At 37.1% G+C, this 63,439-nt stretch overlaps 6 protein-coding genes and 1 long non-coding RNA gene across 8 annotated transcripts; 1 reads left to right on the top strand and 6 right to left on the bottom strand.

Moving 5' to 3' along the window:
- Positions 1–12,640: 12,640 nt before the first annotated feature.
- LOC124385576 (homeobox protein EMX1-like) lies at positions 12,641–21,518 on the bottom strand. Its single transcript, XM_046848722.1, has 3 exons — positions 20,510–21,518; positions 15,428–15,612; positions 12,641–14,501 (listed from the first exon to the last, which is right to left on the bottom strand). The coding sequence occupies exons 1-3, from the start codon at positions 20,853–20,855 to the stop codon at positions 14,334–14,336; spliced, it is 699 nt and encodes a 232-aa protein (XP_046704678.1). The 5' UTR covers positions 20,856–21,518; the 3' UTR covers positions 12,641–14,333.
- Positions 21,519–24,342: 2,824 nt separating this feature from the next.
- Positions 24,343–25,851, bottom strand: emx3 (empty spiracles homeobox 3). The gene is made up of 2 exons (XM_046849961.1): positions 25,193–25,851; positions 24,343–25,065 (listed from the first exon to the last, which is right to left on the bottom strand). Exons 1-2 carry the CDS (start codon positions 25,545–25,547, stop codon positions 24,725–24,727), a joined length of 696 nt encoding a protein of 231 aa, XP_046705917.1. The 5' UTR covers positions 25,548–25,851; the 3' UTR covers positions 24,343–24,724.
- A 2,448-nt stretch (positions 25,852–28,299) lies between these two features.
- Positions 28,300–35,990, bottom strand: b4galt7 (xylosylprotein beta 1,4-galactosyltransferase, polypeptide 7 (galactosyltransferase I)). The gene is made up of 6 exons (XM_046848683.1): positions 35,364–35,990; positions 33,830–34,159; positions 32,956–33,181; positions 31,720–31,803; positions 31,521–31,625; positions 28,300–29,218 (listed from the first exon to the last, which is right to left on the bottom strand). Exons 1-6 carry the CDS (start codon positions 35,414–35,416, stop codon positions 29,063–29,065), a joined length of 954 nt encoding a protein of 317 aa, XP_046704639.1. The 5' UTR covers positions 35,417–35,990; the 3' UTR covers positions 28,300–29,062.
- Positions 35,991–36,683: 693 nt separating this feature from the next.
- Positions 36,684–37,377, top strand: LOC124385707. Its single transcript, XR_006925791.1, has 3 exons — positions 36,684–36,714; positions 36,800–36,879; positions 37,242–37,377. It is a non-coding gene; the product is annotated as an uncharacterized LOC124385707 (long non-coding RNA).
- Positions 37,378–39,719: 2,342 nt separating this feature from the next.
- On the bottom strand, positions 39,720–46,396 carry tmed9 (transmembrane p24 trafficking protein 9). The gene is made up of 5 exons (XM_046850329.1): positions 46,195–46,396; positions 43,812–43,912; positions 43,577–43,702; positions 43,283–43,429; positions 39,720–41,206 (listed from the first exon to the last, which is right to left on the bottom strand). The coding sequence occupies exons 1-5, from the start codon at positions 46,379–46,381 to the stop codon at positions 41,057–41,059; spliced, it is 711 nt and encodes a 236-aa protein (XP_046706285.1). The 5' UTR covers positions 46,382–46,396; the 3' UTR covers positions 39,720–41,056.
- A 353-nt stretch (positions 46,397–46,749) lies between these two features.
- On the bottom strand, positions 46,750–54,519 carry lman2 (lectin, mannose-binding 2). Of its 2 annotated transcripts, none has more exons than XM_046849525.1 (8): positions 54,314–54,519; positions 52,801–52,919; positions 51,543–51,660; positions 51,055–51,128; positions 49,855–50,016; positions 49,169–49,283; positions 48,101–48,220; positions 46,750–47,972 (listed from the first exon to the last, which is right to left on the bottom strand). In XM_046849525.1, exons 1-8 carry the CDS (start codon positions 54,480–54,482, stop codon positions 47,812–47,814), a joined length of 1,038 nt encoding a protein of 345 aa, XP_046705481.1. In that variant the 5' UTR covers positions 54,483–54,519; the 3' UTR covers positions 46,750–47,811. The 2 variants fall into 2 exon arrangements, with proteins under 2 accessions (XP_046705481.1, XP_046705480.1); XM_046849524.1 differs by lacking the exon at positions 51,055–51,128 and adding an exon at positions 51,168–51,250 and having other exon boundaries at positions 54,314–54,518.
- Positions 54,520–54,687: 168 nt separating this feature from the next.
- Positions 54,688–63,234, bottom strand: pld7 (phospholipase D family, member 7). The gene is made up of 11 exons (XM_046849523.1): positions 62,694–63,234; positions 61,555–62,406; positions 59,980–60,164; positions 58,771–58,954; positions 58,466–58,580; positions 58,261–58,388; positions 57,492–57,695; positions 55,878–56,017; positions 55,597–55,762; positions 55,391–55,490; positions 54,688–55,237 (listed from the first exon to the last, which is right to left on the bottom strand). The coding sequence occupies exons 1-11, from the start codon at positions 62,694–62,696 to the stop codon at positions 55,029–55,031; spliced, it is 2,286 nt and encodes a 761-aa protein (XP_046705479.1). The 5' UTR covers positions 62,697–63,234; the 3' UTR covers positions 54,688–55,028.
- Between the last annotated feature and the right edge of the window lie 205 nt (positions 63,235–63,439).

Genomic DNA, 63,439 nt, shown 5'->3' with positions numbered 1-63,439 from the left:
CTGCCTCTTTCAGTGTTACCAGTTCAAAAGACAAAGGCCATTTCTCAACACACTTGGATGCAATTACTTATATGTGTGTTATACTTAATAAATTACTCCACCACTTCCCAAGAGAGATAATATGACCACTGAATTTCATTCTCTCTACAGTGGGAACAAGGCCAATCCCATTCCCCATAGACTTCCATTCATGAGCAGCACAAGGCACAGCTGGCATCTGATTCGCATTCTAGGTGTTTTACTCTTACTGATTAACATCAAATGATCAGGTTACAAATGATAGTTTAACCTATAGACCTCCACAAATCAATGACTGAATCTGTTCTCACTAAATGAAATAAATACGTTTTCAAAGGGTGTTACTCTCAAGCGTAGCTGTATTTACCAAAAATCTTTCATACAGCTCTCCAATTCCTGTTTGTCAGATCTGGTTCACTTGGTAAATTGGCTGCACAGACACCCTTCTTCTCTCTGCACAGCTCTGTGGCACTCCCATTTAAAACGTGAGAAATTATAATTATCAGAATTATGCTTTTAATGATGCGTTAATTAGACTCCTACAGTGAGATTAGCAAGTGCTTATGAATTATTAACTGTGAAGTCTTTCCAGAATTTTAACAGGCAGGACAACTAAATTCGCTTTTCCTGATGATTAGTGTGCTTCAAAATAACACAACAGACTGTGGTGCATATGCTTATGATTACAACTTTAAATGCATTTATTTAACTCTCTCACATGCTAGCAGTTTTGTGCCAAGGTTCTTTGAAAAGCAACCTATTGGGCAAAGAGCCTCACAGACTTATTTTTTCTCATTAGCGAAAAAAACATTTAATGATTCATTCCTGATTAAACCAATAAATCCTTTGAACTCTAAATTGCCATGACTGAGTTGGTATGCTCCTTTTCTCTTTTCTAATCGAACACCATCAGAAATTTGATTATTTTGCCAGTGAAATTCTCACCTGTCATGCTCCAGTTTGCAGTGTGAAAACAATCTTCAAGTTACAACCAGCCAAATGTGTGCATTAAATAAACAAGTGTGCTCAGAGCCCATCCCATGCTGAAGTGCAATGGGCCAAACTTAACAGAGCATGGTAAAAAGATTTGGGTAATCCCTGACTGTAATAACTCAGTCAGCTGTTTTGAATTGGGAGAGGAGCTCCAGGCACAGCCACAGCAGGCATTGCCATCCACTTTAGGCTTCTGTGTTCCGCTTAGCCTGCTGCTGTATAAACTTTTGGATGGAAATTGGCCTGCTAATTTGCAGGATGTGGGACCCACCTCCTACTTAACATGCATGAGTGCAGATGAGACCCGGGAGTTTTTGTACAAGAGTCAATTTAGGGGAAGGAATAAACCTGGCCTAAGCCCACAATCCATTTTAAACAAATGGTACCTAAATAACCCATGTCGAAATAGCTAATTTAGAAAATATTTACCACAAAGAGATTAGTGTTAACCTTATTGTTCATAACAACCAATGCATGATCTGTGCTGGATAATTGAATGTGCCGTATCACACTCTATGTGCTTGATGGATGGGACGTGATAAGTTATGGGGACTCTCTACCAGGCCACGGTCATCTTGGTGTCAACATCAATGTTTGTTGTTGTCACGCTTAATTATGATTTCTGTCCCTAGGTGTTCATGCCTTAATGTTTACTGAATGCTAATGTTACTGATGCCGCTGAGTCACTATTTAAGTAAAAAAAAGGTGTATGTTTTGGTTCAGTGTCAATACCCAGTACATTAACATGGTTGCCTTATAATGGTCTACAAGCTTTATTAAATGAATTACACTTTATTATTTTATTAAATGATTAAATAGATAGATAGATAGATAGATAGATAGATAGATAGATAGATAGATAGATAGATAGATAGATAGATAGATTGATAGATTGATAGATAGATAGATAGATAGATAGATAGATAGATAGATAGACAGACAGACAGACAGACAGACAGACAGACAGACAGACAGACAGACAGATAGATAGATAGATAGATAGATAGATAGATAGATAGATAGATAGATGTATGTTTTACTCTGTTGGAGGCCATTAAATCTGTTAGATCACTGGAGGGGAGAAAACAACACAACACAACCTACACTATGGAGAGACCTGCCTTGAGGAGACGATGAACACTCATCTGTGTTTTGTGTTTTTGCACAGGTTATGCAAATCAGCCCTCGATGACTCCAAGACTTGTTATAACATTAATTAACAGAGTGCTACCTTGCGCAATATTTGGTTACAGAGCCACTGTCTGCGGATGTAAAAATTTACAGGATTCCAATTTTAATGAGACAGCAGAGCACAGGTGTGCTAATGAAGAAACCGCCTCATTTGAATAAGACAATGCTGTTTAGGGGGGAAAATTAATTAACAACAGCAGGGAAAAAAAAGACGTAGTTTCTACAAAGGTTCGAAATTATACCACATTGTTTCTCTTCACTGACAATTGTACCCAGCTTATAATGCCCTCTTTGAGACGGTTACTTAAGTTTGTTAATCATCGTCTTAATCATTGCACTATTAAAATATGAGACAGATTCAATTACTCTTGAGAATAATAACTGTAGCACTGAAATGATACCTTCTCTATGGAGGGAGTCCCTCTCTTACTTTGTCTCACTTTGCTCATGTGTTTGGCTCTCGAACTGTGTAAGAGTTTACTTTCCTTCTTCTGTTTCAGGTCTGCCTGCAAGCTTACCATGTTTCAGCACTGGTTTCCACCTGAAAAAGGACACTAACTGCACCTAATTACAGCATGTGATTTGGAATTTTACAGCGACTATGATGGAGGTGCAGACAAGAGAAGGGGAAAACCGAGATGGGTTCTCCTGGAACACAGTGGAATGTGCTCTTAACCTTAGGCCTGATATTATAGCGCATATTATTATAATGTGCTCCTTAGAGCAGCAATTAAGGATCTTTGTAAAGTAAGTGTTAAATACTAAAAAAGTGTCTCACACGATAACTCACAGATCAGATCTTTGAATACCCACTTGAGGGCAAACCTCTTTCTGATCTTCAAACACTTTTCATTTCAAGTATCCCAGGCAATATCTTCACCGTCTCATAGGAACCACACATTTACTAGGCCTGCTTACCTACAATCCGGAAGCATGTACTTAGCCCATATTTGTCATTCTAGAAAATGTTTGCCTAAAGCCAAAAGCCACGTTAACATCCTGTGTGGTGTGTGTTTGACAGACTGATGACAGAGACACTCCTTTCTTAGTAGTAAAGCAGTCCACTAGTGACTTTACTATAGGCAAACTAAAACAGGTTACAAATTTAAATCATACTTCAGTCTACAAAACACAAACCTTTCAAAGAAGAAACACTGAGCAAAACACTATGAGCAATACCTCTGTATAATGTGACTGCTTGTGCCACCAGCATGATTTTATTTTATCTTTATTTTATCTGTGTATCTCAGAGCAGAGGTAATTATATCATATTTCACTCAAAACGTGACATGAAACTGAACAAACTGCATATCTGTGATTATTCCGGTTTCCTTTCAGGTGTAATGAGAGTGATTAACATAAGAACTCTTTGCTCGGCAGCTCCAAGCTGCATAATTAGAATATGTTGCCTTTTTTTCTTTCAGACATATAGTTCACATTGTACAGAAGTGTGGGTTTTCATTATGTTGTTATTTCATTAAGTTTCACTTACACAAGAATAATGAATTGGTGCATTGCTGTGCTTCGATGCAGTTTGGAAAGTCAGATAAAGTTGACTCTTGACTCTGTAAGTGTAATAAAGTCTGTTATGACATATAACATTCATGAAAAAGTCTCAAGCATAAGTACTATGTAACAGTCAAGTCAGGACAGAGGACAATGAGCTCAGAGGTTTCATGACAATCTTTTTTTTTTGGTCATATTCATTTCAAAAAGAGAAGGTGGTGAGCTTTATAGCGTACCCTTAATGATAACAGGAGCTAACGTGCCTTGCAGATTTTTTAGCAGTATTAATTGTACCTATAAATTGATGTTTTTCAATAATAAAATAAAACTTAATCATTTACCAACTGCTGTAGTATAAGTGCAATTATATATATTGCAATTATAATTATATATGACATGATGTTATAGGAAAATATGTCACCTTCATTATATACTCCATCGTGCTTAATTCCTTACTTATTGCAGTGTAAATCTACAGTACATGCTTTTTCAAATAGCATTTTTTAATTGGGCTTAATTGCTGGAAAGCAGTGAGACGAGTTATTCTAGCCTGTTGATAAGACACAGTAATAACTGGCAATAACTGTTATTGCAATACAAAACATGCTTTATGGAAATTATCATGCTTTCATTCCAAAACTTCCAAAAACATTCCAAAACTCCTCATTTATGGCAAACATTCATAAAGGATTATCTGATCATTTGAGCAGGGCCTTACATTTGAGGTGTTCTCTTAATCATGTATTTCTTTTTCCATGTATTCTGTCTCTATGAGTACAATATGGTATTAATATGCAATATATATATATATATATATATATTTTTTTTTAAACCTTGTGAGTCATTTCTGTAGCTGAATTGATTAGCATTTTATACTGTAGGTTGTTCTGAAGAAGGTTAGCTAGAATCAGAAATTCAGATGCACAGATCTAAATCAAAAGCTAACCTGGGATATCAAAAGGACTTGATGACAAATGTACCTAAACAACTAAGTGGTAGTCAGTTGGAAATCCACAATCCAGTCTCACTAAAATTTATGGAGGCTACAAAACAAGCTAGAGGGACGGTACAATAGTAAAAAGGAGTCCAAACAGTAACCACATATAGCCAACTGTTTAACTAACCACATACAGACTCCTGAATAAAGTCACTCATAAAATTTAACCACATATTGTCTGAGCTTTCACCTGAAAAAGGGCTCTCTTGTTTTGTGTCATGGTTAATTCATGTAGCAAAACACAGCACAGTGATTTAAAACATGGCTCAATATAATAGCAAGGTAAATTAGCAGGTGTTCGTTAAAGCAGAAAGTACATCTATTTTCATCGGTTTAACACTTATTCAAATGATTCTCTTCCCCATATATAAAAGAAGTGGGATATAATAATCACATCTATCAAAGAGATGCAATGACAGTAGAGCAGTGCTTTGTGAACATATTGAAGATATTAGAAAGAGAGAGGCATTAACATCGGTTAAATTAATCATTTTTGTTAACCTATTATTAAAGGATACTACTAAACAGCATTACACGTTTCTCTAAAAGTTTATTGTTTATCTTGTGCTAACAACAAGCCAAAATTAGTCATTACAATTGAGCTGTGTGACTTTTTTTTCTCTACCAGCTGGCCAGGATTTCTCAGTATTGCTGCTAAATAGTGATTTATAAAATGTTTTTTTTGTGCCTGTTTTTGTGCTCAGTTGCTAAAAGCAAACATTTTGTGTGGTTGTTCATTAAAGTTTGTGCATGCAAGTCACTACTTGACATCCTAAACAGTGATGGATGTTCACATATATGAGCCCTAAGCTATTCAACACTCAATACAGACATAGTACAAAATGTAGAATCCAAAATTTGTAATTCTAATTGTAACCAGGATTTTGTAATGGAAATCTGAATATTACAACCACAGGTAAGTGTGAACCCAACAAATGAAGCACTGTTTAGTCATTGTAAGCCATCTCAGGCAACAGCTTCACCTTGTGCAAGGCTTCTGTGCTGAGAATAGTTTGCACTCGAATAAGGAAAGAAGTTACCAGGTTGAAATTTTACAATAGATTTAACAAAAATACGCAAATGTTTTTGAAGAGATTAAAGACTTTTAAAATGATTTATTATAGTTTGTTATATTTATTATATATGATATATATATATATATATATATATATATATATATATATATATATATATATATATATATGAAATATATGTGACATTTATTATATATATATATACAGGAGTGCAGAATTATTAGGCAAGTTGTATTTTTGAGGATTAATTTTATTTGAGGATTAATTTGAACAACAACCATGTTCTCAATGAACACAAAAACTCATTAATATCAAAGCTGAATATTTTTGGAAGTAGTTTTAGTTTTAGCTATTTTAGAGGGATATCTGTGTGTGCAGGTGACTATTACTGTGCATAATTATTAGGCAACTTAACAAAAAACAAATTTATACCCATTTCAATTATTTATTTTTACCAGTGAAACCAATATAACATCTCAACATTCACAAATATACATTTCTGACATTCAAAACCAAACAAAAACAAATCAGTGACCAATATAGCCACCTTTCTTTGCAAGGACACTCAAAAGCCTGCCATCCATGGATTCTGTCAGTGTTTTGATCTGTTCACCATCAACATTGCGTGCAGCAGCAACCACAGCCTCCCAGACACTGTTCAGAGAGGTGTACTGTTTTCCTCCTTGTAAATCGCACATTTGATGATGGACCACAGGTTCTCAATGGGGTTCAGATCAGGTGAACAAGGAGGCCATATCATTAGATTTTCTTCTTTTATACCCTTTCTTGCCAGCCACGCTGTGGAGTACTTGGACGGTGTGATGGAGCATTGTCCTGCATGAAAATCATGTTTTTCTTGAAGGATGCAGACTTCTTCCTGTACCACTGCTTGAAGAAGGTGTCTTCCAGAAACTGGCAGTAGGACTGGGAGTTCAGCTTGACTCCATCCTCAACCCGAAAAGGCCCCACAAGCTCATCTTTGATGATACCAGCCCAAACCAGTACTCCACCTCCACCTTGCTGGCGTCTGAGTCGGACTGGAGCTCTCTGCCCTTTACCAATCCAGCCACGGGCCCATCCATCTGGCCCATCAAGACTCACTCTCATTTCATCAGTCCATAAAACCTTAGAAAATCAGTCTTGAGATATTTCTTGGCCCAGTCTTGACGTTTCAGCTTGTGTGTCTTGTTCAGTGGTGGTCGACTTTCTGCCTTTCTTACCTTGGCCATGTCTCTGAGTATTGCACACCTTGTGCTTTTGGGCACTCAGTGATGTTGCAGCTCTGAAATATGGCCAAACTGGTGGCAAGTGGCATCTTGGCAGCTGCACGCTTGACTTTTCTCAGTTCACGGGCAGTTATTTTGCGCCTTGGTTTTCCACACGCTTCTTGCGACCCTGTTGACTATTTTGAATGAAACGCTTGATTGTTCGATGATCACGCTTCAGAAGCTTGGCTATTTTAAGACTGCTGCATCCCTCTGCAATATATCTCACTATTTTTGACTTTTCTGAGCCTGTCAAGTCCTTCTTTTGACCCATTTTGCCAAAGGAAAGGAAGTTGCCTAATAATTATGCACACCTGATATAGGGTGTTGATGTCATTAGACCACACCTTCTCATTACAGAGATGCACATCACCTAATATGCTTAATTGGTAGTAGGCTTTCCAGCCTATACAGCTTGGAGTAAGACAACATGCATAACGAGGATGATGTGGTCAAAATACTCATTTGCCTAATAATTCTGCACTCCTGTATATATATATATATATATATATATATATATATATATATATATATATATATATATATATATATATATGAAATATATGTGACATTTATTATATATGACATATATATTTAATATATATGATATATAATAAATATAACAAACTATAATAAATCATTACAAGTATTTTGTTATAGTTTAATTTAATCATTTACTTTCAGTCTACGGTTTTCATAACAGTGTCACACTTTTACAGTGACCTTCAGTCAGTCAATATCACAATATCATTACAAATGAAAAATTGCTAATGTTCTTTTTCAGACGATGCAGCTGCTGACCTGTGGAATTAATAGTCCAAATATTTTAATGAGGTGAATGTACTCAGCTAATTGTGTTGACTAAAAGATGTGGAACTAATTGTACATTTCTTACATAACATATAATATATGACTCATGGAAAAAAAAACATGTTTCAGGCATGATCTGTAAATTAGTTCACACATTAATGGAAAGATAACACAATTTCCAAAGCTTTCAAGATATCTAGGCAGTCTAAGTGTAGTTAAAATGGGTTTGGACACTTGTGCTGGTTTATTAATGTCTCAAACCTTTACATATTTGTAAATTTATGATGAGTGGATCGCACCTATAATTATTGATTTGAACAAAAAAACCTTGTTACATCCATGAACTACTAGACATTCTGCCAGTGCAGATCTTTACAAGGAAAGGGTTTTGACTGGAATATGTCAGTTCTGTACAAACATGTAATTCAGGTGAATAGCTGCTGTCAACTGAAAAGATGACTAAGTTAAATTGTTATCTGCAAAGACAAACAGTAGGATGTAATGTACAAACAATGTGAGTAAGTAAGGATTGTCAAATGTCATAAGTATGCAGACAAAACCATGCGTTTTAGTTGAGTAGTCAGAACTTAGGGCTGCATTTACCAATGTCTACTTTGAAGCAGACTTTAGCTGGGATTAGCCAAGATTCAAAGGGCTTTGAAATGTAGAGCTGGTTAACATAAGCGCAAGTCAGGGTCTGGTCTGGTTTTCTAGAACCTGTGCAAGAGTAGTTTCAATTTTACAATTTTTACATCCTTTGGTGTCCAAGGTCCATTTCAAATCATAATAATCGGTTTAGTCCTGCTGTAAAGGCCCTGAGGCCCACAGGGTTAGAGTTAGGCTTTTTATCTTTATTTCCTATTTTATACAAGATCAGCAATTAAGCACAAATCAGTTTAGGCCTGTCCCAAATCTGGCCTGTGCCCCTTTAAATAGTAAAGCACCAGCACACAAACAGTGGATGTGTGATCACGTCGGAGAAAGCCTGCTGTCGAGTGTTGATTCGCGCTGTCTGGCAATTGCCGATGGGGACGCGCGTCAGTTTTATAGCCGAGCCTGGAGGAGAGGCGTTGGCAGGCAAAGAAAGCCTTCTCGTCAGTGTTTATTAATCACCGGCGTGATATGATACTGTAATATCTGTGGTATTTTTACACTCGCCCAGCACACTCAGAGTAGCTTTGGCTACAAGAGGACTTAATGAGTTACAAGTCTGCTTAATAGTCTCTGACTATTTTCTGCATTTTTGTTTTTGTTTTGTAGTGCTTCTGGACTTAATGCAAACACATTATACACAGAAGTCTCTTCAGAGCACATCATCACATGCACACGCAGGAATCCATATGCACGTGTACACAAACTCACAACAATGTGGTGAGAGGAACAATAAGCATTGCGGGCTTTTTTTGTGTTTTGTTTGTATTTCTATGGTCAGTAAAAGCTTTCAGGCCTATAGGTGATATCATGTACACAAGCAGGGTGAACTGTCAGATATGTTTACTTAAGAAAGCGTGATGACGCAGTTGCAATTGGCCGTTCGCACGAGCGCTAAACACTCCGGTCACTCTAAATGTTTTCAACTGCTGCATACTGTTAATTGTTTTGGTTTTTTCCTTTTATCACAGCAGCAGTTATGACCACTGTGTGTTTTACAAACACATGATACAAACAGAAGGGTGCTTTGTGAAAAAAGCAGAAGTGGATTGCCTCAGACAGTCAGAGTAATTGCTATCTAAACACAAAAAGTGCTCTGTTTATTTTGGGTACGCACATTGATTTGACAATGTCTGATGCAATACATTTTGACATATGAGACACGGTTATTGAAAAAAAAATACAGTGTATCCAAGGAGTCGAAGAATGTGCTCTTTTTTGTTGAATCTCGATAAGTCTCATAGTACATTAATTAGAACCTCAATGCTGATTCACAAAAACCAATCAATTACACATCTAGACTTGACTGGCAGCACCCTATAATTGGGTGGCTGCTTTCCTTTTCTCAAGTAGCCCACAGCCAATCCATACAGACCAAACAGGTGGCAGCAGAGGAAACAAGCTCTTCCAGTCCATAAAACTGGCTAACTAGCTCCTGAAACTTGCCAGCCTGTAATTATCATATCATTTGTGTTGTAAATCACAGTGCCTCTTGTCATGGTATCATCAGACGTACGGCAATTTTATGCTGCAAATCAACACAGACAACAAAAAATAGACAGAGAGAAAAAAAAGGTTGTTTAATGAAGCTCTGATGACGATGATGTGATTGTGAAAGATGACCATGGAAGTGTTAGAATATCTCAACAATGATTATTTTCCTGTTTTGTATGATTATTGACAGTCATTAATTTAACACTTATAATAACTTTCTGAACAGCATCCAAAAAGACTCCAGCATCCATAACAGCTTTTTCTGAGCTTATAATCATATCTTTAATAACAGTATTTTATAATAAACTGAGAATTGTGGTGGGGGAATCATATAAAATTTAACTAGGATGGACTTTCCCTTCCTCAAGTCCAGACACCCCTAATTCCTGTTCACTTACATCTCTGGGAAATGCTTTAGTTTTTCTGTCAGCAGCAGGATTCATATTAACAGCAATGTGCTCAGCTTTTATGATTATAATTGGCAGTCATAAAGAAAATGGCTCACTTTTGCCATCGGCTACGTTACAGACCAAAAACAAAGATGCAAGCAGTGGTTCAGCCATTTTTTAAGTGTCACTTTGCCAACATATTCAATATTTTATCAAGCCAAATTTTATGCTATTCTAAGTAGGGAATAAAATATGTCAGGCTTTTATTAATATAACATCATGGAACCAAAAAAAACCTGCAAAGCCTTCGTTTATCTCGAGGACTTCCCCATGCTAAGGAAAGAGGTACAGCTGTTCCTTCCACCTGTTAAACAACACAGTTTGTTGTAGATGTTGGGGAGTACTTCTAAAGAAATGCTAAATATATAGTTTTGCTTAAAAAAAACCTTCACCGTATCATCAATTATTGATGTTTTAAAGTATTTATGTAAAATAAATGTCTCTGTGTAAGTTACTACAGAAACAGCAACATATCAGACAACGAGGGTTAGATTATAACACGATTTGCCTTGTAGCTGGAACTACTGTCATGCTGTAGAACATTAATCACCACCTTCTGACCAATCAGATTAAAGAATTGGTGTATATTACATATTGTTTATTTACAGATTGAGTGTAACTGCTACTGTATATGGTATACAGTATATGTATACTGTATTCTTATTTCATCTAAATTCATATACACACAATTCAAATAATTGAATCATCTTATCAGCTGGAATGTACCTGTTAAATTAACGTGTAAAATGCATCATTTCCAACATTTGGCTGGCAATGGTTAAAGGTTATATAACAACGGCTGGTTGCAGCTTGTCACACAATAATTGGACCAATTATTTGGGTAATTATGTGAATAACTCTCATTAAAACATTTTTTCGACAGTAAGTATGGCCTATTTTGAAGTTGTGGAATTAGCTTGAGCACAGTGACAAAAAATCCTAAATGAAGCTTAACATTGAATGGTCCAAGGTGAATAGATATAAATGAGGCTGTGGGAGATCACTGTTTATGGCCTTATTATTCTTTATAAACTCTTTATACATCTGTCTGCTGGTCCAGATTTACTGTCCTTACTTTCGCAACTGCACATCTACCTATAGCCTTTGGTTTATTAATTTTTTTACAATATTACGCGGATTTTAAGGGCTTAAATTGATGCAAAACATTAACGGTTGATTGATACCAACAAAAATTCAAATAAAGCCTTAGCCATTACCAAAATCCACAACAGTTATTAATAAAAATATTAATAAAACATCCAGGCTCTCATTAATAGTCATTTACAACAATTCATCTGAAAAATCAATTGTTCTGAAACCCAATGAAATGCTTTCATGCAACTTCATTAGAGTGTGTTAGAGCACAATTGAACCTTCATGAGATTATTTTGTTGCACTGCACGGTATAAGAATACAAGCTGTTTTTGAATCCATAAATAAATAATACTTATCGTAGAAAAAAAAATCCCTGACAATAGCAGTTATTGTTTGCTAATGAATCGCAAAGCACGAATCAGCTCGGCAGCAACAGATCAAATTAGAGTGGTTTAGCGGAACTACTTGACTTAATGGAGCTGGCGAAAGAACATAGACTTGTCTCTACACCTCCAAGATTTGCTACCATCTGTTCCTTTGTTTACACCTCGCCGTTTCCACGGCAACGACAGGAGGCAGGTAGAAGTGGGAAATAGTTCGACTACATGGCTACACTCCATTACTGAACACTTCTTTATAATGAACTTAGAGAGAGAGCGCGATTTTATTCCAAGGCAAGAATTGAAAATAGAAGCACACATTCAGTGGGTGTTGTGGTTGGAACTTGTGATAGCCACAGTCATATGTTTTTTGTGGAGAGTGTGAAAGTTCACAAAATTCAGTAATAGCTTTATCTCACATCAAACAATAGTCTCTATTGCCTGCTCATTTTTTCCTTCTATCTCTGTTGACATTACTAGCATTTAGCCAGAAATAATTTGAACCATCTTGCTTTTAGGCCTGTGCATTATTCATGCTTTGGGTCTAAATGGTGCTATATTGTCACCAATTATGGAGAATATGAATAATTTGTTCTTACATTGTCTTTCACAGTTTATATGCATATATGACGATAATGAGGCAGTCTATTGTGAAGAGGTGGTGAGAAAGATGCAGATCTCACATGTCTCAGTTTGCTCGGGGCCTGAAGAATTAACAGGTGTAAATCACAATGCATAAAGGTGACATGGATTCAGCTGGTAGAATTTGAAGCCCAGAGCCTTTAACTCATGAGTTCTGGATCTCATCTGTTTTCCAACCTTGCAAACACACCCAGACATGGAAAAAAAGATGGATCGGAGGTGAGAATCACACAACAGATGAAAATAATTAGGCCCTACTTGGAGGACAGATTTAATGAGGACAGCTTTAATGGGCAGGCAAGGAAATCACTACAGTTTCAACAAGTCAAATAACAACCAAAAAACAAACAAAATAAAATGTATATCTGCACTTAGCATTAAATACATTATATTATATATAAATATGTTGATAGTTTGAGTTTGATTTTTTTTTTCTTGTCTATGCTGTTTCTTTTGCAGCCCAGTACTCCTACTTAATAATTAAGGCAAACGGGTGTCTTTATATTTAAATGAGTGTTTTTAAAGATAATGATCTGCAACAAAAACAGGGGGGAATCCATATAAGCCTTTTAATGTTTTTTTGATGATTATTAAAACCTATACTATAAATAATGGCAACAATTTACTTAGTACCAGGTATGGAAAATGGATGAATAATCTTTAAAATTTTTTGTCAGATCAATGTTTTTATTATCTAATCATCTGCAGGAAACAAGAAACAAGACATGAATTACAAAATAATAATTACAAGACAACAGAAAAAAAAAATGAATTGGTAGGGCTACAGTGCAATTTCTTGTCCTCATTAAACCAAAAAAATAAAAATCTGTCTTGAAGTGCTACAAACTGTTTCTGGACCTTAAATGATACACTAGGAAAATTCTCATTTTCAGTATGAAGTAAATGATTGCTTTTTTTCTCAATTAGCTAATTATATTTAATTCAGTTTTTTTTTTGTATTTTTAATTTTGAGTCATAATTAAAAGCAAAAAAGAAAAAAAATAACTATTTTACATAGTAAGACATTTAAACCACAAATACGGTTTCTTGCTTAAACCCTGACGTCAGTGAATCTTGGCACTCAAATGCATAGAAAAGTTTGCTCGTTCTGAACAAATAAAAGATTTGAAGTGTTCGACTGCCCTAATGCACATTACAGGAGACTGGGAAAGCTGTCAGATCTGCATCAATGCCATATGTTCATTAAAAACCTGCTGTTCATTGGTAAGGGGTAAAAAAAACAAAAAAATTAATTTTTAAAAGGTCATTTTTGGAAACATTGCATAACACAGAAATCCACAAAATATCTCAAGTTACATCTAAGGCTGAGTTCGACTTCGGTAAAGAATTAAACAATGCAGTTGACCAGTTTGACAATTTAACAGTACGTAACAAACAATCCGTCCATCAGAAAGTTGTCTTAACCAGAGCGAACATAATACATTTAGATGAAAATGTTCAGGTGGATGGTAGAAGAAGGGAGAGGTGGAGTGAAAAACTAGACACTCTTTAATGCTCTGTGATGGAGTCCCAAACTGTAGAGGTCTGTTTGTATTGCATACGAGAAGTCTTGGAAACCAATCTTTTGGAGCAGTCCGAGCTGAGGCATCCTCGCTGTGCCCGCTCACACATAATCTTTCAGCTGACAGCACAGATTTCCGTTCCTTAGTTTTAACAGCCAAGTCGATTCATGACTAGGTCTGGAACTTGAATGGTATTAGCTTAGTTTGTTTATTATTTCTTTTCGTGTTTTTTCTCCACTAATTATGGCTGAGCTGCAGAGAGTTAGAATACGTGCGTTCGAGACATTAGTCCTCTGAGATGACGTCTATGTCGTCCGCACTGCCCTGCTGAGTAGCAACTCTCCAGCGGTTCACATGCTGGTTGCCCTTTCTCTTCTGCTGCAGCTCAGGCGATTCCTCTTCCAGTTTCTGCCTCTTGTGCTTGGTTCTCCGGTTCTGAAACCATACCTTTACCTTTAAAAGACAGAAAAGAGACAGCACATCATCACCATGTAGAAAACATTTCTTATATACATCATCTAAGGTGATTTTTTTCTTGTGTTGACAGATTTGCTCACTACTTTTCATTCAATATGCCATCTTAAATATCGGCATGGCACCGAGGTGAATCATTTCTTCAGGTACCACATATTGTGTAATAGTCTGGAGAGGTGTAAAAGATGCTAGGGGTATAAACAGTAAACAGATATTTTTTAATATTTAATATTTTTCTCAAGCATTTCTTCACATTCACATTCACTTCTTTTTCACTTAAAGTAACATTCCTTTAATTGATTTTTGACGTTAGAAATACTGCTTCTACGCATGTAAAGAATGTTCCTGACTGATGAGGTCATGCCTGATCCTGTTCACGAAGAGAGCTTTTAAACGAATGTTATGGAAGTCTGTAAAATGATACACATTCTGTTATCTGTGTATGACATGGCCATTTTAACACATCGAGCGGAAATAATGAAATGAGTTGCTCTGGGAAAATAGTTCTTTTAAAAATGTATTACGTGTTAAAATACCCTTAAGCCAAGCTGACTCAACTAAAAACATTGAGCTGTTGCAGATGATCAGCAGCACTTGCGTCAACAAGCATGTGTGTGTGTGTGTGAGTGAGTGTGTGTGTTTGTGTAATGCGGATTGAGAAATCCAACCGTAAATGCATGGTGAATACATGTCTTGGCATTCTTTAGGCCCAACCCTAAGTAGGGTAGTGTAGGACAACTGACTTCCGTCCTGTGATGACATGATGTAGGCTTGAAGAAAGTGCGTGGATGAAAAATGTGTGTGTTTGCCACATCCTGCTGGCTCAGTGAAGTGGAATGTCTATGTGTGTCCATTTGTTTGTGTGTGAAGAAGCTGTTGATACGTTCTCTTTTCATCTCTCTTACCTGGGTCTCAGTGAGGCAGAGGCCATTGGCCAGCTGCTTGCGCTCAGCACCCACTACATAGTGGTTCTTTTCGAAAGCACGCTCTAGTCGCAGCAGCTGTGAGGGGGAGAAGGCCGTGCGAATGCGCTTGGGCTTGCGAGAGAATGGTCCATGCAGCAGCAGGTTTTCCGGGCTGCTGTCCTCACCTGCGCAAAAGAGCACGAGAGATGTACAGGATGAGAGATGTCTGCAAAATACTGAAATGACTTCCTAGTTTTGTCGTTTATAAATAGCTGTATTATATTCTCATCTATTTGTCTGCCATTTGTTAGCATGCATAATCAGATTACACTTGAAATCTAATAAAAGATTCTATCAATAATTAGGCTGATGTTTACCAAAGAAATACAATTTTTTTTAATTCTTTCTTTAATTAATATAATACAATTTTTATTGTCATGCAATAATATTTTGCAGCCTATAATATAATTAGATATGCAAAAGTAAGATGGATTTCGAAACGGCTAATATTGGTGACCGGTGCTAACCAGATTCACTTGGGTAGCCCACAGTGAAGTGATTTTGTTTTACTGAAGGGGCGGCATTCAGATGTATTTTTCCATCATGCACCGTCACCCTGATTTTCATACAAATGCATGGCTGTAACGTCTCAATGTCGCATCCTAAGTAAATATCTTAGCATGAAAAGATGCAAAAACAATTGCTATGAATTTTGATAGGCAGTTAAGCAAATGTAAAACCCCCACATTTTGTCTCATTTCTTTCAACATAAGGCTATAGTAAAATGCGGTCATTATCAGTTCCGTGGGGTGTGTGACCTTCATCCCACCGCAGGCTGCATCTGGTAGACCAAGTCCATATGCCGTTTATTAAAAAACACACAGAAGAGGCGAAGCATTTTTCATAAACAAATGGATCTATAACTCAGTGATGGGATGTGTCAGCCTTGAAAAGAATATTCAGCAACAGCGCAACCGCAGGCACGCACAAACAAAGTTTGCCCCTTCGGAGCGGTTGAAGCTTTGGACAGTGCAGGCCACTGAGGTGGCATATGATAAGCTATTGTTAATGAAAAACTAACCAAAATGTATCAGAGTGCAGGTGTGCACCAACAGATAACACATAATCAGCATACACACCTTATGAATAGATGTTGTTACTTCAACCACATTGTTGGAAATTAGCTAGCCATACAAATAAGGCTAGTGTGTATTTAAATTTCATGATACCTGTCCACTTTCAAAGTTTTTGTTTTGTTTTGTTGTTTTAATAAAGTAAAAGAAAATTAAGACACATTTTTGGGAGAAATTTAAAATGATTACATAAATATCTACATAAAGTAGATTCATTTTTAATCAAGGCTTCAATTAAGTTTCATTTAACTGTATTTATTCTTCGTGGATAATTCTACTGTGTGCATGCAACAATACAAGCGTTTTAATACACGGTAAATTCCTGAATTTAGCCATCAGAACAACTAAAACATGTACCAGTTCTTGGTACAAAAGAGTCCTAATGACATCCACAGTCTGTGAAAAGTGGATTACCATGAAGCTGCTTAGGCCAGGACCATCTAAATCTGATGACAATAGATCTCAATTGACTCTTTCAGACAAGCATTAAGCCATCACAGGGAAGCAATTTCATTTCAAAGAGACTAATGATATATGCTCAGCAAATGTGCATGAGAAGACCTTGCAAATAATGAGCTGGTTTAGATCCACACAGAGATTAGTTTGTTTACAGAGCAGTTATAGTAAAAAAAAAAAAAAAAAAGTCTTACTGCATTTTGTGGAATGCTCTCAATAAGTCTGCGGAGCTCCTAACAAGATACGCACTTTACCTTACTGACGGGTTCATATTGTCTACTGCAGGAATGTCATTGACAGTTGTTTTCAGCTGCAATGCTGAAAAAACCTTTGAACATCAGTGCTAAAGAGCAAGTAGCCAATGCCTGGCAGAGGGGGAAAAATGTAAACAGCCTCATGAGGTCAGAAGGTGTTGAAAAGTCATCCTGCTTCTACAATCTGAGAAGCGCTAGAAATATACACAGTGATTTACAACAGTTGCTATTAAAGCCATACCCTAACACCTAAATACAGAACTTTACAGAATTGGTTATTGGCTATGCTTGTTCTCTATAGTATTCAGACTGGCATCGTCTCCCTGTGTGGCATCACCTTACGGTCTCCTTCGAGAGAGCTGGTGGAACATAGTGGCGGGTAGTGATGGAGATTCAGGCCTCCTGAAGAGCCGGCAACCCCTCCGGGGGTTTGGGCTCAAACAGTCCATGGCCTATCCATGGCAAGGATGCCCCCGCCATGAGGAAAAGGGAACCAGATGGCACCCAGATCAGCTTTACTAGCATTCCCTTGGCACAAACAAGCTTGGTCTTGTCAGTACTGCTCTCATTAAAGACAGGGAGAAGGGTGGCATACAGCGGGAAATAAAGACACACTGGATCATTTGGTCTGCAACTACAGTGCAACAGCCACCAATTCAGCCGTCCCTCCAGTTTGAATGCAGTTTAAATCTGAACCAAATTTAAAATACAGCCTGACTGCACATTATAGTACAAGTGGGAAGAAAAGACCTATTGTCAAACTATTTTTAATAAAGAGGGGGCTCCATTAGAATTAACACTAAACACTACATTTTTTGAGTTTTAGAACATTTTTTTTCCCAAATAAAAATGCTGCCTTTTGCTTGTATTACAAAACAAAATCTTACTGGTTATTAGGTAAGAATTTAAGTCAACACTTTTTTTGTCAGTGTTCAAAGAAAATAAAAATAAAAAAAACCCTGAATTGTTTCATTTCATTTTATTAATAAAAAAAAGCTCTAACGAAAAAAAAAAATCCCAAAGCTGTTTTGTTTGTTTATCAATACAGATTAACGTTACGCTAAGCTTCCTCAAATGTAGAAATCAATGTCAAAATTGTTTTATGCAGACATTAACTTCCCTTGTATTTTCGAGTAATATGATACTACAAGAGAAAGGAATAATTGTGAATAGATATCGTTCTGTTTCTCTGGGTTAAAAAAAAACCACAGCGGTCTGCTAGATGCACCCATAACACAAAATCTCACATATGTACAACAGCAGGCTAGACATGGATCCTGTTTACATTGTGCTGCATGAAAGATCTAAGAACACGGACACATAGATTTTGCTAATTCAGGAAGTGCCTAAGTTAAAATCCTATATACACATTAGTGCTGACAAAAAAAAAAGTGACACTCATGATAGGTAATCCTTTCCCACTCAATCCCCTCGGCTATATTTAGCCTTGTCCAAACAGTGGTTTTCTAGGTTATTGGACACCATCAGTGAGTGGATCATCCCTATCCATAAACAAAGAGACTCTATCTGAGTCCCCGGATCTAAATAACAACGACAACAACCTCAGACTTCCACCAATTACTTGAGTCCTATGCCCTAGGGCCTTTGGCTGAGCCGAGTGCGTCACCCAGCACACCTGATGTGGCTGATGAGCTTTCTCACTTTGCCTTGAAGCAAGGACAGCCATGTCAGACGCACCAGACCTATTGCTTTAACAAATTGACTTGTAAGCAAGACCACCCACAATCAGTTATAGTCAATAAATATTGTAATAAACACTGTAAAATCATCCGAATACACAGAACATTGGATCTGATTCGTCTCTGCGGTTTGTGTTAAATTTATGGATACGATCTCATGTTTTAGAGAATCGTTTTAACATCAAGCGTTTTATGCAAAATATTACTCTCACCTTCTTGCACTGAATTATTCATTGTACATGACAATTCAGCTGTGACTATTTCCTCATTTTAAAAAACGAGTCTATTAAAAAATAACATTTTATATGTATGCATTATTTGTTACTCTTCTACAATAACATTTAAAGGTTTTTTGTGCATTTTTGAAAAGGTTTGTCTAGTTATTGACAAGCAGTTATAATCTTATATAATCTAGGACGATGAGAAATAAATCAAACATGGATAAGTCCTGTAGAAAAATCCACGATAAGGGGTTCTGTTTTCCATGTTTGGTCTATTTTACGTATAAAGCGCTTTACATGAGTGAATGTATGCATCCTGTAAGTAATCTTGTAAATGGAATCTTTTAAAAAATATATTCCTTTAGCCTATTATATAGTTTATAGACTAACAGTGTCAAATCCTTAATCAATATTATTCATAATAATACTAATAATAATAATAATAATATAATAATTAATAAACTGCAAGGTAATTTTTTTTTACCTAGAATTATATATGACATTTAAAACATTTAAGAAAAAAATAATATCCTAAACACTTGTTTCATTGGTTGGTCATTGTTAGGTTTCAACTGGACCTTTATTTCTACTGTAATTTATTATTTTTTATGATTTCTTCTCTGTGGTGTTCTGTAACATAGAACATGTCCTTCTTGAACTATTTACATTATTTAGAAACGTTTTTTCGTGTATAATAGTAACTTTCTACGAAAAGTCATATGTCAAAATTAAGAGAGCTGCAGATTTTTCTATACATTTGATTTTTTTTGCAAGAACCAGGTAAGTCCTTTCATTTCATTTCAAATTGAACAGATTTTCGCACAGACCCATTTCCTGGGTGTGCAATCCTTCACATGCACGCGTGCGCACACACACACACACACACTTAATTCACGTACTGAAGTGTTTTATTCTCCTCATGGGATGACACGTGGTCGAAACTTTTTTTTTTGTACTACGCCTGGTCATTTTGTAAAAATAAAAAAAAAGAACAAGAATTTATTTTAACACAATAACTCTTTTTATATATTATGCATGATGTGGGTTGGATTATACTCGAGATTATTTCGAGATTAGGGTAAAAGGCGCTTGACTGGACTATAACATTTTGCGTGCGGTTTTGTGGCCTGTGGAGCAGATGCCTGAAATAACACACCTGAGCTGTGGATGGTAAAAGATGCAAAATGGTTGCGAAATAAGAGTTTCAGGTTTTCAATATCAGGCTCGTATTCGTTTTCCTACAGGTCAGGTGTGAACGGTGAAACCAAAAAAAAAGTAAATGCGCCAGAGTTGTTTATTTTCCTGGATTAATACTCACCCTGAAAGCGGTGTCCAAGGTATCGGTTTCTGAGCACCCAGGGGTAGAAGTGCAGGCTGTCCCTCTGGTGTGGACTGAAGAAGGGCTGAGTGGGAATGGGCAGGTGCCGCAGTGCCAGCGCAGAGTTGGCCGAGTGGGAGCCCGTGTCCGGGAACATCATATCCGCGTTAACGTTCCCGTACAGAGTCCGAGCTGAGTTCTGGAAGCAGCTGCCGAACGGAGCCGGATGCACAGATTCAGTGTAGCGCAGAGCTGTGGGCCGAATCGGTTCATCTCCAGCGCTGGAGGTGTTTGAGTCTTTTCCAACCAGAGATTCAATCGTGAAACACTTTTTGTGCTGGAACATTATTGTGCGACTGGTTACTTCTGAGATTACGGTTTAATACAAACTTATAATAATAATAATAATAATAATAATAATAATAAATAATAATAATAAATACAACTATTTCCCTGAGCTTGTTCTCAATAAGCACAAACCAGATTCGGGGGAAAAAAGAAAAAAGAAAAAACCCTATCAAAACTCCACAAAATGGTTTCTGAAAGTCATCAGAGTCTTTCTGCAATCCATAACTTCATGTGCTTCATTCCTCTCGGCTGGGAATGTGCAGGGTCCGGGATCGGGATGCAGCTGCACTCTGCCTTCGCAAAAGTCCAGATCCGGACACTTTTCTGAAATGGACCTGGTCACCAATATCACCTAATGTTCATTCAAAACGCAGCTTTAGGACGCCGCGACTGCAACCGCTTCAGGTATAATAACCACACCGACTGACTGCTTCGTCTGACAGATCTGAACTCCAAGAGCGCGGAACACCTTGGTGCACTAATATGATCGATGATCAGACAGCTTTTGAGCTCCAGCCTGTCACTCAGTCACTCACTAACCTCAATACCTGCTCCCCGCACAGAGCGCTGAGCAGTAGTGCGCATGCGCGAAGGCAGCCTAGCGAACGCCGAGCGCACAGCCATTTTGTTCACGTTAAATCGTTCCGTGTCAAATAACAGAAAATAAACAGTGATAAATGTTCCCGTTTCAGATGATTCGTCGTTCCTTATCCGTAGAAATATAAGAAATCACCTGTTGTTTGAGGAAACGTAGTTTCATGAGCAATATGTGCAGTGTGTGTGCGGGGGGTCTGTCGGGGTCTGTCACATCCTAAATTATAGTCTCTATAAATAGTGTTTTATAATAAATGTAAAAGTTGCACATTTTTAGAAATTGGACTTTACTATTAATGCGCTTGAAAGGCTTATAAAGAAACATTCCTTACAATAACCTATATTTCTATATGATTTCATTATGATTTTAGAATTAAATGCAAGCAAACATTTTTTTTTTTTTACCAAATAGCACCTTTTTATTTTTAGAATGAAAAATTACATTTAGATGTGAACTAAATGCTACAGACACCTCCCCCTTCTTTTTTTGCTTATTACTAGTTTTTACTTTTTATTAACCGGTTTAGTTGGCAAAATAATATCTGAATTATCAGAGTTAAATAAATATACCTTCTAATAAAGAAATATATAAATAATAACAAATGGCTAAACAAATAGACTAATTATAGCCAAACACATTTACAATTATTATTGTTGTTGCTATTATTATTATTATTATTAATATTATTATTATTATTATTATTATTATTATTATTATTATTATATGTTGCCCTAGAGAAGATCATAATCATACATATACAACAAAATACACTGTTTTTCTTAAATATAAAATGTACTTTCAGATTTATTAGTTCAATACAGCTAATAAAAATAAATTGTAAATATAAACTAAATCAGAGCTGTGGTATATTAGCATAAATCCACCTCAAACCATTAGTTTAAACGATTTTTGTGATAAAAAGTGATGTTTAATATCTGAATTGTGTTGCTCCATGTGTTGATTGCGAGTCTGCTTTGGCCTGTAGTCATAGTGAGGTTATAACGGCTGGGTGGAATTAGGAGGAAGTTCAGCATACGGAGTTTATGAACGCGTCTTAATGAAGCGGTTCCAGATCAAGGCGGACAGGGCCATTGATCTCTCAGCTCAGCGTGTCTCAAGTGCCTCTCCTTGTCTCATTTGTCAGTTACAATCGCTTGGAGTTGTTGAGGGAGGACGGAGGCTAATGGGCGAGATCAGAGTCCTGGAATCCCCGGACAGATGTCACCCCTTTCAGGACGAACAATCGCGGCTTATTCGTCGCACAAAAGCCCCCTGCTCGGGAAAGCCGTGTGAAGCACGCAGGCCACAGACCCTTCCGCTATAGCTCGGAAAAAAAGACCCTGGAAATCCTCCTCTCCTCCCTGCCCGCTCAGTCCTGCAGCATATAATTAATAGCTTTCTCTGGCCAATTCTGGCCCCTTTTGCCTCCGACTCAAATGGTCATTAACATCTATTAATTTTGCCTCTGGCCATTGATTACAGATTGGGCGCCGCTGAAAGGGTATAACAGTTGGAGTTTTTGTAAGATCTCCGGGTGTGAAGGCGAAAATGTGATTATTGTTCTCCTGCCTGCTACTAACTAGAGTTAAGCTTCCTTTGAAAATCCCGAATCCCAATGTTGGCTCTTTTACTGGTAGCCCACTAAAGAGGAGATGAAGCGCCATCCATTCTTATAAACTTTATAACGTTGAACAAACTCTGAAAGTGGGAAAATAATCCGAGACTGAAGCAATTTCTCAAAGTACTATAGAGAGAATCTGAATCTGGACTGCTGAATTAAGCGATTAAAAACAGTTGCACGAGAGCAGATCATGTCACTGAACTGTGGATTTCCGAACTTGAAAAGACCATGCATGCAATCGAATTTATAATAATAATAATAATAATAATAATAATAATAATAATAATAATAATAATAATAATAATCATCATCATTTACTGTTTTACTGAGAAATCAAAAACACACAAACTTGTGTTTATAATATAAAAGTTCAAAATGTTCATTTTTGGTATATTCAGTGGTATTGTTTAGTATTGTAATAAAAATATATATATAATAATACATATATAAAATATAATAATAATTTCGATGTAGATCAATTATATGCATCATGATTAACACAACGTATTTCAACGAAAAGGATTTATTCTCAGTAATCACGTATCTCAGACCCAATCTGTAATACTGTCTATGAAATATTGTTCTGTTTGCTCTTGATAGAAGCATTTTCGGGATAAATAAATCTATAATTTCAGGAGGTTGTTTTTATAGGTTTTTTCCCCGATTGCTAAAAATGCACTAATAAAACAAGCATGATAACATTCTTATACTGCTAATAGCTTTAGTAATTGTTGGGTCCACGTTGTTCGTTCATTTCATGTAAATCACATTCCTGTGAAGCGTTTCACAGCTTTTAACTCATATAAATGATCGCATACTTTCATGACAGTTATTCTGATTTGATTGTGTGAATTTGGGTGCTGAGGCTGAAAACTGTTTCTCTCTCATAAACACTGCCCTCTAGTGGATGTGCAGGATGAAGGAATCGGGGCAGTTTCTTAGCTGGTTTCTATTTAATCTGAAGCTCCAGCAGATCACCAGCAGGTCTGCAGTCATCACTGAGCTACAAAACATAACACAACACAAACGCACAAGTAACAGCTGTTCACTTTTAATGAGTGCATATATCTTGTGAAACCCATTCTAAACAGCTTAACAAAGAATTGTGTTGTAGATATATATTTTTTTATTATAGTCTGTATAAAAAATACTTTTTATTTTTTTATATTTCTATATTTTGGCCAAACGCACATTATAATATGCTGATTGTGTAGCTACTACTACTACTACTACTACTACTGCTAATAATAATAATAATAATAATAATAATTGCAACAAATGATTTATTTAATCTCAAGAAAAACACGCAAACAGGCAAATGCAACATTCGGAAAAGAATATTAATAAAATGCTAACAATAAAACACAAAATTCAACAATGGATGAAACGTCAAGCACGAGCTGAAACAATAATTATTCCAAAAAATTAAAAAAAATAAAAGAATTATAATACAATTTCATTTTCATCATTAACTAAAAGCGCTCTAAATATATACTGTTTATATATATATATATATATATATATATATATATATATATATATATATATATATATATAAATAAACAGTACTGGTTATAAAGCCACATAGTGACATGATGCCTTGATTTCTTGTTTAACAAGAACGCTAAGAGATTCCCATATGTTTCCGTGTTCATGTTTCAGGAGCTTCATCACTGTCCACAGACTTGAGCTCTCCATCTCCTCCAGTGAACGTCTCCTGCTTTAAGTCATTGCACTCCTCCTTCACTTGTTCTCCGAGCTCTCGACTCTTCCTCCATTTGGTCCTCCTGTTCTGAAACCATACTTTCACCTGGGTTTCGGTGAGCCGCAGCGCCGAGGCGAGCAGCACTTTCTCCGAGCCGGTCATGTAGCGCTGCTTTGCGAAAACCTCCTCCAGCTTGTGGAGCTGCTCCGCGCTGAACACCGTGCGGATCCGCCTGCACGTCTTCAGGCTGAAATCTCCGGTGTATGTTAAATCAGATGTCCGGTGTCCTAAACACAGTAATGAACGACCTCAATCTCATTAGGAGTTCAGGGATAATTGATCAAATCTCACATGCAGGTTATTAGAATGTGAGTTTCTAGTAGATATAATAATACAATCTGATGTTGTTCTTACCATCAGGAAGTCGCCTCTCCGTGTGTCTGTACGCAGCGTTCTGGCGGTGGTGGTATACGTGAGGAGCGTAAACGCACGCCGATCCGAAGGCACCGACGAAAGGCCTGGTCGTGAAGGTTGGAAATAAAGCTCCACGCATGATCACTTTGGGTTGTGTGTAAGCCTCCTGGATGTCCGCCGTGGGCTTGCGGTGTCCCGATGAGAGGATATAATCGATGCTGAAGGTGTTCGCTGGCGCTCTCGGTGGAAAACGTGGCGTTCCTCTGCAACACGTCGTGTCCATGTTGCGCGTCGACGAGCTCAGTGCGGAATGAAGGAAGGGCGGAAAAGCGCTCGCGCTTTTAAACGCGAGCATCGGCGAGTTTCGCTGCCATTCAGCACACCGGAGTTTTAAAGGGATTACGCCTGTTTTGAAAAGCTCATCTCCTAACACATCTACTTGTATTTGCTTTAAAAAATATATATGTGCATGTGGATTTTGAACAAATTGGGAATCCCGTGCTGGGATACTCACTGGCGAGCGCGTGACGAGTTTAGCACCATTCAGCTTTTAAAACACACCTGATCACTTGGATAGTCGAAGTCATAACCGGTGTGAAAAGTTATGAAGCTTTTTTTTTTTTTTTTGCGGTTTGGTGATTAGCCTATTAAAGTAAATTTCACGGTCTATTTGCATACATTAATCTAATAGTTTAGAAAATATTTACACGCTCAGTCATTATAAAATTCAAGAGGTGTGTCTGCTTTAAGTATTTGCATAACAGGCAATTTTTTTGGTCATTACAGGACATGTCCTAACGCTTTTTCGTGCATTCTAGCTGACAAAATGACTTACAGCTCATAAAATCCTCTTTCACAAGGAACTAAACTTGTCATAAATAACTCTATGATGAACAGTAGAACCTTTTACTCAAATAAGTCAAAAATGCTTCACAAAAACATACTGAAATCTTTAGGTGGGTTTGATCTTTTTCCTTTTCTGCAGCCTACAGACAAAACATGTGACAAATGAAAGAAAACTCCTGGATAAACCACATGGTGAGATATAACATCTATTCATTTGAAGTGTTCGCTTTATCATGGCCAGGGTTTTGGTAGATCAAGAAGCAGAAATACACCCAGAATCGACATCATAGTCCATAGCAGGGCACCAGAAACATTCAGACAATTCACCTATCAGCAAGGCTTTGGGATGTCTGGGGATCTGAGAAACCTGAGGAAACACATAACCTGTGTGATTGCAAGGAGAACATGCACAGAAACTTTGCATAGACATGGACATTTAAGCAATCAACACAAAAAACGTTTATCTATATTTTGGATGGCATAAAATGACTAAAGAACCAAGTGACTCAGATAAAGGGCGGTAGCTTCAGACCAGCATTGTCTAGTATAAGACTAATATTTCAGGTGTCTTGTTTAGATCTGCATTCATATAACAAATAGGATTTTGCCAAAAGCACACATAGGTGCTTATGTATTATTGTGACATGTAACAACAACAAAAAAGAGGAGCACCTGTTCTTCAGGTAAATGCAGTTAATGCCATGAACGATCAAACTGTCAGCAGGAAAAATCTCCACAAATTGGCAGGGAGATGTAGCAATACATAAACCCCTCATTACAATGATGAACACATATTTGACAGTTGAGTGGAAAATTTATGTGGTCAGATAGTTTGTTCCATATCTCAATAAGTGGGCGAGTACATCTGTGGTGCATTTTGCTGGCATAGTCTGGAGACATTTTGGGGGGGTGTAGGGGGTCAGATAATGAACGTTTCTATCCTGTCCCCATGAGGGCTCATAGATGAATATGAAAATGATGCAAATCTTAGGGTATTGGATTTACATTTTGTCAGATCTCAGCCCAACTAAACATAAATGATTTTTGAGCAAGGTCTCAAAAAAACTCTGTAATAACAGAAAGAAAGAAAATCACCTCAAAAATTAACACTAATACAAATACTTTTTGGAACGATGCAGTTATACTGGATTTCCAATCTGTATGATTGAATGCATTTGACTTTTTAAACAGCAGTACCTCATCCCCATTGCATTATGCTGGTGGACATCGAAAAAAAATGTTTACACCTGAAATAGTCATGCATTTTCAAAATAATCGTGCAGAATCATTTTAAAACGAGTAGTTTTTAGACATTTTCATGTCAAACATCTTGTCCTGATCACTGTGTTAATACGGTTAGTTAGCTGTCCTTTATATAAATTGCAATTTGTGTCTAAGTGGGTGTGCCAGCATGTATACACCGATCAGGCATAACATTATGACCATCTGCCTACTATTTTGTTGGACCCCCTTTGCTGCCTGACCCATTGAGCATGAACATCATTAACTTCTTGAGCAAATTATGCTACAGGAGCTCGTCTGTTGGATCACACAAGCCCGTCTTTGATCCCTACGCACATTAATGAGCCTTGGCTGCACATGTCCCTGTCGCTGGTTCACCACTGTTTCTTCCTTGGACCAAAACTGGGAACAGCCCTTAAGAGCTAAAGTTTTGAAGATTCTCTAGAAGATTCGTCTAGTCATCACAATTTGGTCCTTTTCCCATTTTTCCTGCTTCTAACGCATCAACTTTAATAACAACATTTCCACTTGCTGCCTAATAGATCGCACCTGCTAACAGCTGCCACGATGAAGAGATAGTGTTATAAGTTCATAACGTTATGCCGGTGTGATGTATGTATAGTGCATTGATTTGATATCTCTGTGTTAACCAACTCTTCTTCAGTAGAACATACAGCTAGGTGAAAAAAAGAAAAAAAAAAAAGAAGCCAACAATCTGATTACAGATTGCAGCATTTAGTGGCTGCAAGGTTAAGTTCATATATTATGTTAGCTTGTAACATGTAAAGCTGTGTCTTAGCTGCTTAATTTGAATGAATACATTAAGTTAAAGTGGCAATATAACAGGAGACAGTGAGGAAAATTCACAGGTTATAGTAGTTTAAAAAGTGCAGAAAGGCTTAATATGCCAATCGTCACCAACTGTATTTGTTAACTATCATATGACAGAAAAGAGTCGGCTTCAGGTGGGGATTTGGCAAGTCACCCAATAAAAATAAGAATAAAAAAGTAAACACATCTTGTAATAATCCCATTTAATGCATGTTTGTAAGTGATTCATGCTCGCTCTTGTCAAAATGCAGTCATACAACACTTTTTTAAAGTTCAAAAATGATATCTGACCCCCTCTCTGTCCCATTTACATCAAGCATGTGGCATCTTTATCTTTACTTAAGAGGTTGACTAGACTTTTAGACGTCTTTGGTAAAGAGAATGCATGCATGCTCCTGTCTCCTAATATTGTACCTTTCACTAGTTTAGACCTGCAGTGTCATTCATGACTTAATCTATCCCAAACCATCTAACTTCTAGACATGGGATTAAACCTGGTATAAAAAAATAAGTAGACTGGACATTTAATATAAATATGAATAGTGCGCAAATGTCCTCAATGTACCCTTAACCCATTCAAAGTATTTCAAGATCCAGTCAGTCGTTCTGAACATTCACAAATAAAATGTTAATTACTGCACCATAAAACTGTCAAAAAATGTTCAACAGTTTAAAAATAAAAAGCTCATTATAGTAGTAACATTGCTGACATGTCCTCAGTACCTGAAATGTGAGACAGTTCAGTTCTGTCCAAGTAAAACAGAGGCAGCTTCATAAAAGATTATCATAATACTGTCCAGTAGCAATAAATCCCTCAGTGTCGATTTATATCTCGTTTTTGGTGCTTCTGGTTTAAGAACCAGTTCATTTATGCAAAACTGTCCACACCAGTGACCATATCGATGGAGAAATGTCATAATAATGGCACGGAGCATCGGCAGGCCTGGAGTGTTAGCTGAACTGGCACCAGGGCGTTTGGCTGATGTCACACTCCAGCATGGTGGTGATGATGGTGCAGGGGGCGCCACTGATCATCAGCTCCTGTTGAGACTCCACCTTGTAGCGCAGGTTGGTCAGACCACCCTCTGGGTCGATTTTAAATTGTTCCTGCCGAAAAAAAAATTATTACTATATGATTATTATCATTAATAACAAAATGTAATCTGGAACCCCTGTAATAAATAATAGTAACTGCAAATACAGATGAATGTTTCGGTATAACAATAACAAATACTTTAAATACAAACAACTCAAACAACAATACAATACTTTGTATTTAGAGCTTATTGCCTTAGCTACAATTACTTCTCTTTTAAAAGTAAGTAAATAAAAACTTGGCACAAACCGTAGCATAATCTCACATCTGCAGGGTTCTATGTATGACTGTGTGGGGTTACACCGTTCACCCCCCAAAAAAAATCCAAAACTTGGCAACCTTTAAATTGCCCCTCTACTGAATATGCATGCATGGTGGCACATCTAAGATACATTTCTAGATCACTCTGTGTTGCCAGGACAGAAAACTCATGCAAAAGGATAAATATTTGTGTTCCTTGATTCATGTTAAGTAGGCCATTTATTGTAGACAGTGAGATAAGGTACGGCTAAACTTCTCTGACACTGTTTATGACAAGAGTACGAGATTTCAGGTATTGCAGGTACTTGGTTTTCCTTTACAGGATGCTGCCACCTCCTGGTTAGGCCAGGTATTTCTAGTAATGGAGTTGTGGAATATAGGTGCATGTGCAGTCGGCTGTCATGTTTGAAAACTCCTGTGTACAGTGGGGCAAAAAAGTATTTAGTCAGCCACCAATTGTGCAAGTTCTCCCACTTAAAAAGATGAGAGGCCTGTAATTTTCATCATAAGTACACTTCAACTATGAGAGACAAAATAAGAAAAGAAAATCACATTGTCTGATTTTTTAAGAATTTATTTGCAAATTATGGTGAAAAATAAGTATTTGGTCACCTACAGAAAAGCAAGATTTCTGGCTCTCACAGACCTGTAACAACTTCTTTAAGAGACTCCTTTGTCCTCCACTTGTTACCTGTATAAATGGCACCTGTTTGAACTTGTTAACAGTATAAAAGACACCTGTCCACAACCTCAAACAGTCAGACTCCAAACTCCACTATGGTCAAGACCAAAGAGCTGTCAAAGGACACCAGAAACAAAATTGTAGACCTGCACCAGGCTGGGAAGACTGAATCTGCAATAGGTAAGCAGCTTGGTGTGAAGAAATCAACTGTGGGAGGAATTATTAGAAAATGGAAGACATACAAGACCACTGATAATCTCCCTCGACCTGGGGCTCCACGCAAGATCTCACCCCATGGGGTCAAAATGATCACAAGAACGTTAAGCCAAAATCCCAGAACCACACAGGGTGACCTAGTGAATGACCTGCAGAGAGCTGGGACCAAAGTAAGATAGGCTACCATCAGTAACACCCTACACCACCAGGGACTCAAATCCTGCAGTGCCAGACGTGTCCCCCCGTTTAAGCCAGTACATGTCCGGGCCCGTCTAAAGTTTGCTAAAGAGCATTTGGATGATCCAGAAGAGGATTGGGAGAATGTCATATGGTCAGATAAAACCAAAAGAGAACTTTTTGGTGAAAACTCAACTTGTGTTTGGAGGAGAAAGAATGCTGAGTTGCATCCAAAAACCTACTGTGAAGCATGGGGGTGGAAACATCATGCTTTGGGGTTGTTTTTCTGCAAAGGGACCAGGACGACTGATCCGTGTAAAGAAAAGAATGAACGGGGCCATGTATCGTGAGATTTTGAGTGAAAACCTCCTTCCATCAGCAAGAGCATTGAAGATGAAATGTGGCTGGGTCTTTCAGCATGACAATCATCCCAAACACACCACCCGGGCAAGAAGGAGTGGCTTCGTAAGAAGCATTTCAAGGTCCTGGAGTGCCCTAGCCAGTCTCCAGATCTCAACCCCATAGAAAATCTTTGGAGGGAGTTCAAAAACCGTGTTGCCCAGCGACAGCCCCAAAACATCACTGCTCTAGAGGAGATCTGCATGGAGGAATAGGCCACTACCAGCAACAGTGTGTAGAAACCTTGTGGAGACTTACAGGAAATGTTTGATCTCGGTCATTGCTAACAAAGGGTATATAACAAAGTATTTAGATGAACTTGTTATTGACTAAATACTTATTTTCCACCATAATTTGCAAGTAAATTCTTTAAAAATCAGACAGTGATTTTCTGGATTTTTTTCTCATTTTGTCTCTCATAGTTGAAGTGTACCTATGATGAAAATTACAGGCCTCTCTCAACTTTTTAAGTGGGAGATCTTACACAATTGATGGCTGACTAAATACTTTTTTGCCCCACTGTATGTCTGCTTGATTCAGATTTAGCGAAGCGTGACACTGATATTACTAATTTGTACCTGTTTTTGTGCCGCTATCCTCTTTTGGTCTCTCTTCCTCCAGGCCGGGTCGTGAATGTGCCTGAACGTTTTGTACCCTGTAGTTATTCCTTTTGGTCTGAACAGCTGTGTGAAGATTTAAACAGCAAATCATTGCACATGTAATGCTAGACAACATTTTATCAGAATACAGTACTTGTAAAGTCTTGCGCTTAGCTACCTGCAGTTCAGCTGTTCGAAGTCTTCTGAAGAACTCATCGTCTTCTCTTCCCCAACCCCAGAACCGATTGGACATTCCATTGCACTAGAGTAAAATTACCAGCATGTTGATTTAGACACACTTGTCATCTATGCATAGACCAAACAATAATAATGATCAGACAATAGGGGTGTAATGGTACACGTATTCGTACAGAAATGTTTCGGTGCAGGAACATAGTTAAAATCTGTGATCCCTCAGGAATGTATTAAGTGGCGGATCGCAATTTATTTAGTCTCCACCTCACACTGTGAGTGAATTTTTTTAATTATTAAACTTAAAAAACATACACAACAATGCCAGGGGTAGAATAAAAAAGAAACTAGAGTTAGCTCAGTGTCACTGCGGCTACTCTCGCCGTACCGGAAATAAGATTTGTTTTGCACATGCATGAAAATGCTAGAGAATCCATAGCGCTAGCATTAACTGATAACCAGGAAGTGGCTAGCGGCTAAGGCTAGCTTTATTTATTCTTTAGCGTTTTCTGTCCAGCTTCAAGAATTTCTTTTAAAAGAAAAATCCTGACAATTTCACATATCGAAGGAGTGAATGAATGAAAGATAAAATAAATGAAGACATTTGTTATAGTATGCTGAAATAAGTAGAACAGTTAAGTAGATCATATCTTTAAACACACATCTGTATTACCCAAATGGGGTGTAACAAATATGAACTATTTATTTTAATTCTTCCATTTATTTAATGTCATTTTATCAACTCAATTTGTGCCAACTGAATTGATTAATCAATTTAATAAATATAATAAAAAATAAGAATATTGCATTCATTCGAATGTATTCTATTTTATTTTTAAGTTATTATTACTCTATTATTTAAACAAAAATATACAAAAAAAATTATATATATATATATATATATATATATATATATATATATATATATATATAAAATAGAATAAATTTTATATATATATATATATATATATATATATATAATTTATTCTATTTATATATATATATATATATATATATATATATATATATATATATATATATATATATAAAATAGAATAAATTATATTAGTATTATATTTACAAGGAAGTATTTTATTTAAAATTGCTTTAAAAAAAATTTAGTGTTCAAATGTTGATCACAAATGTTAATAATGATAAACTGCGTTAATAAAAATGCATGAATTTTGTGTACCGTTACACCCCTCAGATAATGATTTCTTACCATTTTATAGTGTTTCTTGGTAAGCAACAGAATCCCTCCTACATATGTTTTATAGTGATACAGCGGATGAAGCTCTGGTGAAGCTACATGGAAGGGCCCCTCCTCTGGGAATCCATAGTCTAGAGCTTCATTTTGAGGCAGCAAGTCTACATCATGCATCGCTATATAGTCTGTATCGTTTCCACTCTCCATGTAGCCAACGTTGATGAGAGAGGCTCTGTTGAAGCTGATACACAAGATATGGCAGAGATCCCAACAATAATAAAAAAATTTAAGGAGGGTGCTTCCAGCAGAAAATAGCTAACAGCAGCAAATGACACCATTTTTCAGCCAAAAAAAATAGTAAAAAAAGATTGCAATGTCTTATTGAGTCCTACAGGCTAATGCAAGTGCTACTTAATAATTGTTAGAACTGAACACTGACACCACACTATCTGTCCAATCACCAGGCTGAGGTTTGTGAATTTGCACGTTGAAATTCAGCTGCATAAAAAGCTGAAACTAATAGAAAGAATCCACCACAAAATCAAAATGTGGCACTTTCACTTCTCCCATCAGCAAACTGGTTTTTCTGATGAGTGGAATGTGCCTACTGCTCTGGCCAAGAGAAAAGAAGAACAAAGTTTTCCAGTGTTTTCTACAAACTGTAAATGCAACAGCTTTACTATGGATATACGCACCTAAGTAGGGAGTTTCCAATTACTCATCCCAGCAAATGGGCTACTGTTAGCTCACAAAATTGCCTTTTTGTTAAATTTGCCTGTGGTCTATGAGAAGGTATGTGTACCTAATAAACTGGCAACCTTGCAAACAAATTTCAGTATTCCAACAACCTTTTATGTGCAACACTTCAACCAATCACTTCAACACTCACCGAAAATGATCCACCTGATTAACGACAATAATCTTGTGTCGTATTTTCTTCTTGTTAAGAAACGCGTGCATGTACGGCACAAAAACGAGAAGTTCCTCAAAACGCTCCCTGAAGGGAACGATGACAGCCATTTTGTGCGGCCCCCATGAGGGGTCATCAACATGTGAGGTCTGTCTCTCTAAAGGACATGGCTGATAAGGTGGACGATTAGCCAGCATGTCCTGGTTGAGATCCGCTGAACAGCTCAGCTGTAGCCAAAGAAGAGAACCGAGGGCCAGCACCATGCAGAGAACAAACAGCTTCAGCACCGTGCACTTTTTCCATAGAAATCTGAAGCAGAGGAAAAGAGACTGGACTGTAAAAGACAAAACCAAACTCGTCCCTTTGAAGATCAATCAGCAGGAACACTACGCAAAATAGGGTTAGTTGTAGAGATCTTTCGATCCATTACAGTTTCATATAGCGGTCGATATTGCGTGAAAAACACTGACTCATCCACTGCGCATGATGTTGTACCAACTGAGCCAACAAAATACACTGAATACAGCTTATCTTAAAAGCCTGAATGCTGTTAGGCCACTAAGACATCAAACACACAAAGCACACAAGAGAACTTTAATATCTAAGCAATATCGAATGTGAACATAAAAAGCGCTCAGATATTGGAAACATCTTCGAAAACTGTAAAGTATAAGTACAATCAGAGTGTCCCTGGTTAGCAGTTGCTCCAGAATGTGGTTTAGATTTCATCCTAATAAGGGTTACACAATATGTTTGCTCATTTAATTCCTAATATTTATCCTTCCAGGACTGCTAATCCAGAAAATGTGTGCGCACGTCCAAATTCAACCTTCTATTAAACAACAAAAAAATGATGGCATGCGAAGAGCATTCAGATTACGTTCCCCCAGATATAAAATCAAAATCATCTTCCACTTCTAAAAAAAAAAAAAAAAAAAATATATATGTATAAATAATAATAATTTCAAAACACACACACGATCCACCAAAGAGCCATTAACAACGCAGGAAAAAAAACAAAACTTTAATGTTTTTATTGCTGATCACGATTAAAAATATATATATTCGCATATACTATTTTGTTTATATTATGCAGCCCTAAATCACTTGACTGCAGTGCAAATGGTGCAAAACTCTCTTACAATACACGTGTAAAAGATCATTCATATGAGCATTGTTTGGTTAATGCATAACTGAATAATTGTGCAGGCAAACACATCTTATTAACGCTTGCTTTAAAAAAAAACAAGAAATCAAGCAATCATTCTCCTTTAAGTCTTGAGCAAGCACACACACAGGTACTATATATATGAGATACTACTCACAGCACATCTCCATGATGATCAGGCTTTTGTTTTTCATTTCTTGGAATGTTTAGGAATGAAGAAAAAAATAGGGAAAAAACACACAGCTGGGTGCCTGTGTGCAGTCTGATATCATCAGATTTAACCTCTAATAGCTTTTAAATAAGATCCTGATGAAAACTAACAGCTGGGAAATTGACTGTCCTTACCTTCTGTCCTCTTTAAAGTAGAGCACTGGTTTTCTCCTGGAAGAATACATCATCTTGGTACTAACAAAAGCGTCACTTGTGTTTAGAATATGTATTTCTCTTCTTTTTTTTTTTTTTTTACCGGTAGTGATCGGACACACAATCCGCACTATTGTGATCTCAAGCAAAACAACTGGCTACATTCTAACCCCAGCTCTCTTCCACATCCCCCGTTTCATCCACACCGACTCCTCGTTTACATGCTAAACGACAAAACATCATGTTTGTTCTTTATATTTGCGGATGCTGGTGTTTTTAGTAATAAAGTACAATATGTATCACTCTTTCTCTATCGTCACTAAGCCGCAAGGTTTTTTTTAGCTGGCTGAAACCAGCAAGTCCCGACACGTATCCGCACCGCTAACCGGCCATAAAGTCGTAACGATCAACTCATCTGCGTTGTTTAGAAACGAAATGAGACAAAGTGTCACTTCTTATAGTACTAGTCACCAAATAAGAGCCATCGCGGTCAGTTTTGTATCGCGTCAAATTCGTGTACAAGAGTGTAACTTGACACCGTGCGGCAAAAAAGGAAAAAAAATCACACGCTGGCTATTTTCACTGGGTGCAACCGCTAAAGAATCTGCAAGGAAACAACGTGACTAGAAAGAACGTTCCGACGCACACTTTTATTTCAAAGACAGTAAACATTAGTTTCTTCGCAACAGTTAAAAGTAATACTAATTTGATGTGTTTTATAATTTTAAACGCATATTAAGCATTGCAATAGCCCTACTTCCGTTTTTTAAGAGCTATTGTAAGAATAAGATATCAAAGAAAATAGTAAGATGTCAAAGAAAAGCCATTTACATTACATCTATATTTTCTTTACATTTATATGCATTTTATTTCTTTATTTATTTATTTTACTTTTTTTGCATTATATATTGGGAAAGCGTTATTTCCCTTTTAACAAAAGGAGGCATTTTAAATTATTTATTTATTATTATTAGTTTTAGTTTATTTATAATATATATTATATATATTATTATTTATTTATTTATTTATTTTACAAAGGCAAACACTGCCACAGAATGACAAAGAACCTGCCCAGGTGGTTATCCCAGGCTCAAATGATCATAATTACAAATGGTGCTAGTCTACTAATTCATTCTCCATCTTCTAGAGGTACATTTGCATTTACATTTGCAGCGTTTGGCAGACGCCCTTATCCAGAGCGACTTACAACTGAGCAGGGGGTGGTCTTAGGGCTTTTGTTCAAGGGCCCAGCAGTGGCAGCTTGGTGATGGTGGGATTTGAACCTGTGACCTTCCGATCCAAAGTCAAATGCCTTAACCACTGAGCTACTGAGGTAAAGAGCATCACCTGATTACCTTGTGAATTCCACAATGTCATGAGAAATTGAACTTCCTAGAACAGTGTTGATCTCCCGACAGTGACAACATTGACTTAATAACCCAGTGACACCTGGGTATTGGCAGCACAAACTTCCCTGGAAGTGCACATGCCCATGAAGGTGAGACATTTCTTATGTCAGAGTAAGCTTCCATTCTGTCTTAAAAACCTCTTCAAAGCACCTGCATGATTATAAGTAAAGTTCTTTAACATGCCACAATGTGTAAGTGGGTGACAGTGCACCAGAAACCAGTTTTCCAATTTGCTTTTATCCAGAGATGATGGTCATTTTCCACCCAGATAGGATGGCAGCGATTCTGGATCATGCTCTCGCATTCCTTATTTTTATGTTAGAGATTTTACCTGCATTTGTGCATGACATGGCAAACTGGGTTTGCAGATAATGATTTCTGTACTGTAAATGATGAGATATTCAACTGTTTAGCAATTTTATGTTAACATTGTTCTTAAATTGTTCCACAGTTTGTGGACACGGATTGGTGAAGTGCTTTCTTGGCTGAATCTTTACTTCTGAGAGACTCTACCACTCTAAGACTTTTGTTGCCCCATCCCAACTTATTTGAGCTGTGCTGCAGCCATCAAATTCAAAAGTTCCCTTTTTCCCCTGAAATGGTACATTTTCCTCAGTTTGAACATTTTATATGTTTTTCTTTTATTGTGAATAAAATTATTGAACTTTTCAAACCATTGTATATTGTTTTTATTTAAATTTTACAGCAACCCATCTTTTTTGGAATTTGGGTTGTATTTACTAAAACCATTCAATGAAATTCCCAAGGATGTTTGTAAATAAAAACATTTTAATTCCATACAATATTAACTTTAATAAATATTTTAATTTGCTTCTATTACAGCCTACTTCTATTTATTTTAAATATAATTTTTAATGGAATTATGCAAAATTTTCTTATAGCTTTAAATTTACTAACATGTATATACAGGTGCATCTCAATAAATTTGAATATTATTAAAATGTAGATTTATTTTAGCAATTCAATACAAAAAAGTGAAACATATATTATATAGATTCATCACACATAAACTGATATATTTCAAGTGTTTATTTCTTTTAATTTTGAATATTTTTGGCTCACATTTAACAAAAATACAACCAAACTCAAAAAATTAGAATACTTCATAAGACCAATAAAAAAAAAAAACATTTTTAGTGAATTTTTGATCTTCTGAAAAGTATGTTCATTTACTGTATATATACTCAATACTTGGTAGGGGCTCCTTTTGCTTTAATTCCTGCCTCAATTCGGCATGGCATGAAGGTGATCGGTCTGTGGCACTGCTGAGGTGGTATGGAAGCCCATTTTTCTTTGACAGTGACCTTCAGCTCATTTCCATTTGTTGGTCTCTTGTTTCTCACCATGGTCATTTAACCAACTTTTGGTGCTTTTGGCAGTGTGGGCAGGTGCCAAATCCTGCTGGAAAATGAAATCAGCATCTCCAAAATGCTGAAGTGCTCTAAAACTTCCTGGTAGATGGCTGTGCTGACCTTGGACTTGATAAAACACAGTGGACCAACACCAGTAGATGACACGACTCCCCAAACCATCACTGACTCTGCAAAGTTTACACTGGACCTTAAGCAACTTGGATTCTGTGCCTCTCATCTCTTCTTCCAGATTCTTGGACCTTGATTTCTAAATAAAATGCTACATTTTATTTCCTTTTATCTAAAAAGACAACTTTAGCCCACTGAGCAACAGTCTAGTCCTTTTTTGTCCTGCACTGACTCCACCTGCAGTCCACTCTTTGTGAATCTTCCCCAAATTTTTAAATGGGCTTCATTTCACCTTTTTCTATCACATTATTTCCTTCCATTCAACTTTCCATTAATGTGCTTGGATACAGCACTCTACTCTACTGAACAGCAGCTTCTTTAGCGATGACCTTTTGTGTCTCACCCTCCATGTGCAGGGTGTCAATGATCGTCTTCTGGACAACTGTCAAGTCAGCAGTCTTCCCCTATGATTGTGTAGCCTGAACCAGAATGAAACACCATTAAAATGCTCAGGAAACCTTTGTAGGTGTTTTTATTTGATTAGCCGATTAGTGACACCACAAGTCTCCAATATTGAACTTGTTCACAATATTCACATTTTCTGAGATACTGAATTTATTAGCTGTAAGCCATAATCATCCAAATGAAAAGAAATTAGCCTCTTGACTTGAAATTAACACTTGAAATATCAGTCAGCGTGTGATAAATCTATATAATACAAATTCCACGTTTTGTATTGAATTACTAAAATAAATCAACTTTTTAATGATATTCCAATTTATTGAGATGCACCTGTATTTATAGCCTTGAAAAAATGTATTGGCCACAAACTGTAGAGTTTCACAAAAGCCTCAGCCATGTGTTGAATAAGCACAAAATGAGTATGAACAAAAGTTTGTGGACACCTAATCAATAGATTTGTGGTTTTTTTAAACATTCAATTTTACATTTAGCTGTTATAATAACCTCCACTCCTCTGGAGATATGTGCTTGCTCAGCCACAAAGATTTTAGTAATGCCAGGTACTGATGGTGGGTGAAGAAACCTGGGGTAATGTTAGTTTTCCATTTCATCCCAAAATGACAAATATGGTTAAATGCAAATTATATATCAGTCCTCTCAGATCTTCACTCTAAAGCATGTAACCCAAATTTTCATGGAGCTGGCTTTGTACACAAGGGCATTATTATGGTGCAACAGGTTTGGGTCTACTCGGTCAAATGAAAGGCAAATATAATACTAGTGTTGGGGGAAGAAACACATCTGTCTTTTGTCAGTATAGTGTATTTGAACAGACTCATCAGCCTGCATCAGCACAGAGTCCAAAATATTTAGTGCATATAGGGTTAGGCAATTGTATCACATTTATTTCTGCTTTCTTGGAAAAGTAGCTTACAGTCACAATGTAAAAGATGTTACTAGTAAACTGGAGGGAGATGAAAGCTTTATTTGAGTGCAATCATGAACACATGACACAGTCTTTCCCTCTAATCATTTTAAAAGTTTAAACCCCTCAGCCAACAATATCTGTGTACACAAATGTCTAGCAAGAACCCAAATTTAAAAGAAGTACACGGTCACATCCTACATGGTTCAAAAGTGTCGGGAAAGAAACGATAAAAGGAAGAAGTTGAAAATAATTTATATGGGACAAAGAAAACTTCAAGTAATAAAATTGAACTGAAATATGAAATTCAGCCTTAGAGAGCATAGTGATCGGGTTCATTTGCAGGGTCGATACTGCAGCTCTTAGTGAATAAAGTAGGTGACAATGTTGTTTTTATCAAATCGAGAAGTACCCGAGTCTCTGCGCACACAGGAAAATAAATGGCCAAGATGATTGCAGGACATTAAAATCAAAGTAAGTACAAGATGAGACCTTTGAAATTTAAATAAACCACATAAGAGTGATTTATGAAACTGAGTGACTTACAGACAATAAATCAAAGATACTTACAGTTAATAGAAGATTATAATTCTGCCTTTCCCCCTCCCAAATTTAAGTTCAAACATCAAACATTATCAAACCATGAATTGTCGTTTTTCTTTTTCAATGCATGTAATGCTGGGGAGGGAAAAACATATTGTCACTGTAGTTGCAGTAGATCTGGTGTCTGTGCTGTTGCCTGCAGAAAGGCTACTAGAGCTGTAAACAGCCTTCTTAACCCATTTGGCTGGACATTTAGGCTGAAAAACAGTTGATGCAAATTAAACAAAATGAATATTAAATAAAAGTACGGACATACATTCACTCTGAAATAACCAAACCTAACATAAGTCACTAATGTCTAACCAACAAAGAGTGTGCTGTACATGAAGCAACAGAATTGAACAGTTGTGTCTAGAATGTGTGCATCTTCAGTGTAGGACAAATTTACACAAAACTCCTGATTGCTTGGTTCACAAACCAAAACTGATCATATTCAGAATTTCTGTATAAAGTCCGTTTTCATTCATAGAAGAACAAAAAAAACAAAACAAAAACATTATATAAAAGTAACGTGGTTTGGCCTTAGGAAGTACTGGAATACAGCTGAGAAAGAAGTGGCATTAAAAAAAAAAATTGGTGAAATAATCTCAAAGCAAATCTGGGAGAATTTTCTTTCTTTCTTTTTCTTTCTTTTTTTTTTCTGAGAAAGGTTCAACTTAGGTTCATTTCAGCAGTCTAGACTTGACTTTTCAATCAGCTGTATACTGCATGTTAAATCAAGAAACACCGGCACACACATACATACACACACACACACACACACACACACACACTTTACACTAATTTCTTGGCTTCAAAGAAGCTCTTAAGATGTCTCATCTGCCAGAAACCGATAGCCACGAGGATCAGCGTCTGGACGATAGACCACCACAGGACTCTCTGGTTGGTGCTCTCGCTGGTCTGTCTAAAGCGCTCTTCACGGTACTGAAAAAGGAAAACGGTATATTATTATATGATTGTGTTCAATCACACACATCAATAAGTGTTACCAGGAGATGGCAATCTGTTCATTGCTTTAAATATCAGTATCTGTATTTAAACCAGGATACATTTTTAAAGATCATGCATGGTAAGTGTCAGCATAGGCTGGCTCTTAAAGTTACTCAGAAATTAGACCTTTTATTTAAATCAGTCTTTAGAGCAGCCTGCAATATAAAAATAAATCTAGTAGCTTCATTTAAGGCAGTGCAAACACTCTCTTTTCAGTCACAGTCCTGATATTAAATGTAAGAACACAGGTACAATTAATATACTCAAAATAATAGCAATTTAACAAAGAAAAAAAATAAAACTACCCATATATATAAGCCGCACCCATGAATTTTACAAATATTTTTTACATAAATAAGCTGCACCTGTCTATAAACCGCAGGTGTCTACACTTATGTACTTTACACAGGCTTTAACGAAAGACGTTACAAACCGTGTAACGGGTGAAATATGTTGCGCTTCCTTTAGGAGCATAGCGGTATTTTGGGAAAAGACCGGCACAGCATTTTTCACTATTACTGCATGTGTGAAGACCGAGGATTATGTCCTTATTATTTTCTGGTGCTCATTTCTAAGTTTCTTTGACTAACCCTTAATGCTGTTGCCAAAAAAAATCAAAAAGCACGAGTTTTGGAAACCTGTCTGTGCTTATATGATTTCTGATCTCCCTTCACCCAGACTCAACCCATTACAATGACTTGTATCTAAACAGTAGCCTACCAAGAAAGTCATTGTTCACGGTCTTCCTTTCACAACTATTTCTCTCGGGAGTTTATCTTTTGGCATCCTCGTGCGTTTAAAAAAACTTTTTTCTCCCGATGCCGTGCAGCTCAGAACACATGTGAGGTGCGTTTTTCTGTTCGGAAATGTTATTGGTCCAATGTTATGTCGCTTAGTTTTTTGGCTTAAAGTTTGTGAAACCGGGAAAAACCCAGGAAAAATCCATAAATTAGCCGCTTCGTTGTTTAAGCTGCGGGGTTCAAAACGTAGGAAAAAGTAGCGGCTTATAGTCCGAATAATACGGTACACTGAACAAAATTATAAACGCAACACTTTTGAATTTGCCCCCATTTTTCATGAGCTGAACTCAAAGATCAGGTGTGGCATATCAAGATGCTGATTAGACAGCATGATTATTGCACAGGTGTCCACTATGCCTATTTATTTAGCTTGCACACAATGTATAAAGTGCTTACAGTCTTTTATCATTGTTACTTCCCTTTAACATGTTAACAAATTTGCACAGCTGTTTGTCTATGCTCAATTTCTTTTCACTAGATAAGAGTTTATTTAACATTAGGCACTGTGTGTACAACTGCACTCCAAGTAATTCACTGTAAATATGCACATGACTGACTTACTATTAACTGACAAACAGAACAGGCTTAACACTGACATTATAATATTATGACCGGTGAGTGTATTGATTGATCTGATTATCTCGTCATCATGGCACCTTTTAGCGGGTGGGAAATATTAGGCAGCAAGTGAACATTTTGTCCTCAATGTTGATGTGTTAAAAGCAGGAAAAATGTGAAAGCATAAGGATGTGTGAATATGACAATGACCAAATTGCACTGGCTAGGTGACTGGGTCAGAGAATCACCAAAACTCCAGCTTCTTTGGGGTGTTCCCTCTTTATGCAGTGGTCCGACTATATTAATAGCTGCTGCCAAAATAACTTCTACCAAAGTTCCTTCTTAGCACACTTCATTTTGCAATCCTTTCTTATCCAGAGTTAAAAGCACTTTCACTCAGTCTTCAAGCTGCAAGAGAAACTGGTCCAGGTCATGTGTTCATTAAAAATGAACAATGCTCTTTAACAGTGTTTACATGACATTTGAGCGAATTTGACCAACAAATTACTGATTGGCAACAGAAATAACCCACTGAGCAGCATGAGATTTCCCCGTCAAGCCTATCGATCAGTGGCTCCTCTCAATGCTCCCTAAATCAGGTCACATGTAACCATACGATTTAGTCTTTACGCAAATGAAGGATTAGACTTACTCTCTGATAGTTCTGTTCCTTCTGGATCTGATCGACCTGCTCCACCAGCTGGCGCACTCTCAGCTGCAGCTCGGTCAGCTTGTCTTTCGCCGCGATCTCTGCGTAGTTGTTCGCGTGCTCACCCACTTGGATGTCCAGATGAACTCGCTACAAAGATGATTTGCAAAAAAAATTAATAAATAAAAAGCATGATGCGCAAGTAGTACAAAAACCAGTTATAAAATCCAGACACCATACAGTATATGGACCTGAGCCACTAATCATCTTAATTCAGAAACGCATGGTTCGACTCACGAGCATTCCACCAGCAAACAGAGAAAATTTGGAGGAGTTGGAGTGCAAACAGATTTGGTGTTCTCCGGGCGTGTGGGACGTGAAGGTGAACCGGCCTTCTGACCCATATTGACGAGACAGGATCACCTAAATCATATGAAAAGAAAAAAAAATTATACACACATCTAAATATGCGCTTTTCGAAATACAGAAAATTTCACATTCCTGCTAATCAGCCTGCTGGATGATAACTGACCTTCTCATCAGGGTCTTTAACTTCCACAAACATCCCGAGCCCTGGCGTGGCAGGCATGTACGATTCCGACTGCTTGTCATACAACTGTGTTCGGTAGTTTCCTGAAAAGTATTTTAGTATTCAAGATAGGAAATGTTAAAAAGGACATAACATAAGCACAAACATGCATCTTCTGTTTTTTAGTGCTTGTGTGAAAAGATACAATACTGCAGGACGTGTTAAAAAAAAAAAAAATCAAGCAATTTAATAAAAAATAAATAAATACTTTTTTTTAAAAACCCTGTTTTTCAGGGGTACACACTTTTTTGGCTTGCGAGCTACATATAAAATGGCCAATGCCAAAATTATCTACGTACATTACAAAATGCTTAATATATATTTACATATACAGTATATATATATATATATATATATATATATATATATATATATACACACACATTTTATGTATGCGTATGTGTGTGTGTGTATATATATATATATATATATATATATATATATATATATATATATATATATATCGCTTGGGAAATTCGCACAGAAAGATGAAGATTATCTTAAAATTCGCGGGAATCTGCAGCGGGTCCGAATGTCCAGGAACGTTATGAATAACATTTTAAACTATGTTTTCACAAACAAATTTTATTAAAATTTTTTAAACACATTAGTGAATTCATCTAGACATTATATATTAAAGTGACAAAAAACACACACACACAGAGAATATACTTTAGAAACACAATATATGTTGGCGTACCTTGCATAACTGCATAAACCATAACGGCACAAAAAATAAATTAATGGTCACTACCTTACACTGATGACTTGGACTGAATGGAGTCAGCCAGGGTTTTATAGTCTGAACAGTAGCTGCTGGTAGCCAGCCTCAAACAGACTTCCAGACAATCATCAGTCAATATAGAACATTTATTTGGACTTAATAATCTTCATTTGGGAAGAGGCTGACTCTTATAAATAAGTGCAGGTCTCTTAGCTATTTTGTTAGTATTTTGATATTATATTCCATAGAATCAACATTTCAAAAGCATTTTAGGAAAAATCGACAAGCAGACCACGGCATTCATCTCTTCAGACTATAAGCTTGTATAACAGTCAATGCTTTGCATCTCTAAGCCAACTTAAAAGCAGTCCAAGACATCTCACTTCTATGCGTTCAAGTCTAAAAGCACATAACCTGTTAATCAAGTGAACTGCACAGCAAGTCTTGAACAGGGTCCTAGACTGAGGGTGGAGTAGCATTCTCTAGAATTGAAAAAGGAATTATGTACATAGCATATTTACATTTGGGAGTGTGCACACTGACACTTTGCACAAAATTGCTGTTTTGATCAAATTGATTTGAGGAAAGCGGTGGTTCAGGGGTTAAGGCTCTGTGTTACTGTTCATAACCCAGCTGCCACTGTTGGCCCCAGTATCACCAGGCTGCCACTGCAGGCCCCAGTAACAAGCCCCAAATATCACCAGGCTGCCACTACTGGGTCCAGTAACAAGCCCCAATATCACCAGGCTGCCACTGCTTTGTCAAAGTAACAAGCCCCAATATCACCAGGCTGCCACTAGTTGGCCAAAGTAACAAGGCCCAATATCACCAGGCTGCCACTGCTGAGTCCCAGTAACCAGCCTTATCATCACCAGGCTGCCACTGCAAGCCCCAGTAACAAGCCCCAGTAACAAGCCCCAGTAACAAGCCCCAAATATCACCAGGCTGCCACTGCGGGTCCCAGTAACCAGCCTTATTATCACCAGGCTGCCACTGTTGGGTCCCAGTATAAAGCCCCCAATATCACCAGGCTCCACTGCCAGACCCAATATCACCAAGCTGCCACTGTTGGGCCGTATCAAACAAGAGTATCGTTAATCTGCCACTGTGGGGCCCTTGAGCAAGGCCCTTAACCTTCTCTGCTCCAGAGGCGCTGTATCATGGCTGACTCTGCCTTCCTTCTGCTTCCCAACAATATCCCGAAAAGTACAACTTAATTTGTAACTATTAAATCAGTCTCAACTACTCAGAGCTGCGGGTATTTGTCCAGTATTATATTCTGTTTCAGAGCACCTGCTACACTTCCCAAACCAGCCAGTGAGCTCAATGAGATCCTGCTAGTCTCTTCACACGGATAATTAACCTAGCACAGATGTCGTAGCAAGCCGGATAGCGCCGTGGAGTTTGTGCGCATTGCCGATTCAAAATCCCACACAATACAAACTTAGATCGAACCCTAATACATATATAATATAAAACGCTAGTTGCTAAAATGCTGCGTTATATATCTAGTAGCACCTTGAGCTAACCTTTGAAAACACAAGCTAAGCCTGTAGCATTTAGCTAGCCGTCTGTCAAACCCGGAAAACGTGCCATACTGACCGATGATCATGGTTTCATCCGGAATTTCTTCAATGAAGCATTTCTTTTCTGTCTCTCCGATGTGAAAGTAGAGCGCAGAAACGAGACTGAGGCAAGCGCTGAGGAGCAAAAACGCGCTTTGCATGAACTGCATTTTCAACACCATCATGTAGTCACTGCTGAGGAAGAGTGCACGGAGTCTGCGCATAACCACCAGTGCCACGTAAACGCTCCCAGGATGTGGACCAATCACAGGCAGCGGCCAGCCTTCTTCTGACCAATAGCAGCAGTTTCCGGTCTCACCGTCGCTAATGAACAGGAAACAGCTTTATAAAAGAAATTCACAAACTATTGAAATGGAACTTGAAGAATATCCTACCTGAGCACTATTACTACCTCCAGCAACACTAAAGCCCTTATGACTATTTTATGTCACTTGTTTCTTATTTTTACAATTGTGTAATATGTAACACTTGTTTCTTTGCTTAACCCCTGGCATTGTTGTGTATGTTTTTCAGAAATAAAAACTTTAGCCACATGATTATTGGGTACGATGTAAGAAATTGCAGCCACAAGTGGAAGAACTTCTTTATTTACCATCCAGTTCTTGTACAATTCTTGCCTTTTTCATTTTACAGAAACTGGACAGAACAGCTAAAAGGCCTTGTCAGTGCATTTGAACAAATCTGCAACATGTACTGTGTAACATTCCCAAGATTCTCATGATACAGGTTTAAATGATTTTAAGTTGACAATCAAGCCTCTTTGTTTTTTCACCGTCAAACAGAGCTGTGTCCTGAAGCATGCTTTCAAATAAGCCTTTTTTAATTAAAAGCAAATGCGAGTCATAGATTTATGCAGCCAATAATACTTTTGCAAATTTTGCGATAAACATATGTAGCATTTGCCAGGAAACAGAAAACACTGTTGCAGTTGAAGAAAAAAAACCTGACACAGGTTTGTAAACTGGACAGAAATCAGCTTAACTTGCTGTCAACTTTTTTCCCCCCCATTTCATATACTTTCCCCAAACAGCAGTAACAAAATGGAGTAAAAATAAACAAGAACCTTTTTTTTTGGGGATGTTATGTTTTTGGACATAGGCTGTAGCTTTTAGTCAGAATTTACCCCATAATTTTCCTAAATCTAAACCCAATGGGAGAACACCAAACCCTACTCAACCCTTAAAGTCTTCCACAATCCCCTTCAAAACCCAAACGGTAATCAATCGATGAAAACACACCGTAACTGTAACTACAAGCATTCTGGCCACAATTTATGTGACTGAAATCTAAAAGCACTACAATCTTGTACATGATTCACACATTTAAAACAGCTCAAACTAGTAAACAATTCAGAGTAGGAAATGTTGATTAAGAAAAAAAATTAAAATTAGTAACATCACATGGCTTCCCCACCGAATTGTTGGTTTTTAACTTTATTTTTTTAAAATCCGTGATCTGGTGTACATTGTATGAACCAAATCCACTGCTGCTACCCATCACCCCCTTCTTTTATTTATTTGTTCTCCTCAATATTTCAACATTATCCAACTGCTAAAGAAATGATTCACATTAACCTTTTCCATCCAGCCACATTCCTTTGAGTTCATAGAAATTGTCCCTTTTAGACTGATGTCTAGTAAAACCTCCTGTTCCGCTCTTGTTGTTTCTGAAAGACCACCGCTCCTACAACACCGCAAACTACAATCCCGAGGAGAGCGCACAGGAGAAGCAGGAAGACCTTCCATCCGGTAAGAGGTGTACTCCGAAAATTACCAGTTGGATCATCAATGTTGTCTGTATCAGAAAGTAACAAAGGAAAATTATCATTTGAAATCAAGAAGTATGCATCTACAGTTTCTCAGTAATAAGCTACTATTAAAGCTCTTTTTCTTTGAGTACTTTACTCATAACATCTATTGTACCTTTAGGAGACTTTAGCAGACTGACACTGGGCTCAATCTTAGTCCAGTCTTGGCTGTCCTCCTCAGGAGTGTGTTCTACCATCAGCTGATACATTTTCATAGAGATGATATCATGGTTGTCTGCAGTCACAAACAGACATATAGTATTAGGAATTTTATAATTCTGAAATGTTTATGAATTATTTGGACACCTGTCCATCACACCATATGTGGTTCAAACCATTGCCACAAAGTTGAACACACACACACACATAGGGTGACTTTGTATTTTGTAACATTACAATTTCCCTTTACAAAAACTAAGGTTTTCAAACCTGTTCCAGCATGATAATGCCCACTTGCACAAAGGAACGTGTATGAAGACATGGTTTGCCAAAGCTGGAGTAAAAAAATGGAGTAGCTTGCACACAGCCCTGACCTCAACCCCACTGAACAATGCAATGTACTGTAATATCGACACCGCAGACCTCCTCGTCTGACCTCAGCCCTTGAAAAAAGTCTGGTTCCTCTCAAGGTTTCTTCCTCATACAATCACAGGGAGTTTTATTTTAACAAAGAGAGAAAGAATATATATTATATTTTATATTTTATATATATATATATATATATATATATATATATATATATATATATATATATATATATATATATATATATATATAAATCAATCCAGAAATATTATATATGAATTAATTTATATTTAATATTTGACCCCCCACCCACAGGAAAGTTCTCCTAATATCAACTTATGTGTATAAAAGACACTGGTCACAGAATTAAACACTTTCATTCCTCTCCACCGCCATTGGCAAGACCAAAGAGCTGTCAAAGGATGCCAGGGACAAAATTGTAAACCTGCACAAAGGTGTTATGGGGCTACAAGACTATCAGCAAGATGCTTGGTGAGAAAAAGACCACTGTTGGCTTAACTTGTATTTCTTCCATTTTCTAATTATTGTGCCAACAGTGGGACAGGAATTTGGAATGAGATGTTCATATGAACATGATTAGTCAGGTGTCCAGTTAACATCTGGCAATAAAAAGAATCACTATGGAATCTAGGATTACCTGAAAGATCACCCGTTGCCGCAGATGCGCCAAAATAGTAACCGGTAGGGAGGCGGACGCCCCCAATATCAACACACTCTTTCCACTCATTCTTGTCATCGACATCAACCATAATCTACAGAGCAAAGCAGACATATACGAGGACATTTCAAGAAAATCCTGAGTTCAATAATTACTTTCTGAAGCTAAATGTAATTACATGCACCTATTATGGGCAAACAAGAAATGGAGTTAACCACTATGGAGAGAAAATAAATAAATAAATAAACCCCTTATCCAGCCTCATAATCAGATTTATATGCATTAAATTAGTCTTTTTATTAAATTATGTTTATATGGTTTAGGTGGCTTTGACATGAATGATTCTTGATTCTGTTGATGAAACCTCTCCCCAAGGCCTAGTGTTTCTGACAGGAAGTGCATGTGCACTTTATACAATTTTGTTAAAGCTACGGATTGATCCATTGTCTATTTATATCATGGTTGACATATCCTTCTGGTTATCTGATGACTACTGTCTATTGTACCTTTAAAGCATTGCTGTTATCGACAGTCCAATGAAGTATTATTGACTTAAAGGCAGAAAAATCCCAAAGCAATGCTGTGCTTGTGTACTAAAATTGTTCAAAGGCTTTTTAAATTCAAAGATTATTAGCTCGTGAATGGTGTATAATGGGGTTTCTTACTGTAAGTCTGCCTTTGGAGTACCGAATAGCAAGATGTGTGTCGTGGTCTTTGTTTCTGATTTCAGCCGAGCAGCCCCCCAGTTCTGTAGTGCGGCCGTCATTTCCATGATCGTATGACAGTGAGCCGTTACTCACCATTGCAGAAATGTAGGGAAAGGAGCGCTGGGAAATCACAGGGTAAGCGGTCACGTCACATCACATCCACATATTTTCGCAACACCAGATAATACATGCATATGCAGTCTCAGAGTCCGTTCATAGCAAACAATGGTTTCCATTATACACATTAATGATGGGAAAGACGCAAAATCAAAGATCGGCATTCACAAACAGCACTGGAATGAAGGCACTTAGACAAATATAAAACTAAACAGAATGCAAATATTTGTAAACATGATACGAATGTCATAAATAAGAATGATCTTTATCAATTCAACATAAAGACTGAATCATTCATATCATTTGTGCAAACTTGCAAATCCTTGACAAAGCCACAAGAAATTAAATCATGCTATGATGCTTAAAAAAAAAAAAAAAAGGATAAACAAAAAATTTTAAACGGGAAATACCTCGCATAGCCAAACACACATGAATTTCAAAAGATTGGACATATTAAAGGGACAGTTCAGGATTTGAGACTGTTCAGTTTAAACTGATGTTTCCAGTGAAGCCAAAGTTCAACACTTTAATGAGCACTTTAGAATAAACACGTAGTGGCTCTGACACCAGCTTCGTCAACAAAAATGTTAGTTTCCTCTATATTTTACAGATTCTACATGCACATTGTCTATTTTAAAGCCCATAAAGTTTTCATGTATTAAACAAATTTTAGTCACATGAGCTCACAAATACATACATGATACAATATTTTTGCAGACTTGTGTCACAACTAGTATTTTACTCTTTGACTGGGATTAAACTGCACATTTTCAAACTATTAATAGAACAAAAATTTACATGAACTGAGCAAAAAAAACAAACAAAAAAAAAAAAGACTTCAACTATTGTCCCAAACTATCCATTTAATTAAACAAAACCCAAATGAAGGAATATCATGCCCAGATGAACATTTTTACTTAGCGTTCCACTAACAATGACCAAAACAAAAAACAAATAAATAAACAAAAAAAAAGCAATACAAACATCTATAATTGAATACAAGCGGCGTACACGTATATACCGTTTGTCATTTTAACTCACATAGGAAGCCTCATCGTTTGGGTATGTGTCTATAAATACTGCCAAGCCATGGAAGTTGTCATTGCTGCCAGGGCCTGCTGGGAAAAAATCAACGGTGAGTAAAGCACACTTACATCCATGCCGTGGAGGTCATTGCGGAAAGTATCCACAAAAACAGCCAGGCCTACAAAATGGTCCTGGTTTCCAAAGACTGGTCCTGAATAAAGGTAGAAATATGACAGTCAACTGAAGCAAACATCTCACACAGAAAAATTATCTGTGGGTGAATTTACTGGTCTAATAACTGATTATACTCATTACACCGTTTTAGCTAAATAATATTTGCTACACAAAAACAATGAAATCATATAACACATACATTATACATTAATTAAACAAAAAATTGTATAAAAAAAAAATTTATACAAATACAAAAATAAGACCAACAACACTCAATACAGACCAAGTGCTTTACAACAACCATTCTGACAAGTTATTTACACACCTACCAGGATGTAATCGGTCTTTAGTGTACCAAATTGCAATGCCATCCCCATGCAGATTCTTCTTCCCGGACCCATGAACTTTAAACTGCACATGCATCTCCCAGTCTTTCAAGTAACATGGCTGCAAAAAAAACAATATACTATAATTGTTAAAACATAACATTAATGTAATGCCAAGAAAAATGGCATTTCAATGATACTGGGAATTACTGAGTAATATACCAATCTCTGTATTATATTATATATTTTACGCTAATCCGTCTTTGTGATTTTTTACATTTGGAAAAGTACAAAATTTAAAGGAATTATCTGGGATATAATGAGCAAGTTGTATCCCTGTAAGGTGGTTGTCTGCCATTTTGATGTCACAAGAAAACAGTGAGAGAGCAGTTTCGATGATGTTTAATATGAAAAAAAAATAAAATTTAACAAGCTGTGAAGCTCAAGTAAAATCGAGCATACAAGTTTTTGTTACCCCTTATGCAAAAGTTCAAACCAAAATTCCAGGATGCAACGTGTAGCTACGCTGAGTTACTCACTATAACTCTACTCACTTTATCTACGAAATGAAAATCCTGATAACTTTAACATTGGTATTAACATAAAATTTACAACTTAGGAACCTGAGCCGTTTAATGCCGTTTAGATTAATGGCGTGACAGCAGGACAGACTAAAGCCCTACAAGACCACTCTAATCCCAATAACACCACTATTACAAAGTGGACGAATGCAAATCTTTGAAAAAATAAAAGATCATGTGCATCTTATTTAGACAAGATGCTGATGAACCTGACTCTTTCTGCTCTTCAGACATGCCTGGCCCATATTAATGCTCTACTGAGGATCACTTCTGTTGTGAGGTTGGATAACAAGGAAATTCACTTCTGAAACCTATGCCCGGGTCTCACTGATCGTTTCATGGATAGCATGACTTGGATACTATAGTTTTAAAGCTAAACATAGGAAGATGCTTTCAAGAGTATTATGAGAGCTTGTGAAAGAGTAAATGACTCATGTTCTTATAAGTGTCAGCTAAAAGAGGATGAGTTCCCTGTTTTGTTTGGTTTCTTCCCTGAGTCTTATGAAACAGTGTTTTTCTCACCACAGACCCCTCTGGCATACTCATCATTACTCACCACAGAGCTTAAATATATATTCATATTTTCATTAAAGCAGCCTTGTGGCTACATCTAGGGTTAAAAGCTCTATTTGAATAAGATAAAAACTGCACACATTTGTCATTTTTACATGGTCACTCACCACTGTGTTCCAGATGGAGCCGTGTCTGCTACGTTCGTCAGGTGTCAGGCGTACATACTGGCTTGTAACCAAAGTACTCCCCATAAAATCCCATTGACTCGAAGCACTTGTTCCAACACCTAAATAAAAAACATACGGTCTCGAAAAGCTTCATCTTATTTACATTGTGATCTCGAAGATGGGTTTAAAGTGCAAAAAATAAATGAAAAGGCACCGCAGAGTTACAAGTGTCAATGCATTAAGATTTCTTCATAGGAGAAACTATTTCCACCAGTTTTTGCAGTTAGACAACATTTGGAGGGATTTTACACATTCTTTGGTTCTCGTTGCCTTTTTATACGTAACGTTTTATAACGAGTGCTCACTTTTGTTAGTGCCTGATAAAATATCTTCTGTAAAAACTGGATGAAAACAATATTTGCTGAATAATCAAATAACCTGTCAGAAAACCTGGAGGTCATGACTAGTTCATGTTTTTTCACACATCCGTTTAAAGTGCTTGTTTAGACTCACGGTCATGTTTGTTCGTCTTTGACTACTGTTTTCGTTAGAAAGCTTTTTCCTGATGATCATGAAAATCTTTTCTTTTCTCTATGGCATCTAGAAAATCAGGTATATAAACAACTGACAGTTTGTTGGTGGCTCATCCAATTTGTGAAGTGTTGCTCTCAATTGACAAAACAGAGTTTGTCACTAGATTTGACTATTTTGTAGCTACTTAATAAAACATATGTAGATTTAAAAATGCCTAGAAATTCATTGCCTATCCTGAGCAGACATTGTGACTGTCCTGTACTTGATACGGCTCTCTGGCTAACATCACAGCTGCTGCTAATCAGAGATGAGAGGGCAGTTTTACTAAAATCACCAATGTATATTAATAATCACAATTTTCCTTCAACCCTGCTTTATATTTGTACATATTAAACATTTTAAGAAAATCTTTACCTAGCACGGATTTAAGCGATATTCAAATCATCATTCAATGACTAAACAAACAGGCCATTGAAATGTTATCTGTAGATCTTTAACCTAACTACTTCCCCTTATAAACAGCATTGTGTTCAACTACATTTTACCTCTATTTATTTTAATAATATTCGTGTAAAGTTAAATGCTCTGAAAGTGTGTAGGATGAAGGGGCAGATTTAGTGTAGTCTAACATCATAAGAACACCAATGTTATTTCTAGAATAAAAGTTGTAGTTGCAATATAGATTTTATAGCGTGTGCGCCATAAGAACACAAAATATGCCAGGAAAAACTAACTATAGTAATTTAAAGATATAGATCACCGTACAGAATCTTTCCTAGAAAAACCCTACAAACGAAACAGCGTTAGCATTGCCAACTCCGTGTAAGACACAAGAAAGATTACATCAAATTAATTAAATACTAAAAAACTATTCTCAAACCAACATGTAGTCATGTACCAACTTTCCAAAGTAGCATGTACATAGTTAACGGCGAGGGTTCGCTCTTAAAGAAGTTTCTCGACTAGCCAGCTAACTCACCCTGATAGGGCTTTATGAGTGAATGCTCCCGCTTTAAGTGCTCAGCGTTGCCGTCTGTTATATCTGAGAGCACGGAGGAAAAATACAGCAAGCACAAGATGAGGACGATTTTGCAAACGCCTCGGTGAGGGAAGCTGAAGCGAGATGACAGTTGACTGTGTGTAGCCATTTTCACGAGCTATTCTCTTCCGTGAAAACGCAACTTCCGGTTTACGACCGGACCCGAGCGCGTTTCAGACTGAGCGCAGCCAATCAATGCAGTACACCACAACGGGCACGTCCTGATCCTCACTTTTCTCTAATCAACACTACAAATATACATCTCTAATATTAATCTATTTAGTGTGCGGTTTTAGACGTAACATGACATCAACTCAGGAACAGAAATGTTTTTAATTATGAACCGGATTATTTCTCTGAATAGAACAATAAAGCATTAGTACAACGCATGCTGTTTATACACTGGACTTCTGAGCACAAGTCCTGCAGACACTCAGCTTTAAGTATATGCAAAAGATGCACGTCATCATATCATTAAAAAAAAAAAAAAAAACATTTACACCAGACTAATAAAATATATACATTACAGAACAGTTACTGTCATGACCGAATGTTGGCCAGAATAAAGCATGTTTAGGTACATATCCGAAATAAAGCAAGTCACAAGGCAGAACGGAAATAGTGCATTCATTCTGAAGTCTATTATATAACATCGCTACAATGCTTTTTTCCTCCTGGTGCAATACTCCGCATGATCATCCGAGAGAGCTTGTGCAAAGTCAGAATTCCAGTCTCTCTGGAAAATCTTCTGTAGTTGATTTTGCACTGTTTGTTGGCCCTTTTCCACCACAGAGCCTGTCTGATTCACCACAAGTCCAACTCCAGCTGTCTGGGAGAAGTAATTTTCAGACCAGTTCGAAGTCCCTGCAAACACAATAGGATTACCAAGCAGATTAGAGTTTACCTTTGTGCGAAAAGAAAAGAAAATGTTCCAAAGGGTCAGCTGCACTTCCAGTAAACCATGAGTTTCCAATTAAACCAGCACAAAGACCTTTAAAGCAAAGCAAGGAAGCTCACCGATGTAGACAACGCGATCTGTTACCATATACTTGGCATGGTTGACGCGAGCAAAAGGGATCTGATGTTGCGTTGGTGTTGAAGGGACCTCAAAAACTTTCTGGAAAAATTGAAGCACAAAAGAACATAAATCAAGTCCACGTCTTGCTAAAACACTATTTTTATTTTATTAAGGTAAAAGATTACTAAGAAATGTTTTGTCATACAACATGAATGTTGCATCTGAGTGGTGTCTTGTTGAGTACTGATAAAGACTGCAGGAAGATGAACATGGCTCCTGAAGAATGACTCCAGCAGCTGACCAGCAGATTCACCTCCACCTTCCGGGCACATGAAGCCTCCCGCAGTGCTGAATCAATAGCAGGCCAGTATCTAATACGATAAAGTGGAAAGAATAAAGAATATTCTTAAAAAAATCTTTTGGCACCCATCCCACATACTAGCATATTTAATTATTTAATCACTGATTATCTACAAAAAAATGTACCTTATTTCAGGAGTGAATTGAGACATGGGAAAGTAGTCCATCACAGACACATAGATGAATTCTTTGGCATCAGCAATTACAGAGAGAATGGCTGAGAGATCATCTGTCCTTCCATAAGTAGATAATTGAGGTGGAGAGCTCTTAAAGGAAAAAATTGCAAGAAAAGATTTGCTAGTTTACATATTATCTAAAAAATTAAATAAAAAGAAGTGAATAAAATATGACAGGGTGTGCAGTTATAGGTGGCTCCTATAACCACATGGCCCATAATCGTTTATTCCCCTTATACCACAGCATTTTGTCTTTTAGCCCAATGCCTTTCTTGAGGTTGAATACTTGTGTACTATTATGGCATTGTACTTTTTTTTTTTTTGTTACATACCATTATTATTTTGGATCATCTGTCATGTCTGTCATATAAATGCTGTTAGTTTTAATTAAATTCTTCAGTTACAATTAATTATTTAGTAGCACTGTGGTATAAAGGCACTTTACCACCATAGATTTGTTCTGTTTACAGTCAACAAGTTTTTGCATTACAGTCACTTCAAAGATAAACCTTTGAAGCGCCTGTATACCATTAGATATCACAAACTGAGACATACATGTATGGTGTCAGTAAAGACCAAAGAATGAGAGGGATTTTGTCAGTGGATTACAACACACAATGTGTGAACTGTTTTGAGTAGTAGTGTAACAGTGTTCTGAAATAGGGAAGTGACAACAGACCACGTTTTGAGACAGAGAAAAGACACTTTATACTCAGGGCTCCAGACTGTGACCAAAAATAAAAATTTGCAAGTAATATTTTGCTCATATTTCACCACTTGCAACCATTTGCACGTTATGACCGAATAATCTGCATTTTATGACTTTTTATGTGCGTATTCTGTGAGTAATGGCCTATCACATCATTTGTTGACAGAGACGCATGCGCCGCCTACGCTTGAGTTAAAGCGCCAAAATAACCAGACAGTTAAAGCAAAACACACCTTTACGCATCAGAAAAAACATGTTGAAACTATAAATATCAGACTTTTTCAATGAGTCTCCATCTCTGTCCAACTCTTCTGCTGATGACACACCTGTTAGTAAAAAAGCAAGCTGCAGTTGTGCCAGCGTTGAAGAGAGGCAGAACGACAGAGACACTGAGGACCATCTTTCTATGTCAGTCAGTGAAAACATAAATGAAAGTGCCAAAAAACATTTGAAAAACTTCTTGGATTCAAGAGGTTTCATGGCTGAGGTACGATCACGAGACGCAGAAAATGTTTAGCGACTTCTGCTCTAAAGCAGGCAGAGAAATTGAGGGGGAAACTGATTTCATTACCGGAACAAATCATCAAAAAAAAAAAAGACAGTAAGAAAACACAGCATAAAAATGTTAATTGTTACATAATCGTTAAAAGCACGCTACAGAAAACACCGTTAGCACTTGCAGTGTCTCGTGCATGCGGACTGCGTGCTGAAAGAGAATGGAAAGCACTATAAATAGTTCTTTGTTGTTTTTCTCATTGGAGCCAATGGCTCCTTAATTGATTTTTTTGTCTGGAGCCCTGATACTGTATCTTGCATTCATTGATACACTTGTGAGAGCAAGGCCATGGAACTCACAGACAGATAGACACGTGCAGGAACACCGTTGAATTTAACAGTTAATGGGTACTTAATGCTGGAGAGGGCGGAGAATCGGCCAGGCCAGTAGGGAGGTAAGGTACTATTTTTCTGAGCTCCGATTTCCCAGTAGACCCCAAATATCCGTGATGCGTCCTGCGTCAAACAGCTGCAGTCCTCCACAGAAACACCAACCTCCTTCACCTGCAAAACATTTCAGTGGAAGGAATAAAATTTAACTGTACTCTTTTGTAGAGCCTTCAAGAAGTTCAAGGTGAAAGGCTTTTCAAAGTGTATGATTGATATGGTTACACCATGCATTTGTGTTGTAACTATATACGTCTGGTTGACTCAGATTGCAAAGACATTTAAGAACATCTGCGCAATGCTTCGAAATGAGGTAGCTGTTACTAAACCCGTTTGTGTTTGCCAGAGATAGATATACTGTATGTAGGATTTCAATTTCAAGTATAGTAGACAAACAAAATACACCTAAAGAAATACGTCTGAACAAAATCCAGTCACAGTTTCATTTATTAAAATGTAAATGTTTTTGCAGATCATAAACATATACTGAATAAGTCATCCAGTAAGTGAGTTAGCCATCATGTTGTATTTTATTATAATAAACTATACACAAATTGTAATTTCTATTGTGAATTCTTCTTGTTTGATCATAGGGGGAACTTTTCTGGGTTTCTTAACAAAACAAAACACACTGTTGGGTGCTGACATTCTGAATGCCAGATGATGACATTTTCATAAATACCTGGGTTAGCGAGCGCCAGTCCATGTTTGCGCTTCCTACATACATGTGTTTGTTGTCCACAACCCAAAGCTTTGTGTGGACGATACCTCCAGTGATGTTTTTTAGGTTAACTTCTCTGACTTCTGCACCTGAACACAAAAAAGAAAAGGATGAGACACTTTGCTCGTGTGAAAACTCTAAAAGACAGAAAAGCTGTCAAATCTACCTGTTCCTGTTAGCTCGTCTGTGTCTGATCTGTACGTCTGAGGAGCATTAACTGCAATCTTTAAATTCACACCTCTAGATGCAAGCTGCTTCAGGTGATCTAACAGCACTTTACCCTGAAATAGAACATGTATGCAAACTGATCAGGAAAACGAAATAGTTTAGCATTTGCATTAGTAAAAAGGGTGAGAAGTAAGAAGGTAAAGACTGGTCAAGCCTGCAGAGTTTGTCTTAAAATTTAACCTGGTGAAAAATATCAGTTGCTGCATGCAAACCAACACACACGGAAGCTGTTTTACATTTTACCTGTACTGCGCTGGGATCAGACAGGCCAATATCAGAGTCTCTGAGTGTGAGGTAGAAAGCAGCAATGCTGACAGAGCTGTTAGCTCGGCTCAGCAGGTTCATCCAGGTATGGGTGATGTTCTGCAGGTGGGGGGAACCAGAGGGGTAGAGCATTCCTTCAGGTATACTCTCAGTAAGAGTCATCCTGGTGGGTTGGATTCAAAACATATTTAAGTAATTGGTTAAAATTTTAATATTCTTTATTCTTTTTAAAATAACAAAATATAAATAAAATAAATAAAAAATACAAATTTATATTATATATATATATATATATATATATATATATATATATATATATATATATATATATATATATATATATATATATAAAGGCACCACTTGGATTTAACTAAGCAAATAGGTAATAGCCTCCCATTGAATAAATACTGCATGGATGATTATGTTTCAACTGGCAACAAGTTATTTCCTGTAGGGAGTAGCTTCTCATTTCTTAAACAACCATGTTGGAAGACACGTCCTGTGGTCATGGAAAAGATAATCTGTTTCATAAGGGTCAAATTATTGGCATGCATTAAGCAAAATAAAAATAAAAAAGCATCTAAGGAGATTGCTGAAACTGCTAAAATTGGGTTAAGAACTGTCCAACGCATTATTACAAACTGGAAGGATAGTGGGGAATCTTCATCTTTGAGGAATGATCGTGATCGGTGATCACTTAAACGTTTAGTGAAATCAAATCGTATAAAAACCTCAGTAGAACTCACGGCTATTTTTGATAGTTAAAGTAAGAGCATTTCTACATTTCCTTCCCCAATGCGAAGGGAACCCAAGGGATTGGGACTAAACAGATGTGTAGCCTTAAGAAAACCACTTATTATTTAGGCTAATTGCAAAAAATGGCTTGAGTTTGAAAAGGAGCAAAAAGATTGGACTCTGGAGCAATGGAAGAAGGAGGTCATGTGGTCTGATGAGTCCAGATTTACCCTGTTCCAGAGTAATGGGTAAGAAGAAAGGCGGATGAACTGATGCACCCATAATGCATAGTGCCTACCGTTTAAGCTTGTGGGGGCAGTGCTACGTGCCATAATCAAAGCTAAAGGCGGTCCAATGAAATATTAGAGTGTGTGACTTTTTTTGGACGAGCAGTATAATTATATATATATATATATATATGTATACACAGACAACAAAAACAAGTTTTCTTACCTACAGTTAGAGCTGCATTCCTCTTGGGGCAACCAGAAACCTTCAAGCCAGTGCAGTTCTAGCTGCACCATAAGGTGGGATATGGACATAGGGACCCCATAGAGCCATATGTGTTGACCAAATCCACCCAGAAGCAAAAGGACAGATGGGAAAAAACAGAAGAGCAAAAAGCTCCTTCCTCTTGTCTACCAAACACACACACAAATTACATTATAGAAGTCATCCAAACACTGGGCGTAATTTTTGTTTCACAATGTATTTATTCATTTCAATGATTAATGTTTATAACAGAGCATTGTATTGTGGTATAAAGTACTGAAATCTGGTATGAATGATTTTCTGTAACAGCCCAGCTCTTTCAATACATTTTGCTGTAATTTATGTTAAATACATTATTATTACACAGTGAAACCTATTTACAGGTACTTAATATAGCTACATCTTGTTGTTTAATAAAATGAAATTATATAGACAAAAGTTTGTCTGACACTCAGTTCAGCGTTCCAAAAGAGTTACAATGCATCCCGATGGTCTACACCAGGGGTCACCAACCTTTTTGAAACTGAGAGCTACTTCTTGGGTACCGATTGATGTGAAGGGCTACCAGTTTTATACACACTTCTGAAATAACAAATTTGTTCAATTTACCTTTAATTAAATGTTATTATCAATAATTAATGATATTCATCTATGTGAAGACACTGATCATGTTAATAATTTCTCAAAATAATTATCAACAATGATTTAACAAGGTAGGAAACATAAATATCAATATGCAAAACTTTATTCATAGGACTTATATAAACTTTTATAACTATATAACTTGTATATTATATATATATATATATATATATATATATATATATATATATATATATATATATATATATATATATATTATATATAACTATATAACCAATGCAAGTGTAATTTAAAAAAGAATAGCAACAAAAAAATTAGATGCAGCTCACTGGTAAGTGGCGCTATGGTGATCTATTTTTTCTATTTTAAGCCCGCAGCACCATGTTGGTGATCTACACTATGGTAACGGTCAGAGTTCTATAGCAGACCAATCAAGATCTTCCACTTGTAAACCATATGGAGTTTGCTTGGTGCACAGGGGCTTTGTCATATTGGAACAGGTTTAGGGAAATTGGTTGCTGCCACATCCAAAGACAATTGTGTGACCCTTCATGCTACCAGTTTGGAAACATATATGTCTGAAAATGTCAGGTGTCCCACTACTTTTGTCCATATAATGTATATTAGTGTTTCCATATAGTGTCCATATAGTGTGTGCCTTGTAACATTTAGAAAATGTTCTGTAATGGAAGCGTCTTCAGATCAGATGAAAACTTAAAGAATAGCTCAATAGTAGCTCAATAATGTAAGTGATAACAGAAAAAACTTCACACGCGTTCCACATTATTAACTGTAATAAAATCATTCTTTAAGAATTTCTTTTTTTTTTTTTTTATAATTTCTAAATTGCTGTGGAGTAACAGAAACAACATTAACCAAAACATGCTGTTATTGGAATACAATCCATATTGTAATAAATAGTTTATATCATACCCTTGAGGATGTGTTGTTTTTTTGTTCTGCCTGTCTTGAATGGACCGTTGTACTCCTAGCAGGGGTGTCTACATCATTTTGGTTCAGAACTGGATCAGGGGACACTTCGACTGGAAGCTTTGCGGCCTCTTTTAATGCAAGACACTGCTCCTGGACATCCTGAATTATTGATTCTGACAGCATTTCTTTTACAAGTTTCTCCTCTAATTCATCTCCAATATCCTGTATAACTTCCATGAGGTTTTCTTTAATATGCTCCTGAATAGAAGTATCTGATTCTTGCTTGTCATTCGACTGAATCTCTTTATTTATATCCTGAGGCTCTGCAGATAGTTCTGTGACTGAATTAGTGTCACAAGACTCTACTCTAAGACTTGGTTGATGAAGTGGTTCTATGAGACTCTCAGAATCACTTGTTTCAGGAGAGGGGTCTGCATGAAATGGAACTGATGCAGTCTCTGGAGTTTCCGATAGGACAGGGTCTGTCATACAGGCAGCAGAGAGATCATCAGTGCTGTGTGAGTGTATGCGGGTTGACGGAATAGGCAAGGCTGTTTCTCGGTCACCAAACACCGGCAATTTTGTCCGCAGCGTCTCGCCGGAGCCTATCCCTCTCTCTTTCATTTGGGTTTCTCGAGTGGATCCTTCTGGCTTCGATGCCAGCTGTGACTCTGCAGTTTGGGTGGTGGTTCGCTTGCGTGCCAGCGAGCTTTGGAAAGTGGGGATACGAGAAGAGGGCTTTCCAGCTTTTCTGAATTCCTCCCCATCTGTCTTCTTTTCAGCTGTGCTCTTATCATCCTCCTCCTTCATAATCTGATGTTCATATGCTCCGACATCCATATCTTCAGGGTCCTGTAATGATAATTCAGACATTCTGTTTATAGGTCTGGTCCAGTTCATTTGGTAGTATGTCAAACGAATTACTGAAAATCTCAAGACTGACAAAGGTGCATTAAGGCTAAATAAGCAATAAGGATTAAAAGGGGAAAGGAGACAAAACAGTGCACTCCTATGATGTGGTCAGGATGACTAGCCAGGTAAATTATAGGTTTGAAACCGAATGAGTTACATAACTAAGACTTGAATATTCATAAGAGCTGCATATGCAGATGTCTTTGGAAAAATTCATGCTAACTTACCATTGTTGTGTACGCTAGCTTGTTTATTAAAAGTTCCGGGTTGTGAATGAAGAGCCTGTAGAATAATTATGGTACCGACAGCTAGCGCAGCTAGCAAGAAAGCTATAATAGGAAACTCCGTTCTCTCTATTCTTTCTTTCTTCCTTTCTGCTACGTGGCTGCGGGTCAGTACGGCGAAGGAGAGAGAGAGAGAGAGAGAGAGAGAGAGAGAGAGAGAGAGAGAGAAAACCTCGCCTACTTTCCCCTAGCTCACTCCAACACCCACTGAATATGTCTAAATCTTTCCAGAGCACCGCAGTGTAAAAGCTCTATAAGTGTAAGCCGCCTGCGTCACTCAAATAAACAACCAAGTACGCTATTAATAACTAACAAACACAATGAAAACATTTTCAAATAACATTGGAGTTGGAACAATAACAACCAAGGAGATGTTCGTTTTTGGACCGTTTGATTAAAAACTCGACACAAACCGAAGATTTGCAGTTGATGAGCAAAATTGAAGCAACCGCGGTTTCCGGTTCTCACTCTCTATTGGTGCTGTGAGTGAGGGACAGGAGACTTGCTCTCCTCTAGGGGGAGACACACACATACAAACAAGCACACACACTGCGACACAAACTGCGACACAAACTAAGACTCACAAACACATGGACACACACACGGGGACATATACTGCGACACACACACACTGAGACTCACAAACAAATTAGATTAGATTAGATTAGATTCAACTTTATTGTCATTGT

Source organism: Silurus meridionalis, chromosome 5 (genome assembly GCF_014805685.1).
Source record: "Silurus meridionalis isolate SWU-2019-XX chromosome 5, ASM1480568v1, whole genome shotgun sequence".
NCBI classification, from domain to species: domain Eukaryota; kingdom Metazoa; phylum Chordata; class Actinopteri; order Siluriformes; family Siluridae; genus Silurus; species Silurus meridionalis.
The sequence above is the reverse complement of the archived record's forward strand: the minus strand, read 5'-3'. Positions and strand labels throughout refer to the sequence as shown.

What these genes read in the sequence shown, in the direction of transcription:
- LOC124385576 (XM_046848722.1), bottom strand. Translation starts at nt 20,855, where the DNA reads ATGTTCCAGCACAAAAAGTGTTTCACGATTGAATCTCTGGTTGGAAAA. An exon ending in CCTTGGACACCGCTTTCAGG is followed by an intron (nt 15,613 to 20,509) that starts GTGAGTATTAAT and finishes TCTTTTGCGCAG; the next exon opens with GTGAGGACAGCAGCCCGGAA. An exon ending in TCTGCCTCACTGAGACCCAG is followed by an intron (nt 14,502 to 15,427) that starts GTAAGAGAGATG and finishes TGTCTTTTAAAG; the next exon opens with GTAAAGGTATGGTTTCAGAA.
- emx3 (XM_046849961.1), bottom strand. Translation starts at nt 25,547, where the DNA reads ATGCTCGCGTTTAAAAGCGCGAGCGCTTTTCCGCCCTTCCTTCATTCC. An exon ending in GGAGAGGCGACTTCCTGATG is followed by an intron (nt 25,066 to 25,192) that starts GTAAGAACAACA and finishes TACTGTGTTTAG; the next exon opens with GACACCGGACATCTGATTTA.
- b4galt7 (XM_046848683.1), bottom strand. Translation starts at nt 35,416, where the DNA reads ATGATGTATTCTTCCAGGAGAAAACCAGTGCTCTACTTTAAAGAGGAC. An exon ending in TACTTTAAAGAGGACAGAAG is followed by an intron (nt 34,160 to 35,363) that starts GTAAGGACAGTC and finishes CCTCTGCTTCAG; the next exon opens with ATTTCTATGGAAAAAGTGCA. An exon ending in CCAAGAAACACTATAAAATG is followed by an intron (nt 31,804 to 32,955) that starts GTAAGAAATCAT and finishes ATTTTACTCTAG; the next exon opens with TGCAATGGAATGTCCAATCG.
- tmed9 (XM_046850329.1), bottom strand. Translation starts at nt 46,381, where the DNA reads ATGCGCAGACTCCGTGCACTCTTCCTCAGCAGTGACTACATGATGGTG. An exon ending in TGTTTGCTGGTGGAATGCTC is followed by an intron (nt 43,430 to 43,576) that starts GTGAGTCGAACC and finishes TCATCTTTGTAG; the next exon opens with CGAGTTCATCTGGACATCCA. An exon ending in AGGAACAGAACTATCAGAGA is followed by an intron (nt 41,207 to 43,282) that starts GTAAGTCTAATC and finishes TTCCTTTTTCAG; the next exon opens with TACCGTGAAGAGCGCTTTAG.
- lman2 (XM_046849524.1), bottom strand. Translation starts at nt 54,482, where the DNA reads ATGGCTACACACAGTCAACTGTCATCTCGCTTCAGCTTCCCTCACCGA. An exon ending in GGCAACGGGTGATCTTTCAG is followed by an intron (nt 48,221 to 49,168) that starts GTAATCCTAGAT and finishes TTGTGACTGCAG; the next exon opens with ACAACCATGATATCATCTCT. An exon ending in TCTGCTAAAGTCTCCTAAAG is followed by an intron (nt 47,973 to 48,100) that starts GTACAATAGATG and finishes TTTCTGATACAG; the next exon opens with ACAACATTGATGATCCAACT.
- pld7 (XM_046849523.1), bottom strand. An exon ending in CTGATCCCAGCGCAGTACAG is followed by an intron (nt 58,581 to 58,770) that starts GTAAAATGTAAA and finishes GTTCTATTTCAG; the next exon opens with GGTAAAGTGCTGTTAGATCA. An exon ending in CTGCACGTGTCTATCTGTCT is followed by an intron (nt 56,018 to 57,491) that starts GTGAGTTCCATG and finishes TTTTCCTTTAAG; the next exon opens with AGCTCTCCACCTCAATTATC.